At 46.1% G+C, this 60,128-nt stretch overlaps 2 protein-coding genes across 2 annotated transcripts; one reads left to right on the top strand and one right to left on the bottom strand.

Annotated features, from left to right (window-relative positions):
* Positions 1 to 3,087: 3,087 nt before the first annotated feature.
* JMJD4 (jumonji domain containing 4) lies at positions 3,088 to 17,513 on the bottom strand. The gene is made up of 6 exons (XM_065399645.1): positions 17,249 to 17,513; positions 15,973 to 16,138; positions 14,022 to 14,147; positions 8,204 to 8,471; positions 6,041 to 6,187; positions 3,088 to 4,015 (listed from the first exon to the last, which is right to left on the bottom strand). Exons 1-6 carry the CDS (start codon positions 17,511 to 17,513, stop codon positions 3,704 to 3,706), a joined length of 1,284 nt encoding a protein of 427 aa, XP_065255717.1. The 3' UTR covers positions 3,088 to 3,703.
* Positions 17,514 to 19,061: 1,548 nt separating this feature from the next.
* Positions 19,062 to 57,818, top strand: SNAP47 (synaptosome associated protein 47). Its single transcript, XM_065399091.1, has 5 exons — positions 19,062 to 19,125; positions 33,192 to 33,729; positions 42,876 to 43,360; positions 47,835 to 47,971; positions 57,621 to 57,818. Exons 2-5 carry the CDS (start codon positions 33,230 to 33,232, stop codon positions 57,765 to 57,767), a joined length of 1,269 nt encoding a protein of 422 aa, XP_065255163.1. The 5' UTR covers positions 19,062 to 19,125; positions 33,192 to 33,229; the 3' UTR covers positions 57,768 to 57,818.
* Positions 57,819 to 60,128: the final 2,310 nt, after the last annotated feature.

Here is a 60,128-nt window from a genome sequence, read left to right as displayed (position 1 = left end):
ATGTGGGACGGTATGATATTGTAACTACATAAAATTATAGACTGCACCTAATTATCACAAGTATGTTTTAACTAAAGAGTACACTGGATGCAATTGTTAATATATTGATTTGGGACTGTGTTTTTTACAGTAACTTTGTATTTAAATAAACCTGTTACATTTTTTTTGAAAGCCTCCCAAAATTATTTAAAGGATTTCTCGGCCCTTCTTGTGTTGTTTCAATACTGCTGCTATGCACCTTGCCCACCCCAAAAAGACACCCCACTCAGGCCCTTACCTCACTGAGTCCTACTCTCTCAGCCCGAACCACCTTCATCTGGACTCGCCATAGTGTCTGATTGCATAATCAAAACACTTCCTAATTTAGAATACTCTGACAGTGTCTATGGCACCCTGACTGCATGGGGATAAACTTGGTGCCCTTAAAGCAATTGCAGAGGATGTTGTGTTCCTATATGCCAGCTGTCATTCAAACTGCATGATAAAATGCGCCCCTTTGACTTATTACATACTTAGCAACACCAAGCTTCAGCTGTGGTTACACTCCATACCATGTGCTTACACACTGCAAACACGAGTAGGGTGGCCTCAGTTATTCAACTGGAAACGAAGGCTTGGCACCTTTCAGGATCAGCCCTTCATGCTTTAAAGAAGGTTCTTGAGGTACGTACATTGGCCATTGTGCGCACAGAATTTTCTCACAAAAGATGAACTTGCATCTTAAGTGCTCCAGCATGCATCCACTTTAAAACCTGGTGGCTGGTGTGTAACTGACACCTTCCACCTAAACTTATCAACCTGTAGCTACTGGCTTAACACATCTTACTCCTGCAAAGCCACTGTGACTTCCACCATGGAGTTGCTTCAGCTGTATATCACTCATCAGGCTGTCAATTGCAGAATCTCTGTGCCGGATGGGAGACCGAGATCCTAAGAACACCTCAATCCCACCAGGTTCATTGTGCTGTAATAGCAACTCCTAACAGGCCTGACAAACTCACACCTAGCACACTGCTTTCATGGGAATTAGCCATAAAGAATGTCATGAGAGGTTTTCAATAAAAGCCGGGGGTCACTCTTGTCATTACTATGATTGTGAAATATATGTACAGATACCATACGTGAGATACTGCAAATATGTTCCTAAAATTTGAATCAAGGCAGGATTGACCGGTTTCTGGCAGCAAAGGACATATATTGCCCTGTGAACCGTGGCAAGCAGGTGAACTAAGCATTGTGAGCCAACACAATGGAAGCCCTGTCTCCAAGGTGCCACAAGGACTCCTGTTCTTTTTGTGGATACAGACTAACACGGCTGCTACTCTGAAACCTGTTTGCATATCAAAGGCAACAGGAAGGGGTGAAGTCAGCACACCAGGAAATAAACCATAGGGTGCCATCTTGACTGGGAACAAACTGACATTGGGGAAGATGCAAAGAAACCTCTTTATCCTGCACGTCAGGAAGTGACATTATATTTCTGGGTTAGAAACACTGCAAGAAGGCAAGAATAGACTGCGTTTCAGCAGATGGTTAGCACGTTAAGTTGAGTCTCTAGAAAGCATGTGTTGATTTAGTTTAGTAACCTGTTTCCATTATCCTTACAATCAACTTGTTCCCTTTGATAAATGTGTTTGCACTGTAAACAGCTGAGTGCTGGCGTGTTTATACAGCTGATCCTCAGTTGAATCAAACAAGTTAGTGTACATACTGTCTCCTTGGGTGCAGCAAATCGGGTATTTCCGTGAACAGCCGGTGACAGGGCATGCTTCAATGGGACTGGGCTGCACCGATTAAGCTACACAGCAAAGTGAGGGCTGGCATGGGCCTCAAGAGATTGTTTGCGTGCCTCACAAACTGGTGATGTTGCACAGCTAACACCCAATTATGCACCAACAAAGCTTCCTTCCTCTCTGGAGGCACCGTGGCAGGAGCCAGCAGAGATCTCGGGGTGAATTTGTGGTTCTGGTGGTTAGAACAACCCTGGGTGCTCAGCTGACAAATCCTATTGTGAACAGGCTTCCCTGGACTGCTTAATTCCCACAAGCCTGGTAAAGAAAATCCACATTGTAAATACACCCCTAAGCCATAGCAAATGAATCTAGCTGGGTTGAGTCATGTTGCTTATTGAATACTACTGTGAGGGTGGTAGAAGAACTTCTGTAGAACAGAAGAACAACGTAGTCAAAGATAAAGACTGTAGGAGCAAGGTGAAGCATTACTTTCCAAGGTACTTGGCAAATATATACCTTGGATCATGGCGGTAGTGGATGCTCCGCTCCCACTGCACTCAATGGGAGCTGGAAATGCTGGGTAGCTAAGGTAGTAATTGGTATGTGGCAGGACTGGGTGCTTAATGGACTAAAATTTGCTCACACGCTAGTGTAAATCAGGCATGACTTCACTGAAGCCAATGGAATTCCACCACTGTGACGGAGATCCCATTCAATCCTCAGCCCACTGAAGGAGGTTTGAAGGGCAGAAACAGTTGCCATTGGCTGTATGACACAGGAAAACTTGTTCCATGCCGGCTGTGAACTGTTCTACTTTCATAATTGCTCAAAAGTGGCAACTTTCCAATCCAAAGAGAGGCTCCTGGAACCCCTTCTTGAGCCTGTGCAATTTCCAGTCAGTTTTCATAGCCAAGAAAAAAAAGTCTGATTCTTCCAGAAACGTTCAGAGCTTTGCATGGCAGATGGTATAATGGAGTCTAGTTTCCCGGTGGCAGTCTAGAACATCTAGAACTAAATAGCACACGCAAGACATGTTTAACAGACTAATTCTGAAGGGTAGTTTAACCTTTGAAAGAATGAGATGTTCCCTGACATTTTTAAACATTTTAATGTGCAATATTAAAAACAGCAACTTTAAGTGGTCACCCATACTGGTCACCTCAGAGGTCAACGACTGATTAAGTTTCAGCTCAGTGCTTAAAAACCTTCAACTGTAATCTTAATGGAAGCACTATTGGCTAGAATTAAACTTTTCACAGCCCCTGTTTAGAAGGAGACTAACTGCAAACCCCGAACAACAATGGGAGTGTTTTTTATAGTTGAACTGAAAATGCTTGTGAGGCCACTTCCCTTGCAGTCCTTTTCAATGTGTATTACCCTTAAGTTCATAGGTTGTGCTATGTAACCACACAGCACTGCTCTTAGTGTGTTAACACTCTTCCTTTCATTAACACACAGTCTAAGGCTACATACAGACTTCCATGTTTTTGCCTTTCTAAAACTCTTTTAGTTCAGTCTCTAGGTGATCTCAGTACAGAGAGGTGAACTTGCTGAAATATAGATGCTTTGGTGTGTAGAATTGAGAGGATACATCTCAAAACTTCATCCTTTTGGTTCTAGACAACTCCAATGGCTGAATTTCCTACGTGGCTGATTCTTAGGACCATACGTTCTTCCTGCTATGGTCAGTTTAGCTGTTTGCATTTCTGCTACATGGAATGAATCTAATCTCTGACTCTGCTGGAGACGTCTTCCCTTTTTAGAGTGGTTTCAATATAAACAGGACATTTAATGTAGTGTACTCATTTTCCTAACATGCTTTTTCTCTTGATTCTATATCCACGTCCTCCCCATCCACATTAAGGCTCATTGTGCTTAAACTCTAACAGGGGGGAAATATGGAGACTTCTTATGATTTGTCTACATGTAGCTATGTTGCAATAGGTACAAATACTTGAATAAATATGGAACTATAACAGTGCTGTGTCTATTGCTGCTTTCAGGTGGTGTAGTAATGCCTCTGGAGGTGGGGACAGTGATTTAGGGTTCAGTTTCTTGAAATCCTCATTAGCATTTAAGGATGTTAACACTTGGACAGCCCTTTTTAAATCAAACACCGCATGGAGCATGCCCAGAGCGGAGGTGGCAGCCCTGTGAGTGTTCTTTGCTGAAGCTTCTTCATCTAGAACGTGGTTTAAGACAGAAATCCTGTTCTCCGCGATTACCTTAAGGAAGTTGTAGAACTCCTTATAGTTTATGCCTGTACAAGATTTCATGATTACCTAAGGGAGAAAAAAACTACATTAAACGTTGACTCCTTATTTACTGCACTAGTAAGAGAGTTAAAGGCAGCTGCCTTCTCAAGCCAGTAAGTAGCTGAAAACTCTTCTCAGTGTGTGACTCCTGGCTGTTATTTCCGGATGCCTAATTACAGTAAAATTCGTTAATTGACAGGAAATCTCGCTAGTCCCAACAAAACTCTTCCCAGTATCCCCAGAGTTTCCAGTAAACTTTTATCTGACCAGTTCTACTGGCTGGGGTTTCCCCAGCTCAATAAGACAGGATTTTACTATTTCCAGTAGAGAGAGATCTCATGCAGGGAAATACTATACCCAGCATCTCCTATGAAACAAATAGCTAACTTAAGCACTAATTGAAAGGTCTAGAAATTGACTTAATGGGTGCAGATTAACAAACCAACTTTCTTCAGTCACACAGTCTACACAATCATAGTCAGACTGGAGGCCCTTTGTTCTTCAAAGACCTATTGTTCAATTATCAGCAAGAACGTGAGGGAATATTAAAGGTTTTATTTTTACAGCCTGATAACTATTTATTTTAGAAACAAGGGACACACAGGCTTGCTTTTAACCTTTAGCACTTGCAGATTAGCGAGGTAACCAATAATGAGTTTCTATTGACATTTCAACGTCCCCAATATTTTTGAATCGTATAACATATAAAAAGACTACTAACTAAATAACGGTTTCACAGTCATATGCCTGCTGCGTGAAAATGGACCTTGAAAACAATCACAATTTACCGCCCTGTTCTCATAACACGTCTTTCATTATGGAATAATTAAGATACTTCTCTTGTAAAACTTTATGGAAATAAGGTATTCCTTTAGCTGAAGGAAATTCCATCTATCCTGGGTAGTGCGTAGGACACCAGATGTTGATGTGGGTTCAAACACCAGGAATCATGTTACCAAGAGGCAAAGGGTGTTGCCAAGCAAATTACAGTTGTGCAAGTAATGGCAAAGTCCTGCCTTTAGAGAACTAAGAGTGCTGCCACATATGGAACAAGGAAAAAAATAAAAGCAGGAATAATATAAATGTACCTTCATCCCAATCCTATTATTATTATTTAACATATTTGTATCTCATCAGTACCAGACTCCTCAGGGTACATCTACACTGGAATACTGCGTGCAGATGTGGTCACCCCATCTCAAAAAAGATATATTGGAATTGGAAAAAGTTCTGAAAAGGGCAACAAAAATTATTAGGAGTTTGGAACAGTTTCCAGATGAAGAGAGATTAATAAGACTGGGACTTTTCAGCTTGGAAAAGAGACGACTAAGGGGGGATATGACAGAGGTCTATAAAATCATCACTGGTGTGGAGAAAGTAAATAAGGAAGTGTTACTTATGCCTTCTCATAACACAAGAACTAGGGGGTCACCAAATGAAATTAATAGGCAGCAGGTTTAAAACAAACAAAAGGAAGTATTTCTTCACACAATACACAACCTGTAGAACTCTTTGCCAGCGGATGCTGTGAAGGCCAAGACTTTAACAGAGTTCAAAAAAGAACTAGATAAATTCATGGAGGATAGTTCCATCAATGGCTATTAGCCAGGATGGGCAAGGATGGTGTCCCTAGCCTCTGTTTGCCAGAAGCTCGGAATGGGCAACAAGAAGGATCACTTGATGATTCCCTGTTCTGTTCATTCCCTCTGGGGTGCCTGGCATTGGCCACTGTTGGAGGACAGGATACTGGGCAAGATGGACCTTTGGTCTGACCCAGTATGGCCGTTCTTATGTTCTTAGGACCTGCCTGAGGCAACAAATAAGTACAAGCAGTAGCATATACACTGAGTGTTGCATCAGTGAGATAGTGAGAGACTTAAGGGATAATCTATCACCTAACAAATTGGACTGTTCATTTCCCAGCCTGTAATAAAGCATGACCTCTCAATACAGATCAGTCTGGTGTCCAGTATCACTGAAATGCACTACATAGGAGCTACAATAGCCCAAGGAAAGTGGGGTTCACATCACTTAACTGACTGGGTGTTATACCTGGCATTGTAGGTGCCAGTCCTCCATAGTGTCTCTCCATTCGCTGATTTCCCGTTGGACGGCTGCTAATTCATCCTGCAAGAAGCTCCACATGATAGCCACGTTGCAGCCATTCACCCAGTTGTGGTTGATGGAAATTGTATCCTCCTGGAAGAAACCACAGAGTCTAACTGGTTATTCATCTTAGCCTAGGAGAGCATGTAGTGTGATGTCTCTGACCCCATTACTGATTTCCACAAAGCTGGTGCCAACAAGAGTAAATCCCTATTCCTCAATGAATGGAAAGGCCTCTCTGGGCCTCAACTATCTTCAATGTCCACCTCTTTTTAACTCCCTTGCTAATCAAACCCTGCTTCCTAAGCTTCCCCCATACTCAGTCCTTCTCACTGACATTTGGCAGTTGTGCCCACATCTACGACCAGTACTGTGCCCTACTGCAACCCACACTTTTAATGAAGAGGCTTTAATTAGCTGAAGTGTTGATATTGAAGGACACACTATGTGGCAGTGTAAGTCGGATGTTTGAGATCCCCCTATGTCATCCAATCCTTTCCCAGCCAGTGCAGGATATCAATGAGAATTATCTATTTTGCTTAGTGTTCTAAATGATCAAGTGGTAAGAAGCACCTTTTGCTATGTCTAAAAACGGGACAGGGTTACTCCCTGCTGTTACTTCAATATAGTTACCACATAGACTGATCATTTGGGACATTGTTTTATCTTGCTCAGTGCAAACATAAAAACAGTGCATATAGCACAGAAATGATTGAACTAACTCTAACCCCAAAGGCACCTACCTATAGATTCTGATGTGCACCAAACCCCCAACTGTGAAATGCATTTAAAACCAGACATCACACAGATATACTGTTACTTTCCCCCACTATCCAAACAAAAAACAAAAAACCAAACCCCTCCCAATTTATGTCAGGATCCCATTCAAAATTATCCTACAGGGCTTCTCTCCTGCAAGTGGATCCTCATGGGTACAAGGGATCTGAGCGCAGAGCCCTATCTAAGCTTCTTCTTATGAACTTTGATCCAGATCCTGAAAGATATTTAAGCTCCTAACTTCCACTGAAATCAATACCTTTGAGGATCTGGGCCTTTGTCTCTCTCTGCTGCTACCAAACATTTAGCCTGGCTTTCCCTTATCGCTCCTTATATTTTGCAGGTTTTGCCTCAGCAGAAGCTATAATTTCTAAAGATGGGCCAAACCCAGAATTATGTTTTTAGGAGAACTGCTGAAGTTTTGGTGATGTGGATTAAACAGAAGAGGGATCTAATATACCCCCTATGCCTTGATTTTGCAAAATCCAAAGGCCAAGGTTTTGCAAAACCCAAACTAGGCCTCCTGGGTCCAACTTCGGAGTTTCTTCCCGGCAGTGACCAGGCTGAGAAATGCAACCTGTGACAGGACAGTATGGCAACCCAGTGAGAAATTGTAAACTGGTTTCTTTCCTGCTCTAGAATTAGCTAAAGACTCAGCAGAACTTTACTACTTACACAAAACCTTTTGATCTGCTAACGAATCATAGAAATGTGTTAGTCACCCGATCGCTGCTAATTCTTTTGGTGAAAACTGAAACAAAAATGGCATTTAACACTTTGGCCACTGCTGCATTTTCTGTTGTCTTTCCACCCTCATTCAGTAATGGGCCCACCCTGTCCTTGGTCTTCCCCTTGCTTCTAGTGTGTAAGTATATTGATGATATATATCTATCTCATAAAACTGGAAGGGACCCTGAAAGGTCATCAAGTCCAGCCCCCTGCCTTCACTAGCAGGACCAAGTACTGATTTTGCCCCAGATCCCTAAGTGGCCCCCTCAAGGATTGAACTCACAACCCTGGGTTTAATAGGCCAATGCTCAAACCACTGAGCTATCCCTCCCCCCAGATCTTGTGGCTACATCTAGAAATTGGTCTGTTTAGGTTAGACTTCCTTGCTGTTAGTGTTACACGAGTCACTTTTCAGCAGACCAGGTGCCTCGGGTATAAGGCTAACCCTATAACACTTGGGGTCACACGCTGCTGTTCTGAGAGTGTATTTCCCATAGATTGCAATTGTTACTTGCAAAGAGGCGGCTCTGGCTAGTTAGGGCAACTCTTCAGATGGTTTTCAGGAAGTTAACTGATATAAACCCAAGTTGTCAATTATCTTACCAGGTTGTACACCTGATGGTGCCATCCACTAGGGATGAAGACTATCTCCCCTGCTTCCTGGATGATTTCAACAGGGGGGCAGCTTTGGGCATAGCGTGGGTAAACGCTGCTGTCCTGAAGACCAGGCGCAGTGACATCGAAGGGCAAGTTACCATGGCGATCTCTAAGGTACTCCTCCTGCCTCGGGGGATAGAGCAGCCATTTCTTTTTCCCGCAGATATTGGCCGACCAGCTGTAGGAGCGGAAGACGTCGGCGTGAAAAGGAGTCCTATGGGCCAAGTCAAAGGTTTAAGCATGTGTGACGCAAAAGGCAAATACAAGGCAAACAAGCACAAATCAAGTCAAGTTAAGACTATGGGCATATTCTGGCTTTGGATATTTCCACACAAATAAATTTGAGCTGTGTAGGCATAGCTGAAGCGAGAATGTGGCCGTCAGTCTGTTTTCAATTGTCATGTGTTAAGGGCCAAGAAAGCACCCTATTAATAAACTGGGGGGGGGGGGTAGAAAAGGTCAGCAACATCCCCTTGCCACACTTTTCTCTGCTAAAGTATTAGTTTTCAGTTTGAACCTCACACTTCAAAGGCAGCAGATTCTGCAGTTTGGGCTGAAGCTAAGACCGAAAGGGCAGGTTTATCGCCAACGAATGGCAACATTTTAGACTCAGGCCCAGATCCACAAAGACTCCCACTGATTTCAATGGAAGTTAGGAGCCTAAAAACCTTTGTGGCTCTGAGTCTTAGGGTACGTCTACAGTACGAAATTAATTTGAACTTATTCTATTCGAATTTTCGGAAGCGATTTTATGCATTCGGTGTTGTGTTCCCCCACTAAAGTGCGTGAATTCGGCGGAGTGTGTCCACAGTACCGAGGCTAGCATCAAATGTCGGAGCAGTGCACTGTGGGAAGCTATCCCACAGTTCCTGTAGTCCCCGCTGTCCATTGGAATTGTGGGTTAAGCGCCCAGTGCATACTTCCACATAGGGCAAAAACATTCTCGCGGGCGTTTCTGGGTGTGTGCCGTCAATCGCTCCTCCCTCTGTGAAAGCTATGGCAGACATCATACTGCCAGCAGACGGTGCACCACCTGTCTCCTAGTACTATGAATCCACCTCGTATGTCCTCTCGTCTTTCTATCTACAATTTTATCTAACCATTTCCCGCCTTTTTTCGGCTACCGTGAACCGAGCAGCACCGCTTCCGCCGCAAACTCTGCTCTCCCGCTCTTGCATCGCTAGCTAATTTTTCCACGTTGTCTGTCCTGGGCTCGCGTGCAAGCTACAGAAGGCAACAATTCCCTGCCATTTTTCGGCCATCGTGACCTGAGCCGCACAGCTTCTGCCGCAAACTCTGCTCACACTTCCGCTGCAAACTCTGCTCTCCCACTCTTGCAGCTCTAGTGAGCTTCCCGACTCCGTGAAAGCTACAGAAGACAACCATTTCCCGCCTTTTATCGGCCATCTTGAACCGAACAGGCCTCCTACGTTTCGCGCCCTTTTCCCAGGATTACCCGTGCAGGCGCCATAACGCGGCAAGCATGGAGCCCGCTCAGATCTCCGCTGCAGTTTTGACCATTGTAAATAGCTCGCGCATTATCCAGCAGTATGTGCAGTACCTGCAAAACCGGGCGAGGAAGCGACAACAGTGCGATTACTATAGTGATGAGGACATGCACACAGATGTTCCTAGAAGCACAGCATGTGGCGATTGGGAGATCATGGTGGCATTGGGCCAGGTTCATGCCATGGAACGCCGATTCTGGGCCCAGGAAACAAGCACAGACTGGTGGGACTGCATAGTGTTGCAGGTCTGGGATGATTCCCAGCGGCTGCAAAACTTTCGTATGCGTAGGGCCACTTTCATGGAACTTTGTGACTTGCTGTCCCGTGCCCTGAAGCGCAAAGACACAAAAATGAGAGCAGCCCTCACAGTTGAGAAGCGAGTGGCCATAGCACTGTGGAAGCTTGCAACGCCCGACAGCTACCAGTCAGTCGGGAATCAGTTTGGAGTGGGCAAATCTACTGTAGGGGCTGCTGTGCTGCAAGTAGCCAACACAATCATTGACCAGCTGCTATCAAGGGTAGTGACTTTGGGAAGTGTGCAGACCATTGTGGATGGCTTTAATGCGCTAGGGTTCCCTAACTGCGGTGGAGCGATAGACGGAACACATATCCCTATCTTGGCCCCGGCACACCGGGGCAGCCAGTAAGTAAACCGCAAGGGGTACTTTTCCATGGTGCTGCAAGCACTGGTGGATCACAAGGGACGTTTCACCGACATCAACGTGGGATGGCCGGGAAAGGTGCATGACGCGCGCATCTTCAGGAACTCTGGTCTGTTTGAATAGCTGCAGGAAAGGACTTACTTCCCAGACCAGAAAATTACTGCTGGGGATGTTGAAATGCCTATAGTTATCCTCGGGGTCCCAGCCTACCCCTTAATGTCATGGATCATGAAGCCGTACACAGGCACCCTGGACAGTAGTAAGGAGCAGTTCAACTATAGGCTGAGCAAGTGCAGAATGGTGGTAGAATGTGCTTTTGGACATTTGAAAGCGCGCTGGCGCAGTTTACTGACTCGGTTAGGTCTCAGCACAACCAATATTCCAATTGTAATTGCTGCTTGTTGTGTGCTGCACAATATCTGTGAGAGTAAGGGAGAGACATTTATGGCGGGGTGGGAGGTTGAGGCAACTCGCCTGGCGGCCAATTTCGCACAGCCAGACAACAGGGCGATTAGAAGAGCGCAGCAGGGCGCGCTGCGCATCAGAGAAGCTTTGAAAGCCAGTTTCATGACTGGCCAGGGTACGGTGTGACAGTTGTTTTTGTTTCTCTTGAAGTTACCTGCCCCCTATATATATGAAAGGAAATAAAGTCAAAATTGTTTAAAAACTGTTCTTTATTATTTGTTGCACAACACATTGAGGGAAATCCGAAGGTAGACCGGGGGAGGGGGAGAAGGGAGTATTGGGTTAGGGAGGTGGAGGAGGAGGGAAGGACAAGTCCAGAAACCAAATCAAAAGTTCGCATATGCCAGTTTTCTGCTGCTTGGGCGATCCTCTGGGGTTGAGTGTGTGGGTCCCCATAGCTTCCCCCATCATGTTCTTGGGCATCTGGGTGAGGAGGCTATGGAACTTGGGGAGGAGGGAGGGCGGTTATACAGGGGCTGCAGCGGCAGTCTGTGGTCTTGCTGCCTTTCCCGCATTAGATCCACCATACAGCGGAGCATGTCAGTTTGCTCCCCCGTGAGCTTGACCATAGCGTCCTCCCTGCTCTCATCACGTGTGTCCCTCCTCTCTTCGTGTTCCTGTAATGCTTTATGGGACTCCGCAATTGTTTGCCTCCACGCATTCAGCTGGGCCCTATCAGTGGGGGAGGACTGCATGAGCTCGGCGAACATGTCGTCCTGAGTTCGTTTTTTCCGCCTTCTAATCTGGACCAGCCTCTGGGACGGAGTAGATAGGGGCCGCGTTGAAACATTTGCACCTGCGGGAGGAGAAAAAGGGAGGGTAGTATTTTAAAAGATACATTTCAGAGAACAAAGGGGACACTTTGGTGTGAGTAAGCCATCACACACGGCCAGGCAACAGAATTCAGCTTGAAGGCAGCCTAGGGGCACGCGGGGTTCTGCTTCTTCTACATTCATTTCAATGCTTTCAAACTGCTGGGCCCCCTTCCCCATAGCAAGCAATGCCTGGTGGGTTTGCCATATAAAAGGAGGGCCTGCGGGCTCTCTGGGATGATCGCTTCACACAACACCCCCCCGCTCCCACCGCGTGGCTCCGATGAGGCTCTGAGCAGGGATGAGCCCTTTAAACTAAACGCGAACAGCCCAGCGCAGCTGGGTTTCCCCCCGCCCCCCACCGCGTGGCTCTGATCAGGCTCTCACTCACCAGAAGTACCTTCTCCAGGGTCATGGTCCGGGAGCCCGCCTTGGGAGTGGGGGGAGGCTATTGGCTCCAGCGTTAAGAATAGTTCCTGGCTAGGGGGGAAAACGGATTCCCCACTTGCCGCCTGTGCACTGTCGTCCTCCTCTTCATCCTCCAATGACTCTTCCTCCTCGCTCCGTGCAACTCCCCCCTTGCAGGTGTCCAGGGACAGTGGTGGGGTAGTGGTGGCATCACCCCCCATAATTGCATGCAGCTCACAGTAGAAGTGAGTATGGGGCTGTGACCCAGAGCGCCCATTTGTCCCCCTGGATTTTGGTATGCTTGCCTGAGCTCCTTGATTTCTGTACGACACTGCTCTTTGTCCCTGGAATAGCTTCTTTCCGTCATGGCCCTGGAGACTTTAGCGTATGTATTTGCATTCCTTTTTTTGGAAGGTAGTTCTGCCATAACAGACTCGTCTCCCCAAAATGCGATGAGATCCAGTACCTCCCATTCGGACCATGCTGGAGCTCGTCTGCGAATCTGGGACTGCGTGATCTCCTGTGATGGTGGACTCTGCATGGTTGCCTGTGATGGTGGACTGTGCTGATGGTCACCTGTGCTGATGGTGACCAAAGAAGAAATGAAATTCAAAAGTTCCCGGGGCTTTTCCTGCCCACCTGGCTAGTGCATTGGAGTTGAGAGTGCTGTCCAGAGGGTCACAAGGGAGCATTCTGGGATAGCTCCCGGAGGCCAATAACGTTGAATTGCGTCCACAATACCTTTAACCCGGGATTGCAATCTCGATTTAAGCGCTACTCCACTTGCCGAGGTGGAGTACAGAAATCGGATTAAAGAGCCCTTTAAATCGAAAAAAACGGTTTGGTCGTGTGGGCGGAATCTTTTTTTTCCCCCCGAATTAACTCGGCTAATTCCGAAATAACAGACTAGTGTAGACCAGGCCTTAGTGATTTCCATCTGAGAAGTGCTCACTTAACTAGTCAGCACCCCCGGGAGGCTGCAGCTGGCACTGCAGGTTTGAAGGATTCCTTCAGTACTGTACTCTACATGAAGGCGCTCCAGTGATGCTTACACACTGTGCTTTCATTAAAGCTGAGTTCAATTATTATTAATTGTTTGTATTACTGTAGTGCCTAGAACCCCCAGTCATGGAACAGCACCCCATTGTGATAGGTGCTATACAAACACAGTTACGTTAAGTAATACCAAGTTCTCCCTCCTGTTTTCTTCTCCCGGGAAACACTGAGCCAGAGAACCTAACGTGAGTGACTAGTTCTAACCTCTGTATATCCCTTACGAGCCTTGGTTCATAGAATCATAGAAGGTTAGGGTTGGAAGGGACCTCAGGAGGTCATCTAGTCCAACCCCCTGCTCAAAGCAGGACCAATTCCCAACTAAATCATCCCAGCCAGGGCTTTGTCAAGCCTGACCTTAAAAACCTGACCTTGCAACCTTTAGATCCGATTCCGCAGCCCACACCCAGGCGAATCTCCCCAGATTCTTCCTATTAAGGCTGCAGGATGGGGACCTGTACTGGCCAGGCTGCTCCCCTTTCCCAGCTCACTCTGTGGGTTTTATGCCTAGAGTCATTGCGAGAGATGTTGGACAGAACGGTGCCATCAAGCAATGTCATCTCGCCACATTTACTATACACTTCGGTAATATGTGCAGCCTTAGCATTCCTATGACTGTCCCCACTGCTGCCTTCTCTCACCCCCGTCCCCTGTTGTGATCTATACCTCTCGGTCACATGTTGTCCCTATTTAGACTGCATATGCCTTGGGGGAAAAGGGCTGCCTTATGTTATACTTGTGTGGCACCCAGCACAATAGGGACCTGGTCCCGACTCACAGCTTGGAGTATGACTGTAATGCTAATAACGGTTTAAAACAGTGCATCGGAATTTTTAAAAAATCGAAGTTACTTTACCATGAACCCTTAGGTCCCATGTAGACAAATCGATAATCATCCACGCCTTTGGCATCCCAGTACTCATTCAGCCAGTCAGAAGTGAAATAGATGGGGGTTGTATAAACCTCTTGGTCTGGGAAAGCCCTTAAAAAGACAAAGCATTGCAAAAAAGGCTTCAGGGAAAAGAAACATTCATTCATCATCTCGGTTTCCCAAAGCTCAGCAGCAGAGACTGGTCAGGTGGCTGGAGCGGTGTCTCATTGAGGCCATTACTGCCTTGCTATGTCATCTGCTACAAGTGACTTAGAATCATAGAAGATCAGGGTTGGAAGGGACCTCAGGAGGTCCTCTAGTCCAACCCTCCTGGAGCTAGATTCACAAGGCTTTGCAACACCTTTTAGGCCGCCTGGTGGAATTCACAACCCTGCGTCAGGTGTCCAGGAGCCCTAGACAATGCCTGGGAAGAGTCAGGCACCCAAAAAAGGGATTTTCAAAGTCGGCATGCTGGGCAGGGAGCCATGTAAGCTAGCCAGTAGGAAATGCTGAGTAGGGTGGGATCTCAGGGAACCTATGGACTTTAGGTACCTCCAGGGTTAGGTGACAGCTCAGCAGTGATTTTGTGAATGCCAACAGCATCTAAATGTTGGACGTAGGCATCTAAAAGGGGCTGTTATGCTTAAGTCCCCCTCATGAATCTAGCCTTAGGTGCTGCAAAATAGGTGCAATTGTGTTTTCCTACCTCACAGGAGAGTTGTGAGAGTTAACTAAATCCCTCTTAGTAAACGCTAAGTCCACTCCAGTAAGAAATCTGCACAACCAGTCCGTCGTCCCACTTGGTTAACACATTCAAAAAAGCCAAAGCTGGATCGTAGGCTTTTCAATGGCGTTTGGCAGGGGTTCTCCAACTGTGGTGTGTGGAGGCTTGGCCGATGTTATGATGCCGCCTCATTTCCAGCTGCTTCTACAGGCATCCAGGCGCTCCATGGCAAAGTAATGTCTAGATGTCTGAATAAACAGACATATGCAAAGAGGGCCCTGTCTAGATGCCCCTGTGAGAAGTCACTGCCACACAGATGGAGAATCAGAACTCACTCGTAGCAAACTTGAATCAGCAGCAGAGCTGCCAGCCACGAGCAGCAGCCATTCAAGGAAGATGGGACGCAGGACAAGAAGGGGAGGATGCATCCAGGCAGCATGCACGGGGCAGAGAAGGAGCAGGGAAACTTGTGCATGGGGAGATAGGAACAGAGCAGATGGGACGGGAAGATTAAACGAAGAGCAAAAAGTCCTCATGATTTACTTTGATTTAAAAAAGGAAAGAGTGCTTATTGCATTAAACACAATTAAAAATGGTAAGATTTTTACCTTACTAACCAAAGGCCAAAGCAAGAGCCAACCAGAGGTGAAAGTAAGCCGGTCCGGTATACCGATAAGTATACAGCCGACCGCACCGGCAGCTTCCCGGGGGCCCAGCAATTTAAAAGGTCCCGGGGCTCTCGGCAGCAGCTGAAGCCCCATGTCCTTTAAATCACTGCCAGAGCCCCGGGGCTCCCGGCCGCCGCTACCACTAATCACCTCCGGAGCCCTGGGGTAGCGCTAGCAGAGGCGGCCGGGAGCTCCGGGCTCTTTAAATCGCCGCCGTGCCATGCTGAAGGGCTGGCTAGGGGAGTCTGGCCCAGCCCCACCCTTTCCGCCTGTGGCCCTGCCCCTTCTGGTTGAGCCCCCCCCCACACACACCTTGCTCAGGACCCCGGCCTCCCTGTGTTACTTTCCCTTAAGTTACTTTCACCCCTGGAGCCAACACTATGAAAATATTTAAGAACTCTTTGGTGTGTGGCACATTTAGATCAGTACAGTGCAAGAAAAGTATTTCAGTGAAACCATCAGGTAATGAAAGATCAGTGTCACGGTTTAGCAGCAGTTCACTGCTGTATTACAGCATGCTGAGGATTCCAAAGTGCTCTCTTACCTGTACAAGTGCCAATCTTTGAGGTAGAGGCACCCCCGGGGTGAATGATAGTTTTTTTTAATGTATTCTTTCCAATAACTTATGTACTCCTTGAGAGGGATTTGTTCCTTTGGATTAGAATTGTACTCCTTGACATCACAGTTGGCAACAGGTACTACAGCCTTCCCTGAAATATAAACTTTTTGAGCCAATTGGGAAGCAGAATAACTGGTGCCAAAACTGTAATCCTTCCACATTTATAGTATGTTAGCATCTAGTATCTGGGCCCCATTGTGCTAGGTGCTGTACAAACACTTATGCAGACGTGGTCTCTAGCCAGTCTCGCTTTCCTGATATTGCCACTAAACCTTAGATCAACATTATTCATAGCACGATTTATGGAAGCGTTAACTGAATGAGGCATGCAGCAATGACACCACCCAAAATGCATCAAAGCAAAGTGCGTTGGGAATGGGATATGGGCTGTAGCCAAAACTCTGAATCTCTCACAGCATAAAGAGAAACTTAGATTTCCAGAATAGCCAAAGCCTGTTCCTTCCCCATCCACCCAATATAGATCCTATAAACACTTGAGCATGTGCCTGGGATTATTCACATGTGTCAAGTTAAGAAGGAGTGTAAATTTGCATGATAGGGCCCTAAATGAGTTCAGATTTATTTTTAGATTAAATTAAAGCTTGGCGAAGGGGGAAAAGTACAAACGAGGGTAGAAAATTGTGAATAGGGAAGTGTTATTTACCCCTTCACATAACACAAGAACCAGGGGTCTCCCAATGAAATTAATAGGCCGCAAGTTTAAAACAAACATAAGGAAGTACTTCTTCACATAACACAGCCAACCTGTGGAACTCATTGCCAGGTGATGCTGTGAAAGCCAACTGTATAACTGGGTTCAAAAAGGAATTAGATAAATTCATGGAGTATAAGTCCATCACTGGCTGTTAGACAAGATGGTCAGGGATGAAGCCCCATACTCTGGATGTCCCTAAACCTCTGACTTCCAGAAGCAAGGACTGGATGACAGGGGATGGATCACTCGATAACTGTCTTGTTCTGTTCATTCCCTCTCAAGCATCTGGCACCGGCTACTCTCAGAAGATGGGATACTGGGCTAGATGCACCATTTTTATATATTCTTATAAATTAACGTATCAGCTGAGAGGCTGATCCCTTTAAGGCTCAGAGGATATTTGTCATTGGCAGAGGCCCTGTTATTAAAAACTCTTTGACTTGTATCATTCATATTAAAGGACATATTAAAAACTTAATCACTTACCAAAATGCTGCAGTAGATAATCAAAGTTAGGCTTCCCATCCCGAGTCACCCAATTCCTTCTGCTGCCCCAGCCCTCAGTGAATTTAGCTGAGAAAACACATGGGTGGTTGGGAATCAGATAGTCCCTGAAAAAATCGGAGTAACTAAACGATTCTACCTTTTCAATATAGTCAACATGTCCTTGGGGCAGGCAGACTGCACCATGAGATGCGCTACTGTAATCGTGAAAGAACGCAGTGGAACAGGCAAATGCTGCTCTGTCCATTCAGACTATATAACTTTCCTGGTACTTAGTTGAGAAGGTGCTGATCAGACAATATTTAGTTAGGCTAAAATAAACAGCTGTACAGTACATTAATCTGAGGGGATCTTTCAAATCTATGAAAATTAACTCACAAGTAAACAAATGTCCAGTTCCAAAATATAGATAAAATCTTGCAGGAAAAGCCTTGTTCTTCCCATTTGTGTTTCACCATACAGGGCCAGAAATATCCTTCAATGCTCTTCAATGTTTATGGCCACCTCGATCGAAGGGCTACGTTACAAACAAATCACAGTAACCAAAGCCTATATTCTTGTAGATCTTTCATGTCCATGGTAGATAGTCTAGTTACATGTTCATATTAAATTATTCCCATGCTTTTGCTTGGCATTCTCAATGGGTCGCAGAAGAGAACGGCCACTTGCCTGTTTCTAGAAATAAACAGCAGACATGTTCATTTCAGTGGGGTTCTCTCCCCAGATCTGTGAATACAAAGCGAAGCTTCTTTTGCAAGCAAAAAAGTAAATAAAATGTGTCCAATTCTAAGCTGATCAGACTGTAAAGAAAACACTAAGCAGGATAGTTTTATAAGGTTAGACCCTGCAGGAATCAAGCTGGGCACCCTGCACCGCTCTGTCTGCTGCAGACGGACAGGCAGCTCCCAATCATTAAAAAATAATGAGGTAGTTGAGAGGGAACAGGGAGTGATAGCAGCGATGCCTGGGAGAAATGAGACAGATGATGGGGCAGGGAAGGCACCTCCCCATACCCCCAAACTCCCCTTAATCCCAGCATCTAAAGGGAAACCCGAGAGCCTGAAACTCACCCCTAAGCCCCACCCTGAGAGAGACCCCAGCAGACGGGAAGTGAGGGTCCAGGCCCCTGCTATCAGGGGCAGGGGGCGAGGGCCCCTGGAGAAGAGGGGAAATCCGGGCTCCTGCTATCGGGAAAGTTGGACGGGCTCCGGGCTCCCCGCTATGGGGGGGCAAGAGCCCCCGGGATGGGAGATGCAGCATCCCAGCTATTGGGGGGGGGGGTGAGGGGCCCCGGAAGGGGGGGTCCGGGTTCCCCACTATGGGGGGGATGAGGGGACCCGGGATGGGGGGGCGGGTTTCCCGCTATAGGGGGGGATGAGGGGACCCGGGATGGGGGGGCGGGTTTCCCGGCTATAGGGTTGATGAGGGGAGCCGGGATGGGGGGGCGGGTTCCCCGCTATGGGGGGGGTGAGGGACCCCGGGAAGGGGGATGCGGCGTCTCAGCTCGGGGGGGGGGGGGGTGAGGGGACCGACCGGTCACGCACCCTGGGCTCGCCGCTACCCGGACGCATTATGGCGACGCACGCACCCGTGACCCGGCTCGCGAGGTCCGGGCGCGGGGAAGGCGAGGAGGGGGCAGGAAGGCTCGGGCGGGGAACCCGGACTGCGCCTGCGCCTGGCGAGCGGGTCTCGGGAAGGCCGGAACCTGGACGCGGGGCCGCACGTTCACGGGGGGAGAGAAATCGGGGAGGACGGGGTGGGGCCGGCTCGGCCAATGGAAGTTCGCGGCGGGCGCAGGCGCGGAGGGTAGCAGCGGCGTAGTTGGGCTGAGTAGAACCCGGCCCCTTTCCCTGGCGGAGGTGAGTCGTTCCTGCCTGGCGTGGGGGAAGGGCTTTGTGCCCCCCTCCCCACGGCCGCTTTGTCAGAGGGGAGCGGACAGATCCCTGCTGGGGCCACTGGCGGGCAGCCTGGGGGGGGCACTTCGTGTCGGGGGGCAGCGGGTGTGGAGGGCCCCCTGGGCGTGGGGGCCGCTGCGGGGGGGGCAGCGGGGTGTGGAGGGCCCCTAGGCGTGGGGGCCGCTGCGGGGGGGGCAGCGGGGCGTGGGGGCCCCCTTGGCGTGGGGGCAGCGGGGCGTGGGGGCCCCCTTGGCGTGGGGGCAGCGGGGCGTGGGGGCCCCCTTGGCGTGGGGGCAGCGGGGCGTGGGGGCCCCCTTGGCGTGGGGGCAGCGGGGCGTGGGGGCCCCCTTGGCGTGGGGGCAGCGGGGCGTGGGGGCCCCCTTGGCGTGGGGGCAGCGGGGCGTGGGGGCCCCCTTGGCGTGGGGGCCGCTGCGGGGGGGGGCAGCGGGGTGTGGAGGGCCCCCTTGGCGTGGGGGCCGCTGCGGGGGGGGCAGCGGGGTGTGGAGGGCCCCCTTGGCGTGGGGGCCGCTGCGGGGGGGGGCAGCGGGGTGTGGAGGGCCCCCTAGGCGTGGGGGCCGCTGCGGGGGGGGGCAGCGGGGTGTGGAGGGCCCCCTAGGCGTGGGGGCCGCTGCGGGGGGGGGGCAGCGGGGTGTGGAGGGCCCCCTAGGCGTGGGGGCCGCTGCGGGGGGGGGGCAGCGGGGTGTGGAGGGCCCCCTAGGCGTGGGGGCCGCTGCGGGGGGGGGCAGCGGGGTGTGGAGGGCCCCCTAGGCGTGGGGGCCGCTGCGGGGGGGGGCAGCGGGGTGTGGAGGGCCCCCTAGGCGTGGGGGCCGCTGCGGGGGGGGGCAGCGGGGTGTGGAGGGCCCCCTAGGCGTGGGGGCCGCTGCGGGGGGGGGGCAGCGGGGTGTGGAGGGCCCCCTAGGCGTGGGGGCCGCTGCGGGGGGGGGGCAGCGGGGTGTGGAGGGCCCCCTAGGCGTGGGGGCCGCTGCGGGGGGGGGCAGCGGGGTGTGGAGGGCCCCCTAGGCGTGGGGGCCGCTGCGGGGGGGGGGCAGCGGGGTGTGGAGGGCCCCCTAGGCGTGGGGGCCGCTGCGGGGGGGGGCAGCGGGGTGTGGAGGGCCCCCTAGGCGTGGGGGCCGCTGCGGGGGGGGGCAGCGGGGTGTGGAGGGCCCCCTAGGCGTGGGGGCCGCTGCGGGGGGGGGGCAGCGGGGTGTGGAGGGCCCCCTAGGCGTGGGGGCCGCTGCGGGGGGGGCAGCGGGGTGTGGAGGGCCCCCTAGGCGTGGGGGCCGCTGCGGGGGGGGGGCAGCGGGGTGTGGAGGGCCCCCTAGGCGTGGGGGCCGCTGCGGGGGGGGGCAGCGGGGTGTGGAGGGCCCCCTAGGCGTGGGGGCCGCTGCGGGGGGGGGCAGCGGGGTGTGGAGGGCCCCCTAGGCGTGGGGGCCGCTGCGGGGGGGCCAGCGGGGTGTGGAGGGCCCCCTAGGCGTGGGGGGCGCTGCGGGGGGGGGCAGCGGGGTGTGGAGGGCCCCCTAGGCGGGGGGGGCGCTGCGGGGGGGGCCCTAGGCCGGGGGCCCGTGGCGGGGGGGGTGGAGGCCCCCCTAGGCGTGGGGGCCGCTGCATAGGGCAGCGGAGTGTGGAAGGCCCCGGAGGCGTGGCAGGGGGGAATGCTGGATGTGGGGTGACAGTATGAAGCATTTCAGAATAGCCTGTCCATGATACTAACCTGGGCAGAAGCTTCAAACATCAGTGAAGCCAGAAGCGCAATAGCGGTACCAAGAGAGGTTTGAAATATGAGTGGGCAACTGAAGATTAGTCATCTTGGAAAATGCAGCTAATTCTTTGTGTGTGGGGGGGGGAATTCCTGAGAAATTCATTCAGTGGGAGAAAGAAGAGTGGGATGCTCTAACGCTGGGAATGGCGGGGGAAGGCACGTGGAAAGTGGATGCTAAACTATGCAGGAGTTAACAGTGTGATGTAACAGCATGTGTAGAAGCATGATGTCACAGACTGGGGAAAATTAGAAACACTTGTCACTTACATAATGCTTTTCAGGTGATGATCTCAATGCATTTTACAAAAGAGGGAGCATCACCTCATCCTCATCATCTCAGCAGAAACTGAGTCAGAGAGAGGTTAAGGGACATGCCTAAGACTACACAGTAATATTGGTGGCAGAGCCAGAAATAGAATCCAGGTCTCTTGGCTCCCAGTCCGGTATCCTACCCCCTGGATCACACACAGGTCTTGTGCAACTGCATCTGGAATATCACATTCAGTTCTGGGTGCTACAATCCTAGAAAAATATTGACACATTGGTAGGAGTTCAGAAAAGAACAACAAAACTAATTGGGGGGCCAGGAAAGATTGAAAGAGTGAAAAATGTGACTTGATTAAGTGGTGATTAAAGGATTGGGGAGAGACATGATGATGTACAGATATTTAAAGGGTTAAAATATGAGGGTGGAATGGAATTTAGTTTGATACTCAGGGATATAACTAGGAGTAATGAAATTAAAAGAGGTGTGGGGGAGGGGGGACGTATTCTGAAGCCAAGCAAAGGTTCCTAGCAGTGGGATGTGTCAGGCTGTGGAATATTCTCCCTGAGTAAAAGCAGAAGTACCATTGCTTGGGATATTTAAAACTAGAGTTACAAGACACTAGCAAATACAGTGTGAGAAACAAACACAGCTGGTTTCTGGGGGACCGGGGGGAGGAGGGCACCGCGGGCCAGATGAAATTAACCAACAGGCCCAATCCGGCCTGCGGGCTGTAGGTTACCCACCCCTGACCTAACAGTATCTACACAGGGGCTTAGGTTGACTTAACTACATTGCACAGAGTGTGACATTTTTCACAGCCCTGAGCGATGGAGTTAAGCTGTCCCAACTTCAGTGTAGACCAGGCCTGTGAGGGAAGAAGAGGGTGAAGCAAACAGACCCTCTGCAGAGGGCAGAGTAAGTCAGAATAGTCAATGGTTTTGACAGGGATGTCCAAATGTCCCTGCTTTGGCTGCTTCTCCGGCTGGCTCCTGAGTCCTCTCTGCAGGGCACTGCTTGGGTCTTAGGGCCCCCCTAGAGGGGGGGGGGGCAAGGAGGGGTTTGTCTCTGCTGCACAGTTCTGGGTGTAGGGGAGTGCCAGGACAAGGGTGGCCCTGGCTGGGCTCTGTTTTCTCCAGTCTCTGTTTTGGCTGCTTCTGGTCGTACCAGGTGGAGTATCTGGCTGGCTCTTAGCTGTTCAGGAGAAGTAATCGCAGCTCACCACTGGCATAGCCACTGTAAACAGTTTATGGCTGGAACAGTATGTTTAAATATGTTTAATTCCTTCCCCTCCAGCATTCCGTCCCTTGCTCTCTCTTTTCTTTTTCTTTTTTTTTTTGGGGGGGGGGGGCAGGCAGGTCTGTCCTCCTGTGCTAATCAGGCTTCTTGAAGTCTTGGCTTCAACTGTTATGTAATATTGTGTGCTATTAAATAGTGGCCACATTCTGTGCGGTTGGTGGCTTCATTGTTGAATGAAATAATTCCTGACTGACTAGTTTATATACCATTTACATTTCTAGAGCACGTTGGGATCCTCTGAGACGACAAAGCCTGCTATAGAACGAAGATGATTAATATTAAGCATATTATGGGGAAAATGCATATGCAATAGCTGTGGAAAATTACAGTTTCCAAAGTCACCATTAGTAATAGATCCTTGCTTGTGCATTCTGTCGTCAGACACAGAGAGAAACTGACTAGCAAGGTAAAAAATGTATAGCCCTCGATGAGTCAAGTCATGTGACCCAAGAATACATAGCATATGTAAATCCCCAGTAGCTGATTGTTTTCTTCTACTGGAGAGAGAGAGAGGAGTTCTGTCAGGTGTCTGCCTTATGTCAAGAGTTAAAGAATAAAGACACTAGTAAGCATTTATCATTAGACTTTTTCTTTTTGGTATCAGGTGTAGTAGGATTTTGCCCTTTCCACAGTTCATTTGTTTTTTGCTTTGGGCATTAAGAAATAGAGAAAACAAACAATAACAAAAACTAACTTGCTGTCTTGAATACAAAGGACAAACTTAAAAAGATAGCAACCCTGAGGCTGCCTGAGAATCCTGAATCTGCAGACAGAGGTAAATAACTTGATATATAATATTTATTATTCCAGTTATGGTGGCACGGTTGAAAGACCATAGTTAAGGTTGCATCAGAGATTTTAGTTTAATTATGTATAGGATCTGGGAGAAAATGTTGTTTGAATGGGAAGCTATTGGATGTTTACAGTGAGAGGAAGGATGGTCTTATGGACTTTTTCCCAAACCCTAGAAGTGGTTCATGTCCAGTCTGAGATCTGGCAAAAGTTTAGAGTCAGTTGCTTTATTCAAAACTATCCTTACGTTCCTATAGACAGAATGCGAAGAAGGGCCATACCAAACAGTAGGAGGATGCATTATTACTAACCAGGCCTGACAACTGAGAAACAGCTTGCTCCAGTGGGTGGGGCACAGGGCTGGGAGTTGGAAAACCTTGGTTATTTTTCAGGCTCTGCCACAAACTTCCTAGGTGATCTTGGGCAAGTCTCTTAATGGTTCTGTACCTTGGTTTCCTCATCTGTAAAATGGGGCTGATATCCCCTTACTTAACGGAGGTGTTGTGAGAAGTGTATTAGTATTTGTGGTAGACAAGGTGGCTGAGGTAATATATTTTATTAATATTGTTATATCTTCTAGACTTTGGTCCGCTAAAAGATATTACTTCACCTACCTTGTCTCTCTGATATGATTGTTAATATTTTTTGGGGCAGAAGCTAAGTACTATGTAACTATTTTATTTATTTTAATTTTTTAAAATAAGTACTTACAGGTGAATGCCAGAATGGTAAATAGTCTCAGTCATTTAAATAAATAGTAATAGAGAGGGTAAAAAACACATCTTTGTCTTTAAATTGTTGTTCAAACTGTAATTAAGGGTATACAGTCTATTTGAAATCTAGTCAATTTCAAAAAGTTAGGCCTGGTTTACACTTAAAAATTATACCAGTCAGTTAGGGGTGTTATTGTTTTTGTTTTGTTTAACTAACTTCAGGGAACCAACATAATGTTATAACTGTGCTTATACTAGCACACCTTATGTCTGTTCCCCAAACAAACTTAATCTATACCAGTATAAATACTTCTATATTGGTAGAACTGCTTCCACGTCTTGAGGGTTTTGCTGATTTAACTGTACTGGCAAAACCCTTAGTGTTAGGTGCTGCACCTGCTCTGGGGTATCCCTGCTAATTTTTGTAGTTTTACCGTCACACTTCACTGTTCTTTAAAAATATTTTTCTCATCCATCTTTCTGTGCGAAAGACCCTCACAAACAAAAGAAAATGACTGTCTATACATAGGAAACAATAAAATTGACTAAGCACAAAGTGGTGTCATGCCCAGAGTAAACAAACTAGAAAAACCGATAAATACGTTGGTGTTTTTTTTCTCTTCAAACCTTTCAGGTATAAATCTAATGTATTAGATATAACAATAGTAAATAAAAAATGTCTTGAGATAATTCTTTCTAAGTCTCACAGTACTCTTGTGAAGTAGAGAAATATCACCAATTTATAGGTGGAGAAACGGAGGCAAAATGTTTTAGCAACTTGTTCAAGTCACACAGCAAATCAGTGGCATATCTAGCTAGAAGTCATTGCTCCTAGTTTTCAGCCTTGTGATTGGTCTGCTGGCTAACCCTCCCTATATTTACTGGATTTTCTTGTTTATTTTGGCCTCAGCCCCAAAAGTAGCTGACTTAAAGTTGTTGTAAAGGAGATACTGTGATGTGTGTGTAGGATTGTAATCCTGCTAGGACAAACAGTTACAATTCCAAACATACATCTTGCAAACATCTGCTATGGGCTGGATTCTGGTGCCCTTACTCACATTGTTTTCAGTGCGGCTACCTGTGGAGTAAGGTACTAAACTTGAGTGTGTCAGAATCTGGCCCTGTGTGAGTAGTCCTTATGCAAATAGGCCCGTTGATATAAATGTGATTAGTAATTTGAGTAACCAAGGTTAGATCCACAGGTAGGAATGTCCATGCCAGGGGTGTATATGAATGTACAGTATGTGCTTAGATATACAAGATCTGGTGACTAGTTGTAGCATGCGGGCCATAGGAGAATCAGACTGATGACATTCAAAGCAAGAAGATCGTTAACTTTTTGTCTCGTATTAGAATTCCTGAAAATTCTCACAAGGGGAAGCAGATCACAGTTGAAATCAAACTAGTCATTAGTGTCACAGCATAAATTGCTGTCTAGATTAATCTGATTTTGGAGGCTACCCAGTGTAAATAACCTAACCTTTCATTGCTTACAGCAAATAAAGTACCATAGTACCTTAAGCCTGTGTTGCAACCCTGAGGATCTGTAATTTTTGTTATGATACATCGGACTTCAATAAGATAATTAATACATGAGCATTTAAATCGCTATTATTCAGTCCCTGCTCACAAGAAGTAATATAAGTAAGGAACACAATGTGGCTGTTATAGAACTTGTGGAATGTACAAATTCATACAATTTGAGCATTAAAATTCTGGGGGAATGAAATAAATTTAAAGAGGAACAAGGTGCGTCACAGGACAAAAGAAAGCAGCAGAGGACTACAGGAGAGGAGATGGTCCAAGTGTATTTTTGGAAGCTGTGTTCTTCTCTCCCTCTCTCCTTTTCCTCCAAACACGTGTGCACTAAAGTTACGATTCCAACTTTGAGTTTTTGACATGAACAAACCATTCTTCAGGGATACGATTTAATCAGAGTCCCTTGCTGGACTTACAGATAGCACCATAAAATTGATGATGATTCTTGCTATTCTGACATCATAAATTGCCAGTGAAGTTTGGGTAGTCACTGGACCCACAGGTCAAGTGATATTACCGTAGTCCAAAATTCTGCAGCTAAAACATTTTGTGCTACTCCTCCCGTATTGGAACATTGTTGGGTCCCCTAGTGTCTCCTCAGAGCCTCTTCCCACACCTCTGCCCCTTAGTGTTGCCCGCCTTTAGTCCATATGCGTGTTCAGAAGGCAAAGCTGATACAGCAACTACATTCTGTCACATTTTGTTTAACAGCTTTGCCCACCGGTCCTGAGCTCTTTGAGGGCCAGAGTGGCCTCTTTTCAACTCGGTGTGCTTGGCTTTTGTATTCCAGCAGGATACATTTAAGTGTGGATTATTATAATTCTATTATTGCATAGAATAAATTGTAGGCATCATAATGACGGCTGTATTAGTCCCTTGGTCATCTCCGGTTTCATGGAGAACATAAAAGCGCTGAAAAAAATCACTTTCTGCCAGTTATTCTCTGACCAGATTCAGAGAAAAGCCCGACAGGTGTAGATGTGATCAAGGTCAAGTAATTCCTTTTATGCTCATGACAAGCATGTGTGTTGTGTAATGGGTGTCAGGTTCTAGAACCTTGCGCAAAGATGCGGAGCTGTTTAGATGGCTCATCCTGGCGGTCAGACCAGGTGAATCCTGTTCACTCTAACTCAGTTTATAAAAGGTTTAGGTTAAATGTCCCTGTAGGCTAAGGCAGGAGTGGGCAAACTTTTTGGCCCGAGGGCCATATCTGGGTATGGAAATTGTATGGCGGGCCATGGATGCTCACGGAATTGGGGTTGGGGTGCGGGAGGGGGTGAGGGCTGTGGCTGGGGGTATGGGCTCTCCAGAGTGGGGCCAGGAACGAGGAGTTCAGGGTGTGGGAGGGGGCTCCAGGCTGGGGCAGGGGGCTGAGGTGAGGGCTCCGGCTGGAGGTGCGAGCTCTGGGGTAGGGCTCGGGATGAGGGATTTGGGGTGTAAGAGGGTGTTCCAGGCTAGGACCGAGGGGTTCAGAGGGCGGGAGGGAGATCAGGGCTGGGGCAGGGGGTTGAGGCATGGGGGGTGGGTGGGTGAGGGCTCTGGGGTGGGGCCAGAAATGAGGAGTTCAGGGTACGGGAGGGGGCTGCAGGCTGGGGCAGGGGGTTGCAGTTTGGAGGGAGGTGACGGCTGGAGCTTTGCGAACAGGGGCTGGAGCTTTGCGAACAGGGGCTGGAGCTTTGCGAACAGGGGCTGCTAACAGGGAGTTTCGCAAGGGAGTTTAGAAGGGGAGTGGGAAGGGAGTGGGAGTCCCTCGCCAGCCGTAACCCCATCCCCGTGGCCCCCCCCTAAAACCTATAAACCAAACCACATTCCAAAACTCCCTTCTGTAAACCACCCTTTCACTAACTAGGATACAATGCAGGCAGAAGCCCAGCAGCAGAGTGGGGGCTATCCAGTTTATTGCACCAACTGTTGCATGTATGATTACCTGCCCTGTGGGTGGGTGGCGTATGTGTGCAGTCGGTGCAAGGAGCTCCTGGCCCTCAGAGACCATGTACGGACTTTGGAGGCCAGGGTGGCGGAACTGGAGGAGCTGAGAGAGGCAGAGAGGTATGTTGATGAGGCTTTCCGGGACACTGTAGAATTGTCCCACCTCCGCTTAGACAGCACCTGTGCTGTTAAGGAGGAAGAAGGGCCCAGGGAAGTAGAGCAGTCAATGGGAGCAGAGGGAAACTTTCCCGTAGTTGGGACCCTCCTTCCAGATGGTTCTGGGGTTGCCTCTCGCACTGAGGTTGCCTCTCCGGGGGAGGGAACTCCAGTTTCTAGGAAAAGGCAGGTGTTAGTAATGGGAGATTCGATTATTAGAAATGTAGATAGCTGGGTCTGTGATGACCGGGAGAACCGTATGGTGACTTGCCTGCCTGGTGCGAAGGTTGCGGATCTCTTGAGGCATCTAGATAGACTTATGTGTAGTGCTGGGGAGGAGCCGGTGGTCGTGGTACATGTAGGTACCAATGACATAGGGAAGGGTAGGAGAGATGTCCTGGAAGCCAAATTTAGGCTGCTAGGGAAGAGACTGAAATCCAGGACCTCTATGGTGGCATTTTCAGAAATGCTCCCAGTTCCACGCGCAGGGCCAGGTAGGCAGGCAGAGCTTCAGAGTCTCAATGCGTGGATGAGACGATGGTGTAGAGAGGAGGGGTTCACGTTCATTAGGAACTGGGGAAACTTCTGGGATGGGAGGAGCCTATACAGGAGAGATGGGCTCCACCTAAACCAAAGTGGAACCAGACTGCTGGCACTAAACATTAAAAAGGTTGTAGAGCAGTTTTTAAACTAGGAGATGGGGGAAAGCCGACTGCTGCAGAGGAGCGTGTGGATCGGACACAGACTTCTCTTAGGGGAGAGTCTGATGATAGAGAATCTCCAGGTTATAGTCAGGAGCAGAGGACTGAAAAGTATAATGTAAGGGCCGGATCAGATGATAAACAGTCACATAAAAAAGAATCTGGCACATCAGAAAAAGGCAGGCTAATAAACAGGGACAAGTTTTTAAAGTGCTTGTACACAAATGCCAGAAGTCTAAATAATAAGATGGGTGAACTAGAGTGCCTTGTGATAAAGGAGGATATAGATATAATAGGCATCACAGAAACCTGGTGGACTGAGAGCAATCAATGGGACACAATCATTCCGGGGTACAAAATATATCGGAAGGACAGAACAGGCTGTGCAGGGGGAGGAGTGGCACTATATGTTAAAGAAAGTGTAGATTCAAATGAAGTAAAAATCTTAAGCGAATCCACAGGTTCCATAGAGTCTCTATGGATAGAAATTTCATGCTCTAGTAAAAATATAACATTAGGGATCTATTATCGACCACCTGACCAGGACAGTAATAGTGATGATGAAATGCTAAGGGAAATTAGAGAGGCTATCAAAATTAAGAACCCAATAATAGTGGGGGATTTCAATTATCCCCATATTGACTGGGAACATTTCACTTCAGGACGAAATGCAGAGATAAAATTTCTCGATACTTTAAATGACTGCTTCATGGAGCAGCTGGTACGGGAACCCACAAGGGGAGAGGCGACTCTAGATTTAATCCTGAGTGGAGCGCAGGAGCTGGTCCAAGAGGTAACTATAGCGGGACCGCTTGGAAATAGTGACCATAATACAATAGCATTCAACATCCCTGTGGTGGGAAGAACACCTCAACGGCCCAACACTGTGGCCTTTAATTTCAAAAGGGGGAACTATACAAAAATGAGGGGGTTAGTTAGACAAAAGTTAAAAGGTACAGTGACTAAAGTGAAATCCCTGCAAGTTGCGTGGGCCCTTTTTAAAGACACCATAATAGAGGCTCAACTTCAATGTATACCCCAAATTAAGAAAAACAGTAAAAGAACTAAAAAAGAGCCACCGTGGCTTAACAACCATGTAAAAGAAGCAGTGAGAGATAAAAAGACTTCCTTTAAAAAGTGGAAGTCAAATCCTAGTGAGGCAAATAGAAAGGAGCACAAACACTGCCAACTTAAGTGCAAGAGTGTAATAAGAAAAGCCAAAGAGGAGTTTGAAGAACGGCTAGCCAAAAACTCCAAAGGTAATAACAAAATGTTTTTTAAGTACATCAGAAGCAGGAAGCCTGCTAAACAACCAGTGGGGCCCCTTGACGATGAAAATACAAAAGGAGCGCTTAAAGATGATAAAGTCATTGCGGAGAAACTAAATGGATTCTTTGCTTCAGTCTTCACGGCTGAGGATGTTAGGGAGATTCCCAAACCTGAGCTGGCTTTTGTAGGTGACAAATCTGAGGAATTGTCACAGGTTGAAGTATCACTAGAGGAGGTTTTGGAATTAATTGATAAACTCAACATTAACAAGTCACTGGGACCAGATGGCATTCACCCAAGAGTTCTGAAAGAACTCAAATGTGAAGTTGCGGAACTATTAACTAAGGTTTGTAACCTGTCCTTTAAATCGGCTTCGGTACCCAATGACTGGAAGTTAGCTAATGTAACGCCAATATTTAAAAAGGGCTCTAGGGGTGATCCCAGCAATTACAGACCGGTAAGTCTAACGTCGGTACCGGGCAAATTAGTTGAAACAATAGTAAAGAACAAAATTGTCAGACACATAGAAAAACATAAACTCTTGAGCAATAGTCAACATGATTTCTGTAAAGGGAAATCGTGTCTTACTAATCTATTAGAGTTCTTTGAAGGGGTCAACAAACATGTGGACAAGGGGGATCCGGTGGACATAGTGTACTTAGATTTCCAGAAAGCCTTTGACAAGGTCCCTCACCAAAGGCTCTTACGTAAATTAAGCTGTCATGGGATAAAAGGGAAGGTCCTTTCATGGATTGAGAACTGGTTAAAGGACAGGGAACAAAGGGTAGGAATTAATGGTAAATTCTCAGAATGGAGAGGGGTAACTAGTGGTGTTCCCCAAGGGTCAATCCTAGGACCAATCCTATTCAATTTATTCATAAATGATCTGGAGAAAGGGGTAAACAATGAGGTGGCAAAGTTTGCAGATGATACTAAACTACTCAAGATAGTTAAGACCAAAGCAGATTGTGAAGAACTTCAAAAAGATCTCACAAAACTAAGTGATTGGGCAGCAAAATGGCAAATGAAATTTAATGTGGATAAATGTAAAGTAATGCACATTGGAAAAAATAACCCCAACTATACATACAACATGATGGGGGCTAATTTAGCTACAACGAGTCAGGAAAAAGATCTTGGCGTCATCGTGGATAGTTCTCTAAAGATGTCCACGCAGTGTGCAGAGGCGGTCAAAAAAGCAAACAGGATGTTAGGAATCATTAAAAAGGGGATAGAGAATAAGACTGAGAATATATTATTGCCCTTATATAAATCCATGGTACGCCCACATCTCGAATACTGTGTACAGATGTGGTCTCCTCACCTCAAAAAAGATATTCTAGCACTAGAAAAGATTCAGAAAAGAGCAACTAAAATGATTAAGGGTTTAGAGAGGGTCCCATATGAGGAAAGATTAAAGAGGCTAGGACTCTTCAGTTTGGAAAAGAGAAGACTAAGGGGGGACATGATAGAGGTATATAAAATCATGAGTGATGTTGAGAAAGTGGATAAGGAAAAGTTATTTACTTATTCCCATAATACAAGAACTAGGGGTCACCAAATGAAATTAATAGGCAGCAGGTTTAAAACAAATAAAAGGAAGTTCTTCTTCACGCAGCGCACAGTCAACTTGTGGAACTCCTTACCTGAGGAGGTTGTGAAGGCTAGGACTATAACAATGTTTAAAAGGGGACTGGATAAATTCATGGTGGCTAAGTCCATAAATGGCTATTAGCCAGGATGGGTAAGAATGGTGTCCCTAGCCTCTGTTCGTCAGAGGATGGAGATGGATGGCAGGAGAGAGATCACTTGATCATTGCCTGTTAGGTTCACTCCCTCTGGGGCACCTGGCATTGGCCACTGTCGGTAGACAGATACTGGGCTAGATGGACCTTTGGTCTGACCCAGTACGGCCTTTCTTATGTTCTTATGTTCTTATGGGATCCCGGGGTTCGGAGGGTGGGAGGGGGACCAGGACTGGGGCAGGGGGTTGGGGCATGGGAGGGGTTCAAGGGTGCAGGCTCTGGGTGGCTCTTACCTCAAGCAGCTCCCAGAAGCAGTGGCATGTCCCCTCTCCGGCTCCTATGCGGAGGCGCAGCCAGGCGGCTCTGCGCGCTGCCCAGCCCACAGGCCGCCCCTGCAGCTCCCATAGGCTGCAGTTCCCGGCCAAGGGGAGCTGCAGGGGCAGCACTTGGGGCAGGGGCAGCACGCGGAGCCCCCTGGCTGCCCCTAAACATAGGAGCTGGCAGGAGGCGGGGGGGGGGGGGGGGGGGCATGCCGCTGCTTCTGGGAGCTGCGCGGAGCGGGGCAAGCCCCAGACCCCACTTCCCAGCAGGAGCTCAAGGGCTGGATTAAATCAGCTCGTGGGCCGGATGTGACCCACTGGCTGTAGTTTGCTCATCTCTGGGCTAAGGGAACTAGGGACATAGGGGTCGCATAGGAACAGTTGAGCTCAGGATGTTTAAGTCAACAATAAAGGAAACTCCAGGCATGGCATGAGTTTGGCTCCTATGCAGCACATGTGTATTGTGGTAGGAGCAGGCTGGTAGGGCCACTTGCTTATGTTTGCCCAAAGACGTTGTTTAAAGAGCTATACAATGTTCATGCTAAACAGTGAATTCTATAATGTTTAGAGGGCTGCATTGGTATCTTTTGGTAAATCAAACGAGTTGTCTCTTGTGCTTAGAGTAATAGAAATCATTTCTGCTTCCCTTAACCTTTGAATGCCCCTGGGTAGCACTTTGAGACATGGCGAATAGGCAGCTAATGCCTTATGTGGTGTTTATAATAATTTATTCACTGATGTGTATGGAAAGGGACATACAAATGAAAGCCTGGGCTGTTTTTACAAAGATGGAATTTTTCACTAACTATACTCTATTTTGGTACATTTTTAAAAAAAATATGCGGAATAAAGCATGTATATAAATGTATTTTATTTATAAAGCACCACCCCAGCCACAGGACTACAGATTATCAAAATACAACCATATACTAATGATTCAAATATCATAAATACACAAAAGTATTTCAGTGAAACATGATCATTTGGGAACAGGGAGGAGAGGCTGGAGAAGGCTTAGGGGGGCGGGATAGCGCAGTGGTTTGAGCATTGGCCTGCTAAACCCAGGGTTGTGAGTTCAATCCTTGAGGGGGCCACTTGGGGATCTGGGGCAAAATCAGTACTTGGTCCTGCTAGTGAAGGCAGGGGGCTGGACTCGATGACCTTTCAGGTTCCCTTCCAGTTCTAGGAGATGGGATATCTCCATTAATTATTATTATTATTATTAAGGCTGGAGTTGCTGTCAGAGGAAACAATAATAAAATACCTTTTTTTGAAAAAAGGAGTCTTTTCAAGGTGAAATTGGAGATGGATCAGAAGAGGTGGCCAATCCCACCCTCTAAAGCTCACAGCAGCCAAACCTTGGTTACCTGCATACCTGAGATGACCTAGTGGCAACATTGAAAGATGTCTGGTGCCTCAGATCAGTTACCCACCAGTATGGAGCCTATGGGGACATCCTAGATCTGTGCACCCTAACTTACAAGAATCACCTCAGATGTATTTTTCTGCCTTGTTTACTTGTTTTCTTTTTCTCACTTTGAAGGTGACATCACTGTAGGAGAGGATCCTAACAGCAAGCTAATGAATGTGGACATATGTATCCATTCGTGGCCCTGTTCCTATTACTTAAACACTGAGAAACGATGGGTCTCTGGCAGACTCTCACTGACTCCTATTGTGGTCAGGTTTACAGCTGACAAGACCGGAGAGCTTCTGGTCAGCTTCCATCTTTCCAGCATCAGTGAGATCAAGAAGGAGTCCTCCAGTTTAATATTCAGCTCCCTCACAATTCTGGAGAAGGAAAACACCAAGCAGTGGTTCAGTTCCCTCCAGCCCAACAGAAATGTGGTCTTCAACATCCTGGAGCACTTCTGGAGGGAGCAGCTGCTGTCGTGTCCAGGGGGTGGAGCTCAGGCAGATTCTGTGCACACAACGAAAGGGAAAGAACTGACTGGTTTACTGTCTGCATCCCAGAAACGTATGGAGGATACAACAAAGGTGCTCCACTATCAGGGTGAACAGTTTGATAACATCATGAAAGGACTGAACAAGATTGACTCTGAAATGGATGTAACAGACAGGTACAGTAGCATAACTGGAGCTGAACAGTAATTGATAGTTCATATTGTATATGTCTGAAACCTTACTGTAAGATTTTCACATTCAGTACTCATGTGACTCCCTTCCATGCACCTTTTTTCAAGTTGCAATGCTTTATTCTTCCAGTTTTGTGTTAATTAGGGAGTGTTGAATATGTCAGAAGGCCTGGTGATTTTATGATGTCGATAATCCTCTCCTAGGGCTAGGATGAGAACACACCAAACTAATTTTCACTTGGGGTAAATTTTACCCCCTCCTCCGTGCACGTGAAGAACCCCTGCTGTGGTTTTACTCTGTAAGGGAGGGGTCTGTTCAGGAGCTGCGTAACCACTGCACTGAGCTCAGCTCTCCTCCCTGTGCTCTAGTGTGTATGGCAGGGGTGGGCAAACTTTTTGGCCCGAGGGCCACATCGGGGTTGCGAAACTGTATGGAGGGCCTGGTAGGGAAGGCTGTGCCTCCCCAAACAGCCTGGCCCCCACCCACGTCCGCCCCTCCCACTTCCTGCCCCCCTCAGAACTCCCAACCCATCCAACCCCCCCTGCTCCTTGTCCCCTGACCACACCCTCCCGGGACCCCTCATCCCTAACCGCCTCCCCAGGACCCTACCCCGTATCCAACCCCCTGTCCCCTGACTGCCCCAACCCCATCCACACCCCCGACCCCTGACAGGCCCCCGGGATTCTGACGCCTATCCAACACCCCCCCCCCCGTTCCCTGTCCCCTGACTGCCCCAACTCCTATCCACACCCCCGCCCCCCACAGGCCCCCGGGACTCTGAAGCCTGTCCAACCCCCCCCCCCCCCCCGTTCCCCTTCCCCTGACCACCACCACCCAGAACTTCCGCCCCATCCAACTGCTCCCTGTCCCCTGACTGCCCCCCAGGACCCTCTGCCCCTTTTCGAACCCCCCCCCCCCCGCCCCCTTACCATGCTGCTCAGAGCAGCAGGAGCTCGCAGTCCCACCACCGAGCCAGAGCCAGCCACGGGTCTGCACTGCCTGGCAGGAGCTGCGGGCCAGAGCACTGGAGGCGTGGCGAGCTGAGGCTGCGGGGGAGGGGAGACAGCGGGGAGGGGACGGGGATAAGCCTCCCAGGCCAGGGGCCTGGCAGGACGGTCCCGCGGGCCGTAGTTTGCCCACTTCTGGTATAGGAGGCAGAGCTGGAAAATCCACTGCTAGATGGATCTTTTCACTGCAGAGGGGACATGTGAGAGCTCGGCAGCTAAGGAGGGGAGGTGTCCTTTCCCCTCCCTGCACAGGTGTTGAGCATGCAGCCTGCAATTTTGGATGGGGGAATTTTGGCCTTAGTGCAGCTGTAGTTGGGGAAATGACTGTAGAAATGGCACCTCCTTGTTCTACATATGTTTTCAAATTGTGCAACCACTTGCTTTTCATTACATATGCTCACTACTATTAGATGCCAGCAGAATCAGTAGAGCTGTGGAGAATGAGCTCCTGGGTTCTGTTTTGTCTTGTGCCATGTTGATCAAAATGTCAGCTAAACTGTATCTGCAGAAAGTTCTTTTCTTACAAGGAACAGAAAACCGATGTTGATATCCCAGGCTGCGTGTGCTTCCTCTTAGAACATTTAAGACAAACCTTTCATATGAGTTATACACCTAAATCCATATTTAGGCTCCTAAAATAAGTAGCCTGTTTTTCAGAGATGCTGAGTTTCCACATCTTACATTGAAGTCAGTGAGAGTAGTGGGTGCTCAGCACCGAAATTTGAACATTTTGTCTTTATAAGGCTTTTAACAATTACTGAGATGGAAGGCAAATGTAATCCGTTTTGTAAGAGTTTGGATGCTGCAAGTAGAATCCAGCAGTGGCATAAAGTAGACTTGTAGAGCTAAGTATATTGTAATATAGCGATATGTTAGAGATATGCAGCTGAAAGGTTCCTTCTGGGATCTGGGACAGATATAATGAAGTTCAGACTAATTTCTTTTTAAAGAAGTTTCTATTTTCCAGTGGGTATAACATCTGTGAGCAAGTGTTGTTGATTTCACAATGATTCTGATTATATTTTCTACACCCTTTAATGAAAAGCCAAGGAAATTGAAAACTTCAGTAGCAGCTTTTAAAGTTCTCTGTCAATAAACAATGATTCAGAAAGTCAATATTCATTGGGTTTTTTTGGAAGAGACATTTGTTTTAGATTAAGATACATTTGATTTAGATTAAGGGAAGTATGGTTTGTCTTCATGAAACTGAAGAAAGTTAGATGCTTTGATTTACAGATGGGTAGAATAAAGGAAGACATTGAACAAATGCTAATTGAGATTCTGTTTATCTACTGCATCTAGGGATTAACTGACATGCAAACAGCCTAAAACTGTACCTAGAAATCATTAGCTTAATGAGGTGTTTTGACTTTGCACTTTACTTGTTGGATTTTTAATTTATTTTTCAAACAGCTGATGGTGACAGCTTTCTCCTCTTAAGCTGAAGTCACATCGTCTGTACAGGGGGAAAAAAACCAAATTCATAGCACTTGAACACTGATCAGTTTACTTTATTGTAACTATTGTGCCAAAGTCCTACTTTAATTAGCATAGATCAGGGAAATAGTCACATTAAACTCCTCAGCCAGTGCCTTCTTTTTGGTGTGTGTGTGTGTGTGTGTGTGTGTGTGTGTGTGTGTGTGTGAAATATCTGTCAGTAATCTTCTTTCCCATGATATTTTTCAGTGTTGTGCAGACGGAGTCCTTAATGTGTTTCTCTCATTAACCCCTTAAATATTTTTTAGCCAACTTGATTAGTAGGCTGCATGAACAGCATCAGCTTTGTGGTGGTGCCTTCATGCGAGAGCAGTAATTGATGTCTAATGCTATAAGTAATGTCCAACGTAGACCACTTTGGAGACTGGTCAACATGGCGAGTGGCTCACCTGAGTTTCCTACAAGAGGAGTTGACCAGAGCACCAGTGTCTCCTTCTGGGAAGAAGAGCCAGCAAACAGCTCAACTTCTCATGCACTGAAATGATTATGTGCATAGGGTGAAATTCACCTCTGTGCAGAGGGCCAGCACACAAGGCCTTTGCACCACTAATATCCTACATAAGCCATTAAGATAGTTCCCAATTTTGTGGGACTTAAGTGGTGCCTCAATCTTGTGCTGGTCTCCTATGCAGAGGGGGGAATTTCATCCTAGTGACTTCATTGCATTTAAAAAAAAGAAAGAAAGATAGCAAATTACTCTCCATTATATACCACAATAATAGATGCCTTATTACAACCTGAAATCGATAGAATGGCAATAGAATAAATTACCCCTGCGTAGAAAATAATTCCTTGTGACTGTGCATGAAGCATTTGGCTTCCAGCAGTATAATCCAGTCTTGGGTATATTTTTATACTTGGGAGTTATTTTACTGCCCTTGCGCTCCTAGCTGGTTGATATTTGTGTAGTATGGTTTCTTTTCTATAAAGGCTTGGGATGCATGGCTTTGTAGAACCTTGTTAATTACCTGCCAAATCCTATTTTGTATATTTTTGTCATGATCTTACAATTAGATATTCCAGAGGACCACAAAGTATTATACCAGCTTTTACTGCCTGCACTAGTTTGCAGTAGCAAATGTTTTATAGTTAAGGTTGAGGCAAAGTTTCTCTTATAAGCCTGGGTAGAATTCCCAAATTAACATTCTGAAGTTTTGGCAGAGATTTTCTGCCGAATCAGACCCAGAATTATTAGAATAATTAGAATGAGAACCCCGGTGTGCACAGGAGCAGGGCTTTGGAGCTGTGCTCCGGCTCCGCTCCAGCTCCAGGCAAAAACCTGCAGCTCCACTGCTCCGGAGCTGCTCCACGCTCCAGCTCAGGGCTCCGCTCCAAAGCCCTGCAGGAGAGAGACACACACTCAGGAAAGGCCCCTTAACCTTGTAATGTTTTTATTAGCACAGTTAGCAAAATCACAGATTCTCCAACCTAGCCAATTAGGTAGAGGTAATACAGGACAGTCAAGATATCCAGCATCTGAGTAGCTGTATACTCTTACCATCTGTTGCGGAGACCTAGAACAGGTGAGACAGGTGATCCATGAGTGGTCCTATATCTGGCTTGCCAAGAAGATTGCGATGGTGTAGGCCAGGGGTAGGCGGCACACGAGCTGATTTTCAGTGTCACTCACACTGCCCAGGTCCTGGCCACCGGTCCCGGGGGGCTCTGCATTTTAATTTAATTTTAAATGAAGCTTCTTAAACATTTTAAAAACCTTATTTACTTTACATACAACAATAGTTTAGTTATATATTATAGACTTATAGAAAGACACCTTCAAAAAAACGTTAAAATAAATCAGAGTGAATAAATAAAGACTCTGCACACCACTTCTGAAAGGTTACCGACCCTGGCGTAGGCCATGGTTAGCCCTGTTATAGGGTTTTATGGCCTCCATGAATATTCATAAGGATGTCCAGCCTTCTCTGTCCAAAACCTAACTTCCTCATGATAATAGTGTTGGGGTGCTTTCTTCCCATAGGTTATTATTTCATTTACCTCAAGCTTATTACAATATGTGCCAATTGGTTATCATGCCATTCTTGCAATGGAACATCTGCTGACGTTCTCATCCTAAAATATCCAAAGCTAGCAATAACAGGCAACAGCAGAATACCAATCAGCAATTTCACCATACTTGTTTGTTACAGCTTTCTATCTTGTGGTACCTTGTGATATAAAGTTACTCGCGGGGATGGTCGTAACCAGTTCCTGTAGCCCCAGGGCTCAATGCAGGTCCCTGCGGGAAGGGCTGGATAGAGCCAACTCCTGTCCTGTCATCTCCCTGGGGGAGGGGGAATGTTCCACCTTGTAACAGGGAGGCCTTCCCAGCTGCTGACTGCCAGAAAGTTGCAGGTCAGCAGGGGACAGGTCCTGCCCTGGGGTTCACAGAGACGTGTATCCCGGAGATGGAAGTTGGGGTCCTGACGACGGCTGCAGTGGGAACAGACCCCAGGGGCTCTGTAGCTGGAAGCAAGCCCAACCTAAGTGAAAGGGGCGGTGGATTTTGCTGGCCAGTGAAGGGTCTGTCATAGCTGGTAGCTGTGAGCCCACGACCGGATCAGGGTCAACTTCCCTTTTGGGGGACACGGGAATGTCTGCCCCAGAGGGGAGCCCAGAGAGGAAGTCCAGACGGAAGGTGAGGGGGAACAGGAGGGTCTGCCCACCTTTTGTAGGGCGGCTTTTCCCCAGGAGGAGGGTGAAGTATCTGCATCTGAAATGCCAGATCCCTCACCTGTGGATCAGATTTTAAGGGAAAACTGGGGGTCAGATCTCCTGGAGGGGAGAGTCCTCCCAGCTGACCTTTTGGGAACAGAGAGTGGGGTGTCCGAGGGGATCTTTCCAATCCAAAGCACTCCATTGAAAGATGCTGTTCCTGCTATGCTTGTAAAGATAAAACTCTCTCTTCAAGGCAGGAGGAAGAAAATTTTTGCATTTGGGAAGCTTCTCAAGTGGGTGGGGCTCAACACAAACAAATTCCAGAGGGAGGGGCTGAGGGCAGGCATGGTTGTAGTGCACCCTTGCCTTGCCAAAACCTCAAACACATGCCTAAATTGAGAGGCAGAAGAATCCGTGTCTGAGCCCCTACTATGGTACACAGGGGGATTGGGAAATACAGTGGACACTGGTCAAGCCAGGCTGTGTGAACGGAATCTGTCCGTTATAAGTTGGCTGTTAATCTGGTGTCTTTTGCTACTTCATCGATGGGTCAAGACAAAGGAGTTGATACTAATAACAAACCCTTTAAAGATGTGTAACATACCTGATTTGTGGAAAAAACTTTTGTATATGCTAGGGATGGTAGAAGTACACTGTGAAAACAGTCAAGAGGTCAGTGTTTTAAACATAGAATCACAGAACATCAGGGTTGGAAGCGACCTCAGGAGGTATCTAGTCCAACCCGCTGCTCAAAGCAGGACCAATCTCCAGACAGATTTTTACCTCAGTTCCCTAAATGGCCCCGTCAAGGATTGAACTCATAACCCTGGGTTTAGCAGGCCAATGCTCAAACCACTGAGCTACCCTATTTTCCCCTTATTTAAGAAACAAATTTAAATATTACATACAAAAAGTGTAACCTTTATATTACACTAACATCTTTAAATGCTCAAAACTCAGCATAACCTTATCTTGTGGAATGTTTTGGATGACTATGTTAAATGTACTGTGTACCTTAATATACAGTGTGCCAAACCCTACTCTCACGTGTGCAAGCTCACCTCCAGTTGCTTTCAACTGGAATTGCATGGATGTGTCAATGAGCAAAATTGAGTCTGGTGTGACTGAATCGTCAAAGACAAAAACAGACTTATCCAGTTTTATAAGTCTGATATAATGTCATTGGTGTGCAAGCCACTTTACATACACATGACACAAATTCCCTGCCCTTGGGAGTTTACAACCAAAGACCCTGATCCTGCTATTTGATGCACAACCTGTGAGCTTCATGGAAGCCAAGGACAGCTGGCAAGATCATTCAGGGGTCTGTGCAATTGCAAAATCTTGTCATCAGTCAGACTGATAACACAACCAAAATGTCACTGCCTCATGGTGGGTAAGGAAGTGGATGAGAGGAGGATAAACCTCAGTAAAAACGAAGTGGAGAATACTATCATAGTGTGTTTTGTATAGAAAGCAGACCATGTAAATTGGTTCCCATGTTTCTAGTTAGTTACTTTTAATGCTTTAAAAGATTGTTTTAAATTTCTCATGGTCAACTGACTCCAGGGGAGTGGTTCTCAACCTGTTTACTATTGTGGACCGCATACAATACTACCTATATGGCCCTGAAGATGTCACATGGGCCATATAGGTACACCTCTACCTCGATATAACGCTGTCCTCGGGAACCAAAAAATTTTGCCGCGTTATAGGTGAAACCGTGTTATGTCGAACTTGCTTTGATCCGCCAGAGTGCGCAGCGCTTCCCCCCCCCCCCGGAGCACTGCTTTACCGCGTTATATCCGAATTTGTGTTATATCGGTCGCGTTATGTCGGGGTAGAGGTGTAGTATCAGCTCTGTGCTGATTGGGCTGCAGGTTGAGAACCACTGCTCCAGGGTTTTGCTGCCCTATAATGCTGCTTTGGCCTGGGAAGATGGTGCATGCTTACAGGGGGTGCTTTTCAGAGTTTCTCTGTGCATGAAACTGTAATTGAACTTCATGGCTACAGAATGGGGCCCTAAAGCAGCAACAGCGTGACACTTTAGAATTCTGTTTTAAAAGTTTCTGCTTCATCACTCTCAGCCTATCATTTTTAGGAGTAGTACAGGATCTCAGCAGTCCTCTCCAGAGCCATAAATATCTGATATTCATATTGTAGTTGGAAGTAGGCTCTTGAAGCAGTTTATTCTGCTTTCCTCTTTTATTATAAATTCACTGGCTTGTTCCCAATTTGATTTCTTTTTGGCCTTTCTTAATTTTATTTTTCAAAGTAGATGGATTTCTTTTAGCAGGCCTGTTTGAACCTTGTACAGAACTTTGATGGCTCATGAACAAAGTGTATTTGGTATAGCTTCCTTTTGAGATTAAATTCTGTGATTGCAGCCAAACTAAACAGGATCTTGAAGTCTCAAAATCTCATGTAGAACAGTTTTAATACTCATTTAATTACTTATTTGTAAGATTGTGCCAACATGATGCATCATTGCATTGGATAGTACCTTTCTAGCGCATGGAAAATGCAAACAGGATTAAGCCAAACTTTTCCAACAAATGCCCATAAACCGTGAAAACTCATACAGGGGCCTTATTGTGCCAAGATTTCTCAATGAGCTTTTACAGAAGTAAATACGCTCTATCCTGGCATTTGTTGTGTGAAGGTGTTTGTTTTAAGTTGTCTTATCTTTATCTGTTAAAGCCATTTCTAATGAAGCTCAAAAGTGAAAATCACATTAATAACTAAGCGTCTGCTACAGGGATCGGCAACCTTTGGCACGTGGCCCATCGGGGAAATCCGCTGGCGGGTCAAGCTGGTTTGTTTACCTGCAGCGTCCGCAGGTTTGGCCAATCGCAGCTCCCGCTGGCCGCGGTTCGCCGTTCCAGGCCAATGGGGGCTGCGGGAAGCGGCGGCCAGCACATCCCTCGGCCCGCGCAGCTTCCCGCAGCCCCCATTGGCCTGGAACGGCGAACTGCGGCCAGCGGGAGCTGCGATCAGCCGAACCTGCGGACACTGCCCATAAACAAACCGGCCCGGCCCGCCAGTGGATTTCCCTGACGGGCCGCGTGCCAAAGGTTGCCGATCCCTGATCTACTACTAGGTAACATCCAAAGTAAAACAGTTTTCATGTAAAGATGCCAATTCTGCTTTCGGTTGACCTGTAGACTTTTCAGTTTGGTCTTCGGGGTTGGGGTGGGGTGGATTAAATGGGCCCCCCATTAGAGAGGGCGCCAGACCAATTGGTATCGCAGCCCGGTTCACAAGGTTGCAATACCACTCAGGTTTGGCCTGGCGACCCCGAGTCGTGCTGTGACCCCGTGAACCAGGTTGCAACACCCAGAGCAGGGAGCTGGGCTGGCCTCAGCAGAGTGAATGCGGGATGGGCTCGCTCTCCAACCTTCCCCCACCCCCTTTGGGCCTCTCCCTAGTGGTCATTTTTTTGGGGAAGAGGGGAGGCTCAATTCATGTTTTGCTCCTAGCCCCCAAAATCCTCTGTGGCATTGCTTCTGACACTGACGGAAAACGCCCAAGGGACATCAGCCCTCATATTTCCCCCACGAGTAAGTTCCAGATTTGTGCACACAGCACAGTGTGTCTTCAGTGCCCAGGTAACAAATAATAAATTTGCATCTGGCACATATTCATGGTGAAAATAGGGGACTTGATTCCGAGTTTTGGTTCCCAGCTCTGACATGGATTTGCTTGAATGAGTCACTTATTTCCCTTGCTTTAACAAGTGGGGTGCTGGGGTTTCTCCCTACTATTTCTAAAGTGCTTTGAGATCTCTGAATGCAATATGCTTTAGAAGTGCAAATTGTGTGGTTTTTTTTTTTAATGATTATAGGAATGAAGAGTTCATTTTCAAGTGTTTATTTCTTAATCAAGAAAGATAATTTGTTCAGAGGTAGGAGGATGGTGGGGACTTCCTGCTGGATTTCACTCTTTTTATATCATCTCTTCCCCATTAGGTTGTTGACGGAACTTGAATCGCCTTCTTGGTGGCCATTCCGTGGCAAACTCTGGAAAGGGCCATTGGAAGCAAAGCCAAAGGAAGAAGCCACAATTTCAGGGTCAAAGAACCAGGAAGGAGTCATAATCAGAATTCCAGTGATCATCACCCTCGGAACGAATTCTAACGTCATGCCAGGAAAATTCACACTTCTGGTTTCTTGCCTGGAAATCAGTGACTCCAATTCTCAGGTCATTCACCGGTTTGAATTGAAAGATGTAGATGATATCAAAGTTCATACACCATACGAGATCAGCATCCGTCAGAGGTTTATTGGGAAGCCAGACACCTCTTACAAGCTGTTGTCAGCAAAGATGCCAGAAGCAATCCCAATCTTGGAGATGCAGTTTAGCAAGAAAATACAGTTTTTGGAAGATGCATTGGGATTTGCCGGTGCAAGGAAATCTCCTCAGGCAGATCTGGGCAATTCCATTTGGCAAGCAGGTAAATGACAGAAATAAAGCGATCAGTCACGAAGCTGGTTCATTAGTAGCAATTGTTCTTCAACATTTCACAAAATTTGGAAGAACACTGTGCAGGTTTTACAGTGCAAATCCTCTTCCGTGCCTTAATAATCTAATGATGATGAGACCACGCAAATGATAAAAGGAAACCTTTGACAGTAAGAGAGCAATATTAGCTATCATCACTAGTGACTATCTGAGAGCAAGGGGTGGGGATGGAGAGATGGGATAAGCATTTCCCTACCAGCTTGAACATAATTTTGCCAGGGTTTGGCTGTACATCACGAGGCCTACATTTTCAAAAGCAATCAGTAACTATGGGTACCTTGATTCTCTCCCTCCCCCCTCCCCCCGGCAAGAGCCAAACTTGAGACATCTTAAAGGGGCCTGATTTTCAGAAAGTGCTGTGCACTCTCTCAAGTTGGGCCCTCCGAAGCTGAGTTACCCAAACATACTAATTGCTTTTGAAAATGATTAGTTTAGATTTGAGTTTCCTTCAGGTTCCTGCCTCCATTTTAAGTACCTCTTGGCTCGCTTGCCCCTATTGGATTTTGTGCCTGTCTTTTGCCAGTGGTCTTTTGAGATCCACACCCTTTCTCTCCCCACCCCCCCACACGCTTGAGTCGTGTGTCGTAGCTCTTTTCCTTGTGGCTGATGACAGCTAGAGATAGCTCTGAACTGAACCTGTCATTGAGTTAATCACAGCCTGTTTAAAACTGCTAACTTTCATCCCAGCATGATTTAAAATGACCAAGGTGTTAAACACCAACTGCACCAGACATGCTATTAATAATAATTAAAATTACAGCAGACCAAAAAGCAGCAGAGGCCTATTACTCCCAGCTCCCATACCAGGTAATTTGTTTTTAAAACCGTATTATTTGTGCACGAGAACCCACTGGTTCTAGAGGAGAGGAGATGAATCCATAGTATGGCCATTTTAAGGATATGCTGCAAGATTAAAAACCTTTCCATCACAACCAGAATGAAATTCACTATCCCTATTCTCCTTCCCCCACCCCCTCAAAAAAAAAAATATATTCTGCAAGCACCGTTTTCTGTAACCCCTAATGGGAGAAGAGCTAGTGTTCCCTTGAAGTCCAGTAGGGATTTCACTACTGCCATGCTAACCTGGAAGGCCCTCAGATATCATGGTGAGAGGTGGCAGGACAACACTGGTACTGAGATATGGATGGATTTTTTTTTTTTTTTTAATGGGCAGTTGACTGAGGAACAAACCAGTTAAAAAGATACATTCCCAGTGCATTTAAAAATTTGAACAGCAATAGAGAGCTGACATGGCAAAAGAGTAGATGAAACCAACATACTTTCTATGCACCGAACTAAAATTGGATTTCAGCAGGGACAAAATGTTCTCTTGTTGACCAGTCTTCAAGGACCGGGGCTTGGAAAAGCTTGTTAATTTTTAAGGAAATAACTCTTAGGCACTTGGCACTAAAATGTAAGCACAACAACTTAGAGGAAAAACAACCTGCTGATTTCCAAGCACCGAGTTATCCAGGCAAATTGGTGTTCAGTTCCTGATAGACTTAATGCTTGTTACATAAAATAATTGGTTATAAAGCCTTATTTTGCTTTGTTTCTCACTGCTCTGCTCTGTTTGCAGCTGAGTCAGTGAGTCGAGGATGTTGCTGTCCTATCCCCACCTGCATTTTTACTGTTTAAGTTGGAAACACCAATAGAAGAAACTGGAGGTTGTGGAAATCATGACGTCTGTGACTCCACCAAAACTTCTTTCCCTTGTTTGTTCATTCTGTAGATCCAGTGTCAGTGACATATTGTTGCCACAAGATGGCAGTCACTGACTGCATTTTAACCTGTAGGTTTTTTCCATACCTCTGGTGGAAACATGGATTTTTCTAAAGGAAAAAAAAAAATTTCCAGACGCTGAATTCTGATTCATGAACTAAAAGACACAGATAATCTTTTGTACAGTTGTCTTTACATTTGAGACTTTCTGTAACAGCAGATGCTAACCCATGGCATTCCCATGGCTTTGACAGAACACTGGCATTTTAATATTTCACCTGAATATAATTCCCCAATGAAAGAGGCAGAAACTATGCATGCTTCGCATTCATTCATACATATATATGTATATAGAAGGTATATTTTCCTCATAGTTTTGACTTGGGTTCAAGTACAACCCTCACTGAAGCATTCTGTATCTTCTAGTTTGCTTGAAACCAATTGTCTAATTGCCTTGGATTTGCTTACTAGCTTTAGCCTATTGGACAAACCCATACAGGGTGTTCAACAGCCTACAATTATCTAGTTCTTGTGCCTTAGTGTAAGATAGGTTTTGCCGGACTGGATCAGACCCTTAGACTATCTGACCAGTAATAGCTACTTCAGAGAAATGTACAAAAAATCCAACAGTACACAGTTATGGGGTAGCCTACCCCCAGGGAAAGTGTCCTCTTGACCCCCAATAGTTAGAGGTTGGCTTATGTCCTGCAGCATGAGAGTTTTACATCCCTTCCAAAACTCCTGAATTGTTAATCCTTACTATTCTAAGGATAGTTATCTATTTGAATGCCTTGTTATCCATATGAATGTCCAATACTTTTTTGAGGCCTGCTAAGCTCTTGACCTCAATGATACCTTGTGGCAATGAGGTCCCTGGGCCAGTTGTGGTTTGGGAGAAGAAAACATATTTCCATTTCTCATCTTTAAATGTTGCTGCCTTTCAATTTAATTTAATCTCCTTTTTATTAAGTAAATAAAATCTGCCCAATCTCCTCCTGTATCCCATTCGTTATTTTGTGTACCTTTTATCATATCCTTTCCTATTTCTCTTTTCATCAAGAGAAACAGGGCCGAGTATATTTCCCAGTGAATTAACTAGTGAATGAATACTGAATATGACTATTCTAATGAATTAACTAGAGAATGAATACTGAATATGACTATTCTAATGAATTAACTAGTTTTAAATGGCACTCAATTGGTAAGAGACACAAAGAATCTTGTCTAACCATAGGCAGAAGTTTTTTTTCCATGTTCCTTTAAACAAGATTGCAGTAGTAGTTTACTACAAACAGTATTTAAAAAAAAAATAGTGTTTGATACTTAGTGACTCAGAGGATAGAAGAGGAAGTTGGACAGAGTAGTACTAGCACAGTGAATGACTTGCTTGTCTTAAAGCTTGATTGTCTGAGTCCAATAACAGACAGACTGATAACCAAATAATTCCAGGGGATTATGAGTTTCCAGTAATTACATGCGAGGGATTTAGGTTTTTGTATTTTTAGTTTAGCTTTTGTCTCCTTTTTCATTAAGAAGTAACGCTATCCAAAGTAGTAGCGTATGTGCTGTCAGGCGGCCAGCCAGCTTGGCCCCAGTTCTTTGGATCCAGAGCGAGCTCCAGCTTCCAACTTATTTACTTTCTGTCCTGATGTCTCCAGCAGCTGTTGTCGCTGTGCCGTGTTAGGTCAGGCTGTGCGATAGCAGGCAGTGGCAGCTTCCTTCGACGTTCAGTGCCCCTTTAAGTGGGACCACTTCTGGGATGTTTGGAGTGTCTTCATACGTAAATATGGTTGGTGCTAAACACCCGAGACAATCTGTATTACAAATAATGGCCTTTAATCGTAGCACTTCTCTGGGACAGGAGGTATCAGATATTGCAATAGGAGCCGGTGCTTTAAATAAAGGACAGGTGGCATGCTGCTTCAGAAGTCAAATCCGTGCTGCTGCACTGATTAGCTCTGTGTGCGCTGTTAGCGTCAGTATTGCCCTTTTGTTCCGAGGCTAGCTGACAGGATTCACAGGTGTTCTCCAGAGCAAGCTGTGTTTTGCAAATTGAATTGACTAATGTGTGAAGGGGAAGCAGCAAAAGAGCCTACGTTTTTCCTGTACGGAACAAACACCTTACCTCTGTGTCGTCTGCTTCAAATGGCTGCTTGGGGTCCAAAATTAACCTTTTAGCAATTGGCTCCCTGGTACTAAGTAGCTTGTCTGGGGCACGGCAGGCCTTCCAGTTGCTACGTTCTGCAGGCTAGCCTGAGAAGTTGTTTGTGTAGTTATGACTGTCGCATGATCTCTGATGTGTTACATAGATAATGGATTTTATTTCAGAGGAAGAGTCATAGAATCATAGAATATCAGGGTTGGAAGGGACCTCTAGTTATGGACCATCTAGTCCAACCCCCTGCTCAAAGCAGGGCCAATCCCCAGACACATTTTTACCCCTGTTCCCTAAGTGGCCCCCTCAAGGATTGAACTCACAACTCTGGGTTTAGCAGGCCAATGCTCAAACCACTGAGTTATCCCTCCCCCCATTAAATGTGATGATTCTCATTTAAGTTCCTCTTGCATCTCAACAGAAGCCTCCACTGTGCAAAGCATAAAGCACTTCACTTGGTCTTACCTCCTGCATTCTCCACCTGGTCCAGCAGATGTCACTGAATGACTGTCTGAATTTCTCTTTACAGCCACCGGACGCATAGTAAGCGTGGTGCAACCTGGATCCTCATCGGAAGGAGGCGGAGGTGGAGGTGGAGGTGGGCAGGCTCAGCTGCAAAAGCAAAAACAAATCATGTCTGAGTCAGAAACTCAAGAACTTAAACAGGTACTGTCGAGAGGAGCCCAGGTTAAAGCAGCATATACCAAAGCCCTTTCCTTGTGCCCTCCCCCTAAACGTAAACACTCTGAAGCGGAGCAGGGTTCATCCCTAGGTCTTATACACAGAGCTCTTAATTTACTATAGCCCAGGTCATCTTATCCTCTCTTTCTCTGGAACTCTGGAGGGACATAAAAAAAAAATCCACCCCTCAGTGTGCTTTCCACCACCTTTTGTTGGGTTTTGGGGTGTTTTTGCCTTGTTTTATTTTGTTGAGAAATCGGGGATTTGTCATCACGGTGAAAATAGCTCTGGGATTTTGATTCATTGAAAAGTCGCACGCTCGTGCCACCTCCATTCTACACTGAAAATTAAATGTTTCAGTACTGATTTTCCAGATCACATTATGCCCATTTGTACTTTCTCCTTCCCTGTTTTACAGCTCTTTAAACAGATGCCATCAACTTGAATTTTTTTGAACGATCATTTATCTGTATTGCAGTAACATCTGGGGGAGCCATTGTGCTGTGGGTGGTAAAGACCCTATCCCCGAGAGCTCGCAGTCCAGTTTAGATACAAGATCCAACTGGTGGATTGGACAGATGAATGTGGGGGCAGGGACAAGGTTGCAGTAAAAAGGCTAACTTTTAAAAAATTCCAGTCTACTACAACTGCCTTAAAATATTAGGTCCTGAATTTGTTTTAAATTCCTTAAAAAAATAAAATAAAACATTTTTCTCCTGTTGTTGAAGCCTTTTCAGCCGCAGAGAGACTGACCATACAGGAGAGTGCTGTCAAAGTAAACAACCTGGAAAAGCAAAGGAATATATTTTCACTAACTTACATGTTACTTATATCTGTAATGAACCCGACATTTTTAGACAGGTGTGACTTTCAAACCGATTGTGCCCCTTTAAAATATTTCGTAAAGAATATATTGGGGGTGTTCCTGGCATTGTCCTTTTCCTGTCTCTCACTTGAATGATGCTTTTGAGGTTTCGTGATAGCATCGTGTGAAAGAGCCACTTATTCTGCTTCAGCCTGTAGTTGTTCATTCTCCTTCTCTCACGTAATTCCAGACTCAAACCCCCTTTTTAATTAAATTGGACCTGAGTTTGCAAGTACGCAGCAGTCATTTTAAGGATGGCTAAAAATGAAAACCTTGCAAAAAAAACACATTATAGTTAACAAAAATCACTACTAGCAACCCACAGATGTCAGAAGTAAGGTTAGACTTAACAGAAACCCAGACAGTTGAAAGGTTGTCTTTGCAGGGAAACAGACTAGAGATCTTTTTTAAAACAGAAAGTCCCACTAATCATTTCAAAGTTCACCAGAGCCCCTTTGGCCCCAAGGGGCCATTCTGATATTCCTAATACACCCAGCCAAGGTTTTCCAAAGTGTCTGATTTTGGAGACCTCCATTTTCAAGTACCCAAATTGAGAGACCTGGATACTGAATATGAAATACTGAGCACCTGCTTTCCGAAAATCTGGTCCCTGTAAGTTGCCTCAGGTTGCGCCCCCAATAATTGAGGCACCCAAAATAACACTTGAAAAATCATTGCGCCCCACCTCCTTCCCTCACCCAAGGATAAATTCCATAGTACACCTCTTTGGACAAAAAATGGGTCTTGTAAACTATATTTCACAACGACTTTATGCATTAAACTCAATTGAAGTGTCTAGGATTGTCTGCTTTTGAGAGAAGGTGAGGGGAAAGGGGGAAATGTAAATTAGGACAATGCATTATTGTCCTCCTGGGATGGGGTGTGCTCTTCATACTAGCCCAACAAGAGCTGGATTGGGCCAGCCCAATCAGCTAATTAGCCTGCAAGCAGGGGAGCTTTAGGCTGGAGGCAGCTAATTAGAAACAGGCTCACCCTGTGCTGAAATAGGCAGGCCTTGTATAAAGCCAGGTAGGTGGCTGCAGTCCGGGGCTGGTGCTCTTGAGAGAGGCTGCTGGGAAGTAGGCTGCAGTCACTCCTTGAGTGGAGGGCGTTGGAGTCTGGGAAACCCAGAGAGGAGGAAAGCCAGATATGTAGGAAGAAGCCCAGGAAAACAGCAGCAGGAGATAGGACTGTAAGGGACCGTGGCTGCTTGTTATAGGGTTCCTGGGCTGGAACCCAGTGTACAGGGTGGGCCTTGGTTCCCCTACCAGCCCCTGGGGAGTGGCAAGGTCATCGGAGGCACTAGCCAGACAGCAGGTCTTGAAAGACTATGTATTCCCCGGAAGCGGAGGGCTTTAGTGACTTGGCCTGAGGGCTAAGCCACAGCGAGGAAGCTGCAGATCCGAGTCAGCAGGGCAGTAGAACGAGACAAGATGGGAGAAGACAACACTGGCGGGAGAGCGCAAGCTGGCATAGCTAATCCCCAGGACGGCTAGCAAGAGGCACCGCTCGCGATGAGTGGATGCCGTGACACTCCCCAAAATCAGTATGCAAATCATTTAACTTTCTAACAAAACGTGCAGTCATTGAAGTGGAGTTGACCTTTTTTGAGGACTTTAAGGCTTATGAAAAGCAAAGTCTGAAATTTATAAGTGCAGCTACTGCCTCTCTACAATTCAACCTAACACTTGGGCAACTCTTATGCATTCAGCTGGGTTACTTGTTTATCTCGTAACCTGTCAGTGATATAACTACAGAACTAGACTTTGCAGTTGTAACTGACAGAGCATAAAAGCCAAAATGTTAAAGGAAGGGCTGTTGTCCACGAGCTGTGAGGGCTGCTGAAGATGCCTACATATTTTGCAGCACCTCTTAGAAGAGGCTCTTGAGGAATTCCTTATTCCAGGGCCAATTCATGACAAATACATGGCCTATTTCAATGCCTGGAAACTATTATGGCACTCTGCCGTTATGAGTGGTGAGTGTAGGCTGCTCCTTACTAAGGCGTGATCCTGACTGCTCCTGCCCCCAGCAGCTCAGGCTCAAGAGGAGCCACATGTATTTCTCTTGTCTGCATTGAGGGCCTCACCTTCAGTGCTGCTGCTCCCAGAAGTTCTCCATGCACCGTCTCTGCTGTCTACTCCAGAACTGTGGAGCAGAGTCAGACAGCTCGATTGAGAATCTATGCAAACCTCATCCTTCTTCCCTGTGGAGAAGGAATGTGGTGGGATAGATTAGAAGGGAAGGAGGTATGAGGATGTGGAAGAAGAGAACCTAGGATTGCTTGAAGGGGCAGATGCCTACTACTGAAGGCAGGTATACAAAGTAGATCTGTTTCTGTGGGGTGAACTTTATACTAAGGTCCAGGCGCAGCACCTTTATGGAGATCCAGTACAAACCCTTCTAACTATTGTTGAGGATGGTTGGTGTTTAAAGTGCTGCTCCTGGACCTTGCAGTCATGGAGCAGGCAATCAGGGCGTCATGTATCTGCTTCTGGCATGTAGGTAACTGGCAAACTTCTCAATGCCCTGAATATCTCCATTAGATTTGCCCTATACTCCAGGTTATTATTGGGAGGCAGCATTGACTAGTCAATAGGATGTAGGACTGGGAGTCGGAAGACTTGGGTTCTGTTGACTGTGCCACAGACTCTGAGCAAATGACTTCACTCACTGTGGCTCTGCTTCCCCCTCCGTAAAATGAGAAGAATGATAGTTGATTATCTTTGTCAAGCATGTCGAGATTTAAGGGCGAAACAAGCACTAAGTGCAAAATGTTAATGTGTGCAAGGCAGTATTGTAACTGTGGTATCCACCATTTTGAAAATTGCTTCATGGTATTCTGACCCTTGTGTGCTGAGTACCAATATTTTCTGAAGAGTTTCCCTCTTGAAAATTGATTATGCTCTTTATTTTTGGAATATCTTTAGTTCTGGACTGGAACTGGTAGGGACTGTGAAGGGCTTTGTAGAGCTCTTTGTGGAATGGGTAAGACCAACAGACCATTTTAGGGTCGGAGAGATGCGAGGGGAATGGATAATTAACAGTCAGGGAAATATCTGAGCTACAGGGTAGGCCTGGGGAGAAACATTCATAGGTGAAGTTCTTTCACAAAGCTACTCACATTTGTAGCAGCAACTCAACGAACTGAATATTAAGTACTTTTCATTAGAGCCGGAAGCCCTTAATAGTCTGGAATCGTGATTGGGTACTTAAGTGAAAGAACTTGCCAGGACTTCACCATGAGGCGTTCGTGATTAAAACACAGCATTTTGTGGTTGTGTGGGCAGCGTTCCATTAGCTGGGCTATAGATTTGCAGAAAGAAGTCGACTGTGTTCCTGTGGTCTGTGGCTGAGTCGCTGTCTACCGGCTGACCATGGCTGACATAATGTCATTGGGTGTGGGAAGGGATACGATAATATTAGCTTAAGGATTGTGGTTGAGGAGGGGGAGTGGGATTTTGTTCACTAGATTTGGTTTGGCAAAATAAATTCAGTGCTTTCTAATTTCCGCTCTGTTAAACCTTTCCTGCCAAGGAGCTATTACCCTTGTGTTTACTACATCTGCAGTTTGCATATCCCATATAGCAGATGATACTATATAAAGAAATTAATTTCCATAGCATTTGTGAAAAATCCATGCATTTCATTGTGTATCTTTCCAGTGGCTTCTCAGTGCCTCTTTGGTCATATGATTCTTCTAGTTTAGTTTAGTCTTTTCACTCTGATACTTTTCTCTGCCTTTATTTACCTTTGTCTTGCATTCACACTTCATCTTGGGAAAGCATAACTGTTATGAAGTCAAAGAAGCAGTGCTTAGTTGTGGGACCATTCAGCCACAGCATCAGAGTGCTGGAATAGCTCTATTTGTAACTTATACACGCCTTAAAGCCTGAAGAAACAAATAACCAGTACAGCAAATCCTGTAAAACATCTCTTGATTGCTGTCAGATGTTCCAGACAGAATGCACCTGCTGTGCTATCGAATGTACCTATTCTAGCAATCGGGTTGTTAACTTCTGAGTATAGGACACAAATTTTGTGCCATAGGATGCACTCCGCTGACTCCCTGGAGGCCCCAGAAGAGGATTTGTGAGGTCTGAACCACTGGCTGCATGTGTACACTGCTTGAGTGCACGTGTGACTTGTGCCTGACGACGTAGGTACTGTGCAGTTACATGCACGTGCCAGGGGCCCCATTTCACAGCTGCCCCAAATGGGTGCATGTGATCCCCATAAAAGCAGCCTTATGAATCTCTGTATAGCCTTTCTGTTCCCGTGGATGTAGTTGAGACATGCCAGGATTCAGATTTATCTGAGCAGGAGCTGAGTGGAGGGGCCATTGCTGGATCAGGGGCACATGCATTTACGCAAACGGATCCTTCCCCTGATGTCAGGCCTCTCCCCTCTGTGGCACAGAGCCTGTGGAGTGGACTCCTCAAGGAATTCAGGGAAGCCAAAATCAGAGCAGCGAGCGTTCATCTTAACACCTGCCGCTTTCTGCATTTTGCTTATTTTTACTGGTGGATACCTATATGCAGTGTTTGACCAAATTTGTCTCATGTCTTACTTTAATAAGGTATATCTCCATATACTATATCTCATAGAACTGAAAGGTCATCAAGTCTAGCCCCCTGCCTTCACTAGCAGGACCAAGTACTGATTTTGCCCCAGATCCCCCTAAGTGGCCCCCTCAAGGGTTGAACTTACAACCCTGGGTTTAGCAGGTCAATGCTCAAACCACTGCGCTATCCCTCCCCCTTGCTATAAAGAGGTTACCGCAACCGTGGTGGTGGTATTTTCATTACAAATACAGGGCCTGAACCGAGATCAGGGCCCTGTTGTAAGCTCTTTGGAACAGGAACACTCTTTGTTTGTATAGTGCCTGCCACAATAGGGCTTGGGCTGCATGTTCTGCCATAATACAAATGAATAATATAGTTCTGCTAGGTGCAGTACAGACACCTAGAAAGGGACACTTCTGTCTTGAAAAGTTGACAGTCTAAGTAAATAAAAGTTGGGGAAAGTAAAGTATTATTCTCCTCACTTTACAGTTGGGGAACTAAGGCACAGACAGATTCAGTGACTTTCCCAAAGTCCCCAACAGGAAATCTGTAGCAGGGTTGGGAATTGAACCAGTTTTTCTGAGTTGCAGCCAGTGGCTTCCTCTTACTGCTGGAGTTGGAAAGGCAGGAGATTGCTTGTGAGGCCACTGATTTTACTGATCCGTTCTGAATGCAAGTGGCCAGGAAAGATGTCTTATAACTTCAGTCCTTAGTATTGCCTCTGATGTGCAGTAGCATGTTGTAAATAGAAAGGAGGGATTTCATCTCTTGATTCACAGCCCAAATTAGGTTTTGGCACAGAAGGCATCCGATCTTTTAGTGGTTGGCAGAATTTGTGCATTGATGACTAGACATCTTGTCATTGGTTTGCTCCACAAAAATAGTAACCATTTTTAAGGTTTGGCCAGACTACTGACTCTAGTAATCTTTCCAACTATCTTTATGTGGGCAGCAGTAGATGCAGCATTTTAACTATGTCAGACCACCTTTCGAAGAAAACTACACCCACACACAACTTGAATTTGCAATGCGGCTAGCAGGCAAAGGGTTAAGCAAATTGTTACCAGACTCTCAGTATGCCGACAAAGGAAATTAGTGGATGAAAATGAGCCACTTGCAAATTTTTTGTTTGTTTGTTTGTACCAGGAACCACATCAGCACCTTATCTTCAAATCAGACCCTAATGGGCAGGTAAAATGAACAGAGCACTGTAGCTGTCTAAATTCCCATTTTAGTGGCGTTCATATTTTAAAAGCCTTCTGTTCGAAACTATTGTTCTTTCTTGGGGATTTTAAATTTTAAGCCCATTTGAATTAATCTAGAGCACATCAAAATTAATCAGGTTTAAAACTAATAATAGGCCAGATGTTATAATAGACCTGTTTGCTTTTGCACAATTTTATTTTGTAAAAGGGGGGGAGGGATAGCTCAGTGGTTTGCGCATTGGCCTGCTAAACCTAGGGTTGTGAGTTCAGTCCTTGGGGGGGGAAATCTGTCAGGGACAAAGCAACAGAGAGTCCTGTGGCACCTTTAAGAATAACAGATGTATTGGAGCATAAGCTTTCGTGGGTGAATACCCACTTCATCAGACACGTGTATTCACGCATGCGATGTATTCACCCACGAAAGCTTATGCTCCAATACATCTGTTAGTCTTAAAGGTGCCACAGGACTCTGTAGCTTTTTACAGATCCAGACTAACACGGCTACCCCTCTGATACTGTCAGGGACAGTACTTGGTCCTGCTGTGAAGGCAGGGGACTGGACTCAATGACCTTTCAAGGTCCCTTCTAGTTCTATGAAATAGGTATATCTCCATATTATTAAATACTAGTGTTTCTGGGGAGTGGAAAGTGTCTCTCTTTCCTTTCTGGCTTCTCTTGTGCCACCTCCTGTTAATCTGTAAATGTGTTTGAGCCTCCACTTGGCATACCAGCAGTCCCACTGCCTTGTGCTGTGATCTCAATGGATTTCACAAGCTAAACTGGGTCAGGCCAGGTCAATACTTTAGCTCACTGATGCTTAACAAATTAATAAGAATCTTTGTTTGAATGCCTGGTTGCTGCAGAAAGTGGTGGTGAGTCAATAGAGGAATTCTCCCCCCCCTTCCCCCCCCCCCCCCCGATTTTGCAGTAAGCCAGTGCCCCCGCATGGAGTTGGGGACACTGTGCTGCTGGAGAGGCCATCTTTCCAATCAGATGTAAAACTAAGTTTCTGACCACTTGTGATTTACGAAGAGTGCTGGGGGAGCGTAAAGCTCCATCTATAAAACCCCAGGGCCCTAGCTGATCTCCAATTTGAGTAGTTATTTTATGTCTGTAAATTTCTCCTCCAGTTCCAATTGGATACGGTAATCCTCATTTCCTGTTCCCAACTGATGTGTAGTGTAGCTGCACACTGCTAGACAGCTGCTGCATTTGATCCAAGATGTGGGTGAAGTGACCTCCATGTCCCTTACCTACAGTATCTCCCTGGAAGTGTTGAGAGGCTTAATAAATTAATATTTGTAAAGAGCTTTGAGATCCCTCCATAAGTGGTGCCAGGTATTTGAAGAGAAAATAGAACAACTGTCCTCCTCTTCACTATTCTTTTTACTACAGAAACCACACGGGCATGTTTTATCCTTTAATAATTAACACTGTCATACAAGGATCAACAGCAGAATCATAAACAAGAATGTCTTGTCTAGGTGCTCACCATGTCATGGCGATAAGCAGAGTAAATGGACCTAAAGAGAAGAGAATGGTCTTTCCACAGATTCCGTTATGATGGCGTGAATAAACACCTGTTATAGCCAAGGAGGGTAGTGACGTTCTGTTGTTGCACACAGTATCAGGATGTGTATGGGCCACCATGGCAGCAGAAGGAACCACTTTCTAGTAGAGGGGAATTGAGAAGCGCAGTTCTCCATCCCCGTGATATGAGGCAGGTTTTCCAAATCCCCTCCTTATACATCTGTCAGGAAAGGTAGCTGAGTCTTGTCAGAAGATCAGCCAGGCTGGACAAATGGCTTTGGTTCACACTAGGTTCACACAAGGAAGTTTAGTTTTCTCTTTCACCATTTGGATCTCTATTTGGGGGGTTAGCCATATGTGATCACAGAAATTAGAGCTGGTAAAGGCCTAGTGGGTCATTGTAGATTATCTTAATGGACCTTCCTGGCCTTAAATTTGTGTTGATTTGGCTTTTTCACACTCACCTCAGAGGCTTCTTCCTTATCTAAAACAATGCTCATGGGCTTTTCCAAACACTACATAGAACAGGATCGCTGGGAGTTACCTTGCAGTCTCTCTGGGTGTTTGCTTATGGTTACATGAGGGAGTGGTAATTTGCTAAGTGTGGTGTTAACTGGTTTATTTGTAATATAATGCTTGTGTGGGCCTCTTGCTTGTAGCCTGGAATAGTGTAGCAGTCAGTGTATCTGTTATTTCCCATCTTGATGACCCCAAAGTAGTCTCTCTGACATCCCTGACACCCACATTCTTCCCCTCCCATCTATCTAATATGATCCTGCTCCACTGCTTCTGACCATGTTACCCTCCTTCCCCTTCAGATCCCTGCATGTCCCCCTTCTTCACTGCATCATGCTTAAACAACTGGTCCCTTTACCTTCTAAGACCTATTCAACTCTACTCTTACCCAAGTATTCAATACAGTCTTTCACTGTGTGACCCCTCTCTCGCTCCTCTGACTATTCCCATTTTAGTGCCCTCTTTGTCCGCTTCTCCTGCAGCCACCTTGGGACCTTTTGCACAGTGGGATGTCTTCTCGGTGCTGATCTGTCAAGCCACTACCTATCTTCATTCAAATGGTTCCTGCAGACTCTCTACTTCCATAGTGCTCACAAGTGAGTCAGTTATAACTGAGTCAGCTAGAAGCACAAATGCCTAAACTGAGAAACCGTGTAACCTTATTGCTCTAACCCTCACGCTGTCCTTTCTGTTGTTCTAGCCCCACTTGCATCATGTCTAAAATTAGATTATCAGGACAGATTCTCTCTGCTTGCCCCATCAGGCACTTAGCCCACTTTGGGGCACTGTAATATTAAATGGTGGAAATCTTAGCCCTGTCATTTTGCTGGACATATGGAGGTAGGATCTGATTATTTAAAACTTGCATATTACAATTGCTCTTCACGTCTGAAGATAACTGAAAAGTCTGTCCAGGTCATTCACGGAAAGCTCTTGATCTCTTCTTCTGGCAGATACTGAAGAAGCTTAAGAGCCTCGCCATAGAAACAGACACAGAACTGGAGAGACAGGACGAAGTTCTTGACGTCATCTCCACCTCTGTAGACCAGACAACTTTGAATATTGACAAGCAGAACCGCAGAATGAAGAAGCTAACGTAGCACCCATACGAGCCAGCGAGGATGGTAACGAGAGGAACTGTGCAATTGTTTCTTTAACAGACTATTTATAGCCTTTTTGATTGTATAGGAGCCATCTCTAATACTGTCTTGAATGTTGCTGTGGAACTTTGACAGGGAGTAAGGGGGAAGGAATGTGGAAACATTTCCAGACTGGGATAACTTTTAAAGGCATTTTAAAATGAAAAAGGCCTAAACTGTTAATTGTGGGGAAACAATGACTGTGAAATCCCTGCTACAAAAGATCCTTAAATATAAAATACTATGACTTCATCTGAGTTGACATCCATGACACGTGCTAAGTTACTGCTTTTGCAAAGTAACTTTTCTGTAACAAATAAGTGAAGATGAGGGGGTAATGAATTGTGTCTTTATACCAGATAATTACACCCCAAAATTCTTGCAAGTTCTCTCCAAAAATGGTGGTAGAGTAGAAGTTGGCCAGTTCACACTAAGCACCAGGCGTCCCACTACAAGCTGCTGAATTTTACAAATTAGTGATTGAGTGAACAAGCCTAATTGTTAACGATAAAAGAACTTTGTTCACTTATTGTACAAATGTAGTTTTAAGATTCCTAGCACAGTGTACTAGTAAAGCTTTTATGTAATGAAGTCTTAGTACTACAAGAGCTTGCCACAGCTTTTGGCTATGAAATCTTTGGCAAGCAAGTGGAGACAGACGACGTGTCTGTGAATTAGTGAGATTTGCACTCGGTGAGGAGTGCAGTTGAGTGTTGCCACAGGCTAAGTGTCCCGCTACTTAAGTAGCTTACTGAAAATAAGTGTTGAAGCAAAGCGGAGACTTTCATTTTCCAAAAGAGAATTCTTGATCCTTTGATGTTCAATTGCAGCTGCTTTGTCTTTTATACTGAATGACCAGTGGTAGAAATAAAAGTACAGTAGAGGATTAGTTGTTCACTATACTATCATTAAGATGATTTGAAGCACACAAGTCTGTTCTGAAAGCACGTGGAGTACCTTGTATACATAAAGAGCCTCACTTATGTATAAAGAGATTTTTGGAATAAGATGCTCTCTGGTTGGCTGAAGTCCTTACAAGGTTTAAGCTCTTCAGAAATCTGACGATGGCTTGGCACAGATTCTCCATGGTATGACAGATATCCTTTCCATAACCCTTCCTGGATGCTGGGAGGCTCAGGTCCATACATTGCTTAGCATCCCTTCATTTTCCAAGGAATACACTTGGGATTGGTGTTCCCTCCGCACTGCTCAGATACAGACTCCGTCAGAGCTGCATGGGGACCACATAAACCCTGGTAGCTCTACTGCAGACCTATGGATTGAGTGTCTCCTGATCAGTGCTATAAATGTTTTGTGTGCCTCTTGGTATTAATGGAAACTAACATGATGGACAGCCCTCCCGCTTCCAGTTATTTAAAAGAAAAATAATGAGCTGTGTGGGGACAAGACCTCTTGTCAAAGCCAGTCTTACATGGTTAGTTCATTGTCTCTCAAAAATAAAAGGGAGTGGCTGTAAAAAATGTATCTAAACTATATTATTATTGTTTTGTTATCATTGATTTTAGTCATAGTTCACAATCTAGATGTAACTTATATCAGTTAAACACGCTTTAGTGTATACTTTTCTCTCCTACCATAAAAGCCATTGCTGAGAATAGGTTCCAAATAGCCTGTATGTAGCCCGTAGCAGAGAACTTGAAGAGGATTCATTTCTGCTTACCACTACCCTTTTCATTTTCTCTACTTCAGCCCACTAGTTACTTTGCTTTAAAGAAAATTGTTGTAACCTTATCATTTCAAAGTGGTTTATAATAAGCTGATAGTGAATTGTCAGCATGTAACTTTACAGATAAAAACTTTTTAAATGCTAAAGTTTTGAACCGGGGACCCCTCTGATAACTGCCATGGGATTGTTCCATTTCAGAGTAATGTGGACTAAAATTGAAGCCGTATATGGGAAATGACCTAGAGATAATAGTATTGAAAACAATATAGTGCACATCTCTCCAATGTAATAGCTGGTTAATTTTTGAGTGACTTGTATTTTTGCACTGCAAGTCACTTATTCACTATCTGAGTTGTTACTGGCATGCATTGGTGTCTTGTTCAGTATTTCTGAATGTAGTAATGTTTAGGCTATATGAAATATATACATAAAGAATGTATCACACAGTAAATCAGCACATCCATTTTAGTTTGAAATATCCCAAGTAACTGTTGTCTAAATGTGATGAGAAAACATGTTTACAAGATGATTTATTTTATGAAACTTGTTTAGAAATACACTTTGCACAAAATGCACATTTTGGTGTGAAGAAATTTGGACCTGGTGCTGATTTAGAACTGATTCCTAACATTAAT

Source organism: Emys orbicularis, chromosome 2 (genome assembly GCF_028017835.1).
Source record: "Emys orbicularis isolate rEmyOrb1 chromosome 2, rEmyOrb1.hap1, whole genome shotgun sequence".
In the NCBI taxonomy this organism is placed as follows: Eukaryota; Metazoa; Chordata; order Testudines; family Emydidae; genus Emys; species Emys orbicularis.
Note: the sequence above shows the minus strand (reverse complement) of the source record. Positions and strands in the feature narration are given on the sequence as shown.

What these genes read in the sequence shown, in the direction of transcription:
- SNAP47 (XM_065399091.1), top strand. Translation starts at nt 33,230, where the DNA reads ATGAATGTGGACATATGTATCCATTCGTGGCCCTGTTCCTATTACTTA. An exon ending in GAAATGGATGTAACAGACAG is followed by an intron (nt 33,730 to 42,875) that starts GTACAGTAGCAT and finishes CTTCCCCATTAG; the next exon opens with GTTGTTGACGGAACTTGAAT. An exon ending in AAACTCAAGAACTTAAACAG is followed by an intron (nt 47,972 to 57,620) that starts GTACTGTCGAGA and finishes TTCTTCTGGCAG; the next exon opens with ATACTGAAGAAGCTTAAGAG.
- JMJD4 (XM_065399645.1), bottom strand. Translation starts at nt 17,513, where the DNA reads ATGGACAGAGCAGCATTTGCCTGTTCCACTGCGTTCTTTCACGATTAC. An exon ending in ATGGGACCTAAGGGTTCATG is followed by an intron (nt 8,472 to 14,021) that starts GTAAAGTAACTT and finishes CTTGGCCCATAG; the next exon opens with GACTCCTTTTCACGCCGACG. An exon ending in ACTGGCACCTACAATGCCAG is followed by an intron (nt 4,016 to 6,040) that starts GTATAACACCCA and finishes TTTCTCCCTTAG; the next exon opens with GTAATCATGAAATCTTGTAC.